At 40.3% G+C, this 72,089-nt stretch overlaps 1 protein-coding gene across 1 annotated transcript; it reads right to left on the reverse strand.

Moving 5' to 3' along the window:
• Positions 1 to 18,161: 18,161 nt before the first annotated feature.
• On the reverse strand, positions 18,162 to 56,088 carry adamtsl2 (ADAMTS-like 2). The gene is made up of 18 exons (XM_041788158.1): positions 56,054 to 56,088; positions 55,723 to 55,865; positions 48,451 to 48,526; positions 48,046 to 48,148; positions 45,182 to 45,327; positions 43,632 to 43,755; positions 43,426 to 43,506; positions 41,896 to 42,071; positions 39,014 to 39,317; positions 37,066 to 37,420; positions 28,499 to 28,602; positions 26,656 to 26,782; positions 26,312 to 26,525; positions 25,768 to 25,923; positions 23,611 to 23,781; positions 21,052 to 21,228; positions 18,694 to 18,838; positions 18,162 to 18,343 (listed from the first exon to the last, which is right to left on the reverse strand). The coding sequence occupies exons 1-18, from the start codon at positions 56,054 to 56,056 to the stop codon at positions 18,216 to 18,218; spliced, it is 2,733 nt and encodes a 910-aa protein (XP_041644092.1). The 5' UTR covers positions 56,057 to 56,088; the 3' UTR covers positions 18,162 to 18,215.
• Positions 56,089 to 72,089: the final 16,001 nt, after the last annotated feature.

The raw sequence follows: 72,089 nt of genomic DNA on the forward strand, positions 1-72,089 counted from the left end.
CATGACGTGAGCAAGCAGCAACAAAAGGCCGGTGCAATTATGTTGGAAAAGCTTAGCGTGGATGCTGCTAAAGCGCCAGTTTTATCAGAGCTTGATGGCATGTCTTCATTAAAAGAACAAAGAACAGCAGTGAGTTGTCTCCTTTTCAAAAACAACAAAAGTTGAGTACTTACATGTCTGTAGTCGCCATGTTTCGCGTTATTCCTCAGTAGCTGCGCACGCGTAGCTCAATAGCAGCTACATCCGTAGAGATGTGACAGACAGAACAGTCACCCAATCACACTCTAAGATTTTTTCAAAGCCTCTGCCTTTTCACAAACATTTCCTATTGAAGCTTTCCTAGATGGACGTGTGAAACAAATCCATCTGGCATGTCAGGTTAGCAAAGTCCAGAACCAACACATCCTCCTATACCTGACCTGACCTGACCAAGACAGGCAGAAAACCTTCATTAGTCTTGTCTAGTCATTGTGAAGCCGGTTACACACCACCGTGCGTTTAAGTGTGATAAATATGAAAAAAAAAAGTCAGGAATCAGAAGGGGGGAAATACTTTTTCACGGCACTGTAGCTCTGTAGAATGATCCTCTTTATGCTGGATTTTCAGATAAAAGGGAGAAGATCAGCATCACGGTGAAACGTGAGTTTAAAAGCTGCTGTTTTGTGTTCACTGAATCAGCTGTGCAGCCTTTCCAACGACGAGGTTACTACTGACAGCGTTTGTGATTCTGTATGCCTCTGCCCAGTTTGTCGTCAGACTGTGAGCATCTTAGAGAGCTGTAAAGGTTCCTATAGAGGTGTTAGCAGAGTATGTGCTGTAAATAAGGCTGTTCAATGACAGCAGAGTCGACACATTTAAAGACCCATCTATACTCCCTTTACGTACGAAAATGTATACGTCCTTTTCAAACGATGCTACCGTCACAAACTCAAAAACAGACATGGCCACTGTGGAGGAGGTATTGATAATGTACCTCTTGCATAAAAGACAAAAACAGAAGCAACGTTCCTAACCAACTCACACAACTTTTCCTCGAAAAGTTCCACCATTGTTATTTCTTCTTCCTGTCTCACTAGAGCTATGTATCGGGTAGTGATAGCAACACTGCCACCACAGTTTTCAGTGGGACTGCTCCGTTTGGCCCGTATCTGTAAGCTTTATGGAAACGGGCAGAAGGCTCCGTCCGTATCCAGATCCGTATTTAATGTTGAGCATAAATGGGCCTAAAGGCAGATGTGTTGTCACTGTGTCATTTTTACAACCGACCAGTGGAACAAAGGGTTAAAGTGTTATAATAATTGACAAAGCAGGAATGTCCTAATGCAGGGGTTCTCAACTTTGGGGTCGGGAACCCATTTGGGGTCCCGAGACACTGAGAGGGGGCCCCTAGATGCCTTAAAAAAACTAAGAACATTTTTTAATTACACTGTTGCCACTTTACACCAATTTTGCCAAATTGTAACCAATCTTTATGATTTTTTTCCCACCAATTTTGCCAATTTTAACATATTTGATAAGAGTGGTTATTATTCAGGTTAAATAAAAAATACCACAGCTTAACTTTACAATGGACCAGGATTTTGCTGGGCTGCAGAAAGCTCTCCCATTTTTCCCCCTTATGGGCCGCCTTGTCTCCACATGACTAGTCTTGAATGTGCATGGCTGTTCAACCACCTTCAGGTACAGTAGGGGTCCCTGGTCTCTGGCACCTTTATTTTGGGGGTCAAGGGCTGAAAAGGTTGAGAACCTCTGCTCTAACACATCAGTTTTAGAAATGCTGTCATCTAACGAGTTTCCCAACACTGGTCTTAATACGGTCTTATTTGCTCTGGTCTCTTTGTTCTGTCACATTACTATCTGGAGTCAAAACTACGCCATCTGTTATTAAATCAATCAGACTGATTGAAAATCTATCAGGAGTTAAGGCCACACTTTCCCGTTGTGGAACTGAAGGTGTACGCCAGTCTGTAGGCTAGACTGGTTGAGAACCACTGGTCTAGATAATCGTACGTGTTTGAGCTTCCTAATAACATTTTTATAGCCTACAGAGGACTAATCTGACAGGATTAGTCTGGTCTCCTTGTTGACAGTTCTCATATATTGACCAAAACCAGAACCAAATGTACCAAATAGAGGATCATTTATGCAGGTCAGAAACTAAGCCAATAGCTTAGAGAGATGCTGCTGATTGGCAGTAGCAGTGTGTCGTGGTTGGGCTGGGACGTACAGCTCAGATCCTTAATGTGCTCGATGGAGAATGAGGCACAGAGCATGATGGGTGATGACAAGTGTTTGGAATCAGAATTAGAATAACCTACTCAGTATAAGCATTGTCTAGATCAGTGATACTCAACGTGTGGCTCTGAAGCCACATGCAGTTCTTCTGTGATTATTTGTGTCTCTTTTATGTCTAAATTTTAATCAAGACAATTTTTGCTATTTTTATCCCATTTTTTCCCATTTAAGCTACCTTTTGCTGTTAAATACCATTTTTTTTTCAAATTTTTGACACTTGTATCCCAATTTCACCCATTTAAGCTGAGTCTTGCCATTAAATGCCATTTTTTCCTACTATTTGGCCCATTTTTTTGGCATTTCTTTCACCAATTTTTGCCACTTTTATCCCATTTTTGCCCATTTAGGCTACCTTTAGCTATTAAATACTACTTTCTGTCCTACTTTTTTGCCCATGTTTGCCACTTTTTTCAATTTTTGCCACTTTTATCCCATTTTAACACACTTAATTTACCGTTTGTAATTAAATATCACTTTTTCCCTACTTTTTTGCCCATTTTTGGCCTTCTTTTTCCAATTTTTGCCACTTTTATCCCATTTTTGCCCATTTAAGCTCCCTTTTTGTATTAAATGTATTTTTTTTTTACCTTTATGACCATTTTTGCCACATTTTTATCTAATTTTTGCCACTTGTATCCCAATTTCACCCATTTAAGATGACTTTTGCCATTGAATACCATTTTTTTCTACATTTTTGCCCATTTTTGACACTTTATTTGCAACTTTATACCAATTTTTTTTTACCACTTATATTCCATTTTTGCCCTTTCTCAGTTTTTCCTCCTCTTTTTCAAGCACTTAATTTAACTTTTGTCATTAAATACCACTTTTTTCCTAGTTTTTGCCTATTTTAGCCACATCTTGTTGCCACCTTTATCCAATTTTTGCCTCTTTTCACTATTTTTTCAGTACTATTCGCCCAGTAAAGCTACCTTTAGCCATCAAATATGACTTAATTCCTACTTTTTTGCTCATTTTGCCACTTTTTTTCCAATTTTTGCCACTTGTATCCCAATTTCACCCATTTAAGATGACTTTTGCTATTAAATACCACTTGTTTCCTACTTTTTGCCCATTTTTGCCTCTCTTGACTGGTTTTTGCCCATTGTCATCACTTTTCCCTTCTTTTTGCCACATTTTTGCCAGTGTTGGACTATTTTCTGTTACCTGTAACTCATTTTTTGTCACTTCTCACCCATTTTTGCTTCTTTCTGACCCTTTTCCTCCCATCTATGCCCATTTCACCTATTTTTGTTGCTTTTCGACCATTTTTGCCACCTTTAACATATTTTCATTGCTACTTTAAGCTGTTTTTGTCACTTCCCACCACTTAGATTGTGGCTATTGCAAAGGTATTGGTTGGTTGAGTAACACCGGTCTAGATTCATCTTCAAGTGGCTCCTTCTTACAGTACAGAATGACCGGACCAATCAGCTTCATTTGAGAAGAAAGAGGCGGAGCTACAGGTGTGACTAGTTGAAGCGACTGCAACCCTTTCAACAATGGCAGCCAGTGAAGAGATTAGCAGCATTAGCAGCAGTTTGATCAGAGCATTTTTTTATTAAAAAAGAGCTGATCTGAGAGATTTTCTTGGTGGTAAAAAGTCTCTGCTCTTCTCTGGACTGTTCAGCAGGAGTTTGAATTTACAGACTGGCTCCAATGATGGGGAAGAATCCTGGATTTGCTTTAGAGTTGTTCTGATTCTGATTCCAGTGTGGGAAATGTATTACTGATGAAAATGTGGATATTGTCGTCGATGAGTAGTTTATTCACCTATCCGATACCGTTCTGTTTAACTTTTTATTTTGTTAAAATTTAGCCATGCTATATGTTAACATTGTGCACCAGATATTGAGGTAATTAAAAGTTAAATAAGTTTTGAACCATAAGTCGTAGCTTCTTACTGTTACGTCATTTGAAACTGGTTGTTGTGCCGTCCTGTTGACGCTATCCGTGTTTTCAAATCCCTTGCTGAAGGTTTTCTAGAGAGCCTGGAACTCAGCTGACTTTTTAAGGGTCTTAAATATTAAATCAAGACAGGTAGATTCGATGCTGAACATTTTTTTAAACACTCTTTTATATCATTTTTGATCATTTATTGCTGCTAGTATGAATGCTGACTGCCATAATTTCCCAGAATGCTTTGTGAAGAGCTGTCAACCAATGTATTCAATCAATCAACCGTTATTTATACTAGAAAAATCACTGAGGGGGCATCCCTCATTTACAATGATGTTGAGTCAATTATAATAGAGATTCAAAGAATACAAAGCTGTTTTAAATTGTGAAAGTGAATGTTTAAAGGGTGCAAAGACATAAAACAATTACAAATACAAGGTTGGAGGTTCGAAATCTAGTTTCTGAAATGCCCAAAACTTAAAAGTCCTGAAGCAGCTGATAAGGCGCTCCAGGATTCAGGAGCTGAAGAAGAGAAGGCCGTCTATCCTAGTTCTGATCAGAACAAACGCCACTGGTTTCAGTTTTGACTCCATTTCTTGTTACTATGTTGATGTTATTTTGATCAACTGTTTTTGCTCTAGAGAAGAGCATCAGTGTAGTTTTTCCTGCAGTAAGAATCGGTTCTAAATCATCTAAAATACTTGTAGCAAGTTAGGAGCAAAGTGAAAAGTGTCAGCAATACAATATGGTATCATCTGCATAGAGATGTACATGGCAGTTTAAAGAGAATCATCAGCATGATTAATAGAGATAGTGAATAAACCGTTCCTATGATGGAACCTTGTAGAAGACTTTTAGGGGGCTTTCACACCTACGTCGTTTGGTCCGGACTTTCGGACTTTTCTGTTTGGTCCAAACCAAAATGATAGGTGTGAAACCTCCCCTGGACCTTGGTCCGACCAAAAGAGGTGGTCTCAGTCCGGACCAAACGGAACCACGGTCTGGTTCATGCCCAGTGTGAAAGCATTATTTTGAAAGGTTCGGACCTTCGTATCGATGACAGGAAGTTACAACATGACTACTGGCAAAGGAAATCCATCACCAAAACAAAATGAGCTGCAGAAGAGTCCACAACAATCTCACGCTACTGAAATTAAGCAGCAGCCTGGACAGGGTGGGCTAACGGTAGCTGATTTACGTTACGCGAGGAGTAGAAGTGTCCGTTATTATGTTCAATGGGGATTGTCCATGCATGGAAAATTTCATTAAATTGTAGATAAAGTTGTACCTCACTACTGACAGCTCATTTTCAAGAGTTTTACATCACATACCTTCTCTCCTGAGTCGGTGTTGCAATGGCTCGCAGGATTGCATACTTTCTTCTCCTTTCCTGTCGACGATAAAGTTGTCGTCTAATGATTAAAATTATAAGACGAACTCGGACCAGCCTTATGTACAGCTCCTTAAGTTTTCGCTTTTGCTAGTAGAAAATCAACAATAATATGATGGTGGGAATGACGATTTCATTCATTGTTTACAACATTCAAGACTTGTGTTATTCAACGTGTTGATGTCAGACGCCCGCCGGCCAAATGACCAATCAATGTAAAATACAGAGACACGCAAACCACATAGTTGATGACATAATCATGTAGGTTCGTCATGTAAAGTCTGTTAGTCTGTTTGCAATAATGACAGTGTGAAACTCAAACAGACCGAAACAAATGTATACAGTGTAACATAAACCAGACCTTGGTCCAGATTTTCAGGTGTGAAAACACCCTTAGTTAAAGTTAGAAATTCTGAACAGTGGTTTCCTAATTTAACACACTGTTGTCTCTCCTAAACCAATCACAAGCACTTTTATCAAACCCAATATTCTGTAGCCTCTGCAGGAACAATGATCCACAGCGTCAAAAGCTTTTCAGAGATCCAGAGAAAGTGCAGCTCAGCTTTGCCTTCTCTCTAGAGCTGATGTGATAACACTGACAACCTTAGTGACGGCAGTGATAGTCCTCTGTCCCAGAGTACTGTGTTTTAGCTCTAGATAATACACAGGGTGTGGCACTGGTAGAGAAGATTTGACAGACTTTTCCACATGCTCAGCTCTGCTGCTCATCCCACAAACACATGATCCTTACAAACATGGCTCCATTTAAAAGAGTGATAAACAGGCTTTCTAACGGTGTAGGATTTATTGACAAGAAGCAACAAAGAAATATTCTACCAAACACTCATTTCCTTTCTTTAGGTTTAGGTCTCTGTAGGGCTAGAATATGTGACCGTTTTTCTACAGTCAGTCCAGAAAGATCACACCGATGCTCTGGTATTGGACTCAGAATCTGGAAGGTAAAAATGGTATTCGAACATCTGTGACTGACAGCAGTGGCCTGTCGAAGTCAGGTTCTGTAGTTTAATCCTCACCTGTTACATCCTGTTCTCTCTCTGATTCAGCTGTTGTGAATGAAAACAGACAGAAGATTTGTCCAATCACCCTCTGAGGTTTTATTTTAAAGGTTTTGTCCTTCCCTTACAGCAGGCATGTCAAACAATCACAGCAGGGGCCGGATTCTGAATTCAGGTCTAATCTGAGGGCCTAACAGGGTCAACATTCAACCAAAAACTGTCAACCTCAGTGATAGATTATGGGCAAAAAAAGGGTTAAATAAATAAAAAATAATAATAATAAAAACTTTTGAGATTAAAAAAGTCAAAATGATCTGAGATGGAAAAAAAGTATGTAATCAAAAGGTCTAAATACATTATCAAAAGTCAAGAAAATTTTTAAAAAGCAAATATTTGAATATATAAAGTCAAAATCATTAGTGTAAAATGTCAAAATATCAGTTTAAATTATACATTTTGAGTCTAAAAGGTAGAAAAATATGAGATTAAAAGTCAACTCAGAAGTTGAAACGTCAAAACGAGATGAAATTTAAAATTTAACATTTTGAATCCACAAAGGTTGAAATATGTGATAAAAGTCAAAATTAGGAATTGAAATGGTTAAGATATGAAATAAAAAGTCAAAACCACTGGTTGTAGTCGTAATTCTGAGATGCAAAATTGAAAATATGAAATGAAAACACAAATATTTTTCCCCTACATTCCTGACTTTTTATCAGGTCATTTTTACTCTCTACCTTTTCATTTTTTTTACGACTTAATGAGGATGTTTTAAATCATCAAGGTTAAATTTACATTTTTATTGTGGGGGGAATCTGCAGATTTAATACCGGTGGGCCAGTTACAATAAAATGAAGATGTGATCATGCGGGCCGGGTATAACTGTACCACGGGCTGGATTTGGCCCCCAGGCCTTGAGTTTGACACCCTTGCCTTATAGCATCTATGTGTGCTGATCAGATGGATGGGACATATATCCCATGATTCCACAGGTCACTATGAACCAGCTCCCCAATAAACATCTCTTCCCCTGTTTGAGCGAGCATCCTAAAAGTGCTGAGCCAGCATTATCTTTAGGAGCTTTTTAAAGGCTTCGCTGTTTTTAACATTAATGATTGAATGGGCTGGGAGCTGAGAGACAAAGACAAAAACCAACCATATTTAGAGAAAGATGATAAAACAAGGCAGTCAAAGCTGATATATTTAAACTCAAAGGTCAAAATTAAGAGTTTAAGAATTAAAGCTAACACAGCCCAGTCCATCACAGTAACTCTAAAGGGACTATTATGGTTTACTACAGCTCCTTCTTCAGAGGAAAAAGACTGACAGGAAGTCACACTGACAGAGTTGTTCAGTACTTTTTAGTCCTACTCTCCAGGAACTGTTGTGTGTCACATTTATTTATTTCACATGACCCCTCTTAAGAACTTCATCATTTTCTAGATGATTTATCCTGTTTAGCTGGCTGCACATCTGAGGATTTATAAATCTTAAGAACATGGACCATGAGGGACCCTGGAGAGTTGATGGATTGTCCAGATTCCATGTCTGCAGGGTTGAAGAACGGGCTGGACCAATCAGAATCATCTGAGGAGACAGAGGCAGCAGCTGTGGGTGGGGTTTAGTCGTTCTGCAAGCTGGTAATCCAGGGCTGGGTGACCCAAGGCCACATGTGGCCCTCCTCCTCACTCAAGGGGTCACAGGTCAATTTTAAGGTATGTAACCACATGAAGAAAAATCCATGATTATCTTTGACTAAGGGGTTAAAGACCTAAGAGATGTTAATGGCTGTAGCTAATGCTAAAGAGCACCATTACATTAACTGTATTCTCTAAAATGTTCTTATTATCTGTGTTAAGCTGATAAAAGTATGTCTGACCATTTTCAGTGGAGTTTACACAGTAAAGGGTTTTTAAAGCATTATTTTTCTAGCCTGGACTTTTTGTCTTTAAAACCTCTTCAACCCTGTGGAGCACGGTCAAGCTCTAAACACCCTCTTCTTCAGGATGACCTGGGCTTTCAGAATATGTGAGCTGCACATATTCACAATAACACACAGTGAAATACGTGGTATGGGTGTATGTTCTTCATACACTTTTGCCACCATTTCTTTTCCAGACGTACATTCGTGACCCGCTGAAAATTGCTCCACGACCCACTTTTGGGTCCTGACCTACAGTTGAGTGTAAGGGCCACTGGAAAAAAAAAAAAAAAAAAAAGTCAGAATTCTGACTTTTTTCTCAGAAGTGAAAAAAAAAATTGTCTCAGTTTTTTTTCAGTGGCCCTATAGCGCCACATTATGTAATAACGCCCCATTATTACATAATGTAATAAATTTTCAAGTCATTATGTAATAATGCCACATTTTGTAAGCCACTAAGCTGTTAGGGTTAGGGCAAGGTAGTAGGGCATACCCTGGAGCCCACCTTAAGTCCTAGGGTTAAGGGTAGTTGTTTAGTCTAGAGCCCTGAAGGGGGGTTAGGTTTAGGCATGAGCCGCTAAGCGCTTAGAGTTAGGGCAAGGTAGTTGGGTAGGGCATACCTTGGAGCCCACACTAAGTCCTATGGTTAGGGTTATTACATAATGGGGCGTTAATACATAATATGGCGTTACAGGCCCTAATACTCTTCCGTACTGATCCACAGGTCGAGACCCACAGGTTTAGATTAAACATCCTGGAACAAGGCTGCCCATAAGGAGGGGGTAAAGAGGCCCAGCCAAATTTAATCTGTGATAACCATTTTTAATTTCTAAACAAAAATAACCGTGCTTATCAAGGATTTTTTTATGCTGTAGTACAATATAGCCTTTTAAAAACGTAAACACCTTTCCTAAAAACAAAATGACCTTTTAGGTAACATTTACAGTGTGAATGTCAGACTTCAGAGCTAGGCCGTGATGTGCACAAATATCAGGATGCCAGAAAATAAAGAATAAGGAACTGAGACGACTCAACGGGAAAAATTGCAACAGGATAAAAGAGGCAAAAAATGGGTAAAGAAAGACAAAAAAGGCTTAAAGGGTGAAAAAATGGGGAAAAGCTGTTAAAAAGAGGCAAAAATGAGGTTACAGGGGAAAAATGTGGCAAAAAAAAGTGATGAAAAGAGGTTAAAAAGTGGCACAAATAAATGATGATAGCCAGGATGCTAGCACCAGTGCTACCGATCCAACACACATGCACTGATATCATGAATAAACTATTCACTGGGTTTGCCAGGGTTCCAGACAATTCGGTGGGCGGGGTTACCTGGGAGGCTCCTTAAAGCTAAGAACACAATTCCCCTAAAAAGGATGAACATAGACCCACTTTCACTGATGAGAGCGTCAGAATCCACTTTTTATTTTTTTAAGAGGCATCGTGTTTACCTTTACCCCATCAGATGTTTCAATCCTGCAGTTCATTTTCCACAAAGCTCAACAAACACCAGGGGGCGCCAGCTGCACACCTGTCAAAGTGACTTCTTTACAGTGAAAATAAAATGATGCTTAACTGTTACCTGAGTGATGCATTCTGGGAAAAATCTGGGGGTGGGGTGGAGCAGAGAGAGGTAAATATAAAAAGAGGTTTTTTTTATTTTAGTTTTGACCCTCATTAAACTCGACAGGTCGGCTTGTTTACTTCAGAGGAGCCTCGGGGAGAGAGCAGAGGTCACCAGAGGAGGATCCAGATTACCGTCATCACTGTGTTCTCTGCATTTACAGCAGCAGCTCTATTTATGATGACATTTTCTGCATCACAGCCTCCAACATTAATTTAATAACCTCAATAGAGCCTCACAGGAGGTTCATCCACTAACACTTCAGCTGCAATGACAGAAAAATACTGAAGCAGGAACATTTATGCTTCTTAAATGGAGGCATCCAAGTGAAAGTGGCAGTTTGATTCCCTCTTGTTTTAGTAAGGAATACATTCAGAGGCACTCAGAGGGATGCATTATTTAACAAATAGGTCTAATTATATAAGATTATAAATGTCATTCCATGTCAAAAAAACACACAGGAACCATCTGTACTAAGTTTAAGTAAGCAATAAGTAAGTTTTTTTTCTTAAGTTTCTCAGAGAATTCTCCACTGATGGTCTAAGCCACTGATCATCAACTGGCGGCCCGGGGGCCAGATCAGGCCCCCCAAAGCTTCCTATCCGGCCCCCGAAAGAACATTAAATTCAGAAAAGAAGATTTTAAGAGTATCCTTTTGCTTTAAATGTCTGTAGCTGTTAAATAAATCCCACAAACAATTAACATTGAAATAGTTTTAGAATGGTTTGATCTGTTTTTTTAGAGACATTTACTGTCAAAATAAGTCGATATTAAAAAATGGTTAAGGTTGGCAGAAATGTTGCAAAACTTGGCAGAAAAAAGTTGTGAAAAGAGGTTAAATGTGTCACAAAATGGTAAAGGAGGAAAAAGGGGCAAAATGTATCAAAAATTGGTTACAAATGACAAAAATAGTGTAAGAAAGTAAAGGGGTTAAAAAGTGGCAAGAATAGAAGAAAAGTGGCAAAAATGGATAATAGAGTGGCATAAAGGGGATAAAACATGCAGAAAAAGTGGTTTAAAGGGGTCAAAATCTTTCAAAAATTGGGTTAATGAGGCAAAAAGGGGCAAAAAGTATCAACAATGGGTTAAAAGTGGGGAAAATGGTTTTAAAGTTGCAAAAATTGTTGTAAAAAATGTATCAATAGGGGGATAAAAGTGGCAAAAATAAAAGAAAAGTGGCAAAAATGGAAAAAAAGAGTGGCACAAAGGGGATAAAACATGCAGGAAACGTGGTTTAAAAGGGGTTAAAATCATGCAAAATTGGGAGGTATTTGAGTATTTGAAAATCTGGCCCCCAGAGTTTCTGTTGAGACTAATTCTGGCCCTTGTGCAAATGTACTTGATGAACCCTGTTCTAAGCTAAAGGACATGCACATTTATCCTAATTGGCATAAAGAAACACTCCTTTTATGCCCATATAAGGGCATGAGACTGCAGGTCAGAAAGCACTTAGGAGAGGAGAAGAATATCAGTGATGTAAAACTTAAGATAAACTGTAAAAACAATCACAATACTTTCAGTTACTTCAATAACATTAAAGTGGACGTAGAGCTGCTCTAAATCAGTGGTTCTCAACTGGTTGGGTCACAGGACCCACCGTCAACTCCTCAAAGAGAATTGTGACCCAAATTTTGGAGATGTATTTAATAAAATAGTAGAGCTTGGACCAAAGACAGTACAAAAGGTGTCATAAAACAATGAAACGGGACAAAACATGCATGTTTTATAGAGTCTCATAGACAATTTGGCGCCTTTTTTCCCCAGGCACACATCCGTGATCCACTGAAAAGGGCTTTGAGACCCACTTTTGGGTCCCAACCCACCAGTTGAGAACCACTGCTCTAAATGACACCAAAAGAGGGCGATTTAATTCTATTTTTAGCTAAAGAAGAGGATACCAAATATGTGCAACTAATGCATTCATTGGCTAAAATCACTGGTTCAGATGGTGCTTTCATTAGAAATGACAGGCATCCTGCTGTAATAAGAAGAGGATGGAAGGTGATTTTTAAAAGGAGTTAAATTAGGTGTGGGTGGGTGGTCATTTTTTTCTAAGGCCTTGTCCACATGGAGAAGAAAACATATTTCGATTTCGTTTTGAAAAAGTTTTCCATAAACACGGGATTGTTTCAGGAAATGTCCGCATAAGCACAGAACCACTGAATATGACTGGAAACGCTGTAGTATCTATGCCAAGCCTGTTCGTGGCGCTGTGTTGCTGCCACGAAAATGCACCAAAAGAGGGATAAAGATTACAGAAAACCGATACAAACTTTCTTCAGGTTGTGCTCCTGGTTCTTCTCAACGTTGGATTTACAAACATATGGCGTATGTTGGTCACAGTGGTGGTAAAAAAGGATTAGATTTTGCTGTAAAAGCTAGAATAAGCTCAATAGCTGCAGCACGAAAACATTCCTGTAATCCGCCATTGTTGTCTTGGTTCAATATGCGAATGCCGGGTAAGTGGCCTACGCTATGTGTGACGTAATCATTTCAAGAAAGATGCGTTTGACCGTCCACACGGAGACTAAAAGGTAAGGGTTTACAGATTGGGACCCAGTTTCAAAAAGTATCATTCACGGCCTCCCAAACACCATTTCAGTGTGGATGAAACGCCGATACAACAAAAACTTTTGCGTTTACTCATGAATTCGAAAGCACAGAAGATGGATGGTCCATGTCACCTTTGAGGGAAAGAACGGGAAATATCCATCAAGAAAAACCCCAAAAAGGTGAAAAGAACTCAGTCTAAACTACAACTCCTGGCTAGCTTAAAAGCTAACAACAACTGCCAGTAACTGCCACAGAACACTGCCTGACCAACAGGAGACTACTGAATGCTACCTATTGAGGTAGCATGGGGCGGCGCGTACGAACGCAGCGGCCCGGCACTCCATCACTAGCAGCAAAACAAAGCCCTACACTTACACCAGAACTGACAGCGTGCCCACGGAGTTTACATCTTTCCCGGCAGAGACTTGGAGACTGAAAGGAGAAGGATGCAGAGCAGCACGACACCTACAGCCAGTGGGGAGGAGGAAGAGACGGCGCTGTGCAAGAAAGCGGAAGTGGGGCAAACAAGCCGGGCTGCAGGCTAGGCTAAGAGCGTCACCATACAAACCTGACGTGCCAAACTTCTTTCTCCTGGAATGCCCACCCCCTCGCCAGCAGGATGGATGACGTAAGGCTGCAGATTTCTAACCACTGCTTGGACGACTGCTACAGAGGAGACTGCCAAACATAATCTATCTATCAATCTATCTATCTATCTATCTATCTATCTATCTATCTATCTATCAGAGTCAGATCCTGGAATGTGCTGTGAGATTGCAAAGTTTGCCACGGAGGGGAGTGGTTTGTTAAAAACAGTATTTGCATGCAGATAGCTGCACAAGTGGGGTATGTGGAAATGCACACACCAGAAAACTCAGCAATGAGACCACACACTTTCTGCAACAATAGCTGGATTTCCATCACAGTTTTTCACAAAATAAAAGCGATATTTCTTAAATTTCAAGTAAGTACAATTGCACTTTCAATGCGTTTCCATTAAAGGGAGTTTTGGGCATAGGCCTTGCAATACTCCTTAAATCTCATCTCGCGGGAATCTGCTGCAAGGAAGCTTGGCGCTCAAAACCTGTTGCGTGTTGGTACGGTTTTGGTTACATCTATGGCGGTTGCCTTAATAATTTTGAACAAAAGATGAAGGCAACGGATGATAGTTCAGGAGCAAGATCCGTATGTATGGCAAACACCACATATGAGGGTTTAAGTATGATGATAAGAAAAGTCTTGTTTCCTCTTCTGTACCACAGCATGTTGTCACGGAGTGCCTGGTCATGTGACACCGTACATCATGTCCTGTGACTTGTAAATGCGGAAAAAGTGTTTCCAGTACACTGTTGCAAGATATTTCTATATCGAAACAGCTGAAAAACCTCCTCATGAAAGCGTTAAACACTTTTTTGCGATATTTGAGAGGTTTATCGAAATTCAGGTGTTTCCATAACCAATTTTTAATTGCGCTATTTAGATTTTGCACATTTCTAAGGGTAATGGAAACACAGCTATTTTCACAGTGGGATCACAGATGTGGGATCTTAGGATGAAACGGGACTTCAGAAGAAAAAAAAAAAAAAGCTAACTGTCCTGTCTTGGTGACGCCCCCAGTCTGCCTGCTCCGATCAGCTGATGCAGGTATTCCACACCTGAACTGGTCATGAGCAAGGACGGTTGGTGGAGAGACTTGAGACAGATTTAATTTTGTGTTGCATTAATCTTTGTATGATATGAAAGATGTAAAATATTAACTCACACACATTTGACTGATTGGTTTTTGGCTGCTCTATGTTGAGAGCAACATCAGCAGCTTCCTGCACAAAAACACCCGTATCAATATAAACATCCATTTAAATGACAAAGAGGCTGATAGGTTTATTTAAATTGTTCTTTAATTGAAATAGGAGTCAGTACCATAAGTTCTTCAGTTTATTATTAACAGTACACATCTTCCATACTTCAGGTTTGTACAAAAAGAGGTATCAGTTATATAAAACACAGTACACCATAGTTAAAATGAGACATACACGTCTAAATACACTTCAACCATACTTCAAGTGTCAGGAATCTCTCTCCGTCTCCGTGTTAACTCTCTCTCTCTCCGTCACACACAGACACACAAGCATCATGTGACCCGATGAGTAAGCACACGTCTGCTGGCTTCAGGAGCGTCGTGATAAATGAAAATGTGCTATGACTAATAAATATGCTTCCATGTCCTTCAGGCGTACCGGCACGGCGCCAAACGGCACGGGGTGGAACAGAAGTTCCTGTTTGGCCATGCCAGACGCCGAACTAAAACATCATTAAATAATATTTCTGTATTAAATATCCTAAACATGCAGTATATTCTGATGAGAAATAATTTAAGAGATCTCTTCAATGCAGCAAGAAATGCCTCATGATGGAGGTTTGTGATCTAAGCGTTCGTTCTTTTCTGTCTCTGAATTTTCACAAAACAAAACCAGGAGTTAAAAAATCAGCTAATAAAACCTTGCTTTGAAGGAAACGTCTCAAAAATCCAGACAAAAAATGTTGAAACTCTGGGGTCTAAATGACAAACAGGCACAGAAACCTTTGGAATTTCTCTGGGAAGAGTTGTCAGTGTTTAATACTGTATTAGTTTGTAAAACGTGTGTTTAAAAATAGGGATGCACGGACACAAGTACCAGGTATTAGTGCCAATACCAAGCATACGTACTGGTACCCATAAAACACTGCAGATTCTGTACCCAGTATGGATGTTAGCCTCTCATCAGGGGAGTATGGAGTCAAAGTTGGAGCTGTGTCTGCCATTTGGTGATACTCCAACATAAATCTGACAGGTCAGTCTGACCACGCCTGGGAAGAACAGCTGATAAAGACATGTCACAGCGATCAGGTGATGCTTCTGAGGAAGACTGCAGATGACAGTCGAAACATGTCACAGTAAAAACATCTATGTTTCTTTGTCTGATAAGAGAAACAGAATAAATATTCAAAATAAGCCAAAATAAATTTACTTGATCTATGTAGGACTGCATGATCCAGTGCAGGCAGATATGAGCACATGCTACCAGCATGCTAAAGGTAGCACCTCTGGTTTGATTTGATGCATAATGCTGATGTGCTTTTATCGTATTTCCTGTACAAAAACTGACTAAAGTTTTTACTCCAGTTTTATCATAAAATGACGTTAAGTCACAGAGCTTGTAAGACTAAAGAGCAGTATAAATACTAGTGGTTCCCAAAGTGGGGGTAGGGACCGCCTGGGGGGTCGTGGGAAACTGAGTGGGGGTCGAAAGATGCCTTCCAAGAAACAAAGAGTATTTTTAAATGGTTTTAAATTGTGTATTTTGCACGTTTCTTTAAAAATATATGCATAAAAATGGCTGAATTAAAAATAAAAACATGGTAATTTGTGTAGATTTTTGCAGAAGTAAAAGCAAGTTTAAATAGTCCTGCATGGCTGTGTTCAACTATGCCACAACCAATCTTTGAGACAGTGGGGGTCCCCGGTCTTTGTCAACATTATTTTGGGGGTCCCGAGCAAAAAAGTTTAGGAATCCTTGCTCTAAAACATTATTGATTTTTGAGTATTTGAAAAAATACAAAACTGGGTCTCTGTGGTCTTCCCGTTCCCAGGTATCAGTGCATCCCCATCTAAAACAATACAGTACCATTGCTTTAACAGTCTGTATATTAAAAAATACCAAAATTGAAAAATAAAACTTGATATCAGGTCTTTTTTCACCTAAAGCTTCCATGTAAGGGAAAAATCCCTGCTGGTCGATTCAGTTTCACAAGTCAGCAAACAGTGGCGTTTATCTGGTCCATTAGCATTTTTAATGATGCATAAACTCAGGGGCGGAGCCAGAAACGTTTAAAATCCGGGGTTAAGCCCAAACAAAAGATGGCCGAGGGGTGGGTACCTCTCCAGAATTGTTTTGCTTATCAGACAGTTTAGTGCACTATTTTTTGTGCACTTCTTAATAATTAAAAAAAAAATCTAAATGCAAACAAATCTACACATCATGGTGGGAGTAAATTCACTCATCTAATTTGTATATTCTGACATCACCACGCGGCCTCCACCGCCACTGCTTCTACCACGTCTGCCCCTACCTCCGTGGTGTTTTTTATTCCCACTACCTCCATCAATATTCGTGTTTTGACCAACCATGCAACCCCCACCATGTCCCCACCCCGGCCACGGCGAGGAAAAGCATCAGCTTCGGTATGTGCTTCTTGTGGACTCCTATGGCGCACGGAGTCGCTGTGGCTCTGACGCACTGGTAGTCTTGGCCTCACCGGACAACTGAACATTATTGTCACAGGGGTGAATATTCCACTATTCCACCTGGCATTGTGAGTATTCTCGCTACAATTCACTCTCTTTCTCTCTTTTACGCACCGACTCCAACTCCAACTACCACTTCCTTGTCTCCTCGACCGGTGGTGCATCTTTCAAACTCTCTCTCTCCAAAACAGGCCCACAAATGCTGCTGGGATTGAAGTTACTCACATCCGCCATCTCCTGGTGTAAAGTAGTAACAACATTAGGCACCATAATTGCAGCTGTAGCCTGTTTAATTCAGAAATATTGCATGTTGCAATTTTGCGACTTTGGCACTTAAAGGTTCAATCACGTGGCATTACTTTAATAATTTATTTTGAATTACTTCACAGCCCCCAAGCTGTGATGCGCGGACCCCCAAGGGTCCCCAGACCCCAGTTTGAGAACCACTGCCCTAGGGATATATGTGTGTAGTTTAAAGGAATGCCTAAGGGTTAATGACTGTACTCTGACGTGGTGAATTTGACCTGAGAGACTTTGCTAGACTTTTTTGTTTTCTGACTGTACTGAGACCTATCTACTTGAGAAATTCCAAACATTGTTGCACCTATTCAAGCATTCAAATATGCTTAGCACCAGACCCCTTAATAAAAATCCCCAGTGTTCCCATTAAATTAAATGTTCTTTAGTCATTTTTTGTAAGTTTCCAGAAATTGCTGCTTTGAACTTGGAGAAGGGTTGGCATGGAAATCATGCAGTGGGTTATTTTACTAAAGGCCACGCTGATGAATATTTTAGAGTCTGTTATATTTCTGGAAAGACATTTTCTACACACAGGAAGTAAGTGAACAAACTCTGAGTAGAGGAGAAGTTTGACTCAAAATAGACGTTTTTTTTTTCTGCTGAATTCTTCCTACATAAAACCTGAAACAAGTAAGACACAAGAAACAGCAAACAGAGGGAGACAGTACCTTTGTCTGACATGTGCACGTTGCTGTTAAAGTTGCACCAACAAAAGCGACAAACTGAGATGACCAGGTTTCGATTATTTAATCCATCCAGCTAGGTTTTGATTCCATATAAATCCAAGTTATCAGAGGACGCTCTTCTCTTTGAAAACAGGCTTCAGCTCTGACTCTCTGTCCCAAGTAATCGCAGCACTGCTGCTCTGTAAACGTACCCATCTCTCTCCTCCTGCTGGGGGTTCGAGTCGGCATGGAGAGAGGCGGCGCTGACCTGGACTAGGAGGTCGGAGGTCGTACGGCGCGGCAGGAGTGGCAGCAGGCCTTACTGTAGTACCAGTGACTGCACAGGTTCACCTTCAGCGCCAGCAGGCAGTTTGTGGAGGGACGATCCTGACAGCTCTCATCTGAAACACAGGGACCAGTCCATGTCAGCACTTCAGACACGCAGAGTGTTTGAGGGAATGTAAGTGGCCTCACGGCTTTCTCAGGCATGTTTGTGGCCTCTATTTTTACTGTTGGTCCCAAACACATGCTCTGTCTCTGGACTAATACAAATAACACAGTGAAATGTGTTTCAAGCTTTATTCCAGACACTGAATGACTGATAAGTTTTAGGTTTTACCCACCGCAGTCCCTCAAAGGCCATTGCAGGAATACTAGTACTCCTAATGAGAAACATTCTTCTAAAGTAGACAGTGTTTATATGAATAGATGATGATGGCAGCAGCAGATGGGAAGGTTTCCTGGGTGTTACCTGGCGGCTCGGTGGGGCAGGGCTGCAGGGTGCAGGTCTGTTTGGATACTGGTTTGGTGAGAGGGTCGCAGCCTCGGACCAGCTCCCTGCCCTGATAACACTTCACGTCCCTCATCCTCACTCCAACACCACACGTCTTTGTGCACTGAGGAAACACAAGAGGAGACGTGTGAAAATGCAATCCCCTCAAAACAGAATGACCTTTTCATTGTTAATGTTAACAATGTTGATGGAGACACTGGAATAAATGATTAGGGAAGTAATATCAACCTCATAGCTAGGAAAATAAAGTAGATGATACTGAGACAGCTTTGATTGATGAATAATTGTGGAAAGAGACAACTAATAGGATGATGTGACAAAAGTGGACAAAAAGTGGCAAAAAATTGGCTAAAGTAAATAATAAAAACAGCGGCAAAAATGGGTGAAACTGGGCTAAAAGGTGGCAATAATGGGTTAAAGGTGAGGAAAAATCGGGCAAAAAGTGGCCAGCCAATAGCAAAAATGGGTGAAATCGGCAAAAAGGGGCCAAACTATTAGTAAAAAGTGCCAAAAAATGTGTTACAAGTGGCAAAAAGTATCAAAAAAGTGTTTAAAGTTGTAAAAAGGTGTCAAAGATGGGTTAAAAGATACAAAAAGAATTGGGCAAAAAGTGGCCAGCCAATAGCAAAAATGGGAGAAATTGGCAAAAAGTGGCCAAACTATGAGTTTAAAAAGCCAAAATGGGTTAAAATATTTTGTTTTCTTAATAAATGGTAACAAAATTGGCCAAATATTTGCAAATTAGGCAAAAGGTGGCTAACAGGTGGCAAAATAGGTGAAAAGTGACAAAATTGGGCAAAAAGTGGCCAAACAATAGCAAAAATGGGTAAAATTGGCAAAAAGTGGCCAAGCTACTAGTTAAGTAGTTTGCAAATTCGTCAAAAGGTGGCTAACAGGTGGCAAAATGGGTGAAAAGTGGTCAAACATTTGGGCAAAATTGGGCAAAGGTGGCAAAAAGTGCCCAGCCAGTAGCAAAAGCTATGTGTGTGGCCAAGCTATGAGTTAAAAGTGCCAAAAAATGGGTTAGAAGTGGCAAAAAGTATCAAAAAGTTTAAAGTTGTGAAAAGGTGTTAAAGACAAGTCAAAAGTTATGAAAAAAAAATTAGGCAAAAAAAGTAGCCAGACAAAAGAAAAAGTGGACAGAAATCAGCAAAGATGGCAAAATGGGTTTTAAGTGGCAAAAACAGGTTGAAAGTGTCAAAAAGCTGGTAAAAAGTAGTTTAAAAGTGATGAAAAACTTTCAGCAGAAATTGGCCAAACAGTAGCAAAAGTTGGCAAAGTGGCAACAATTGGTTAAATGTGTCAAAAAGTTCCAAAATTATGGGTCAAAAGTATCAAAAAGAAGAGGCAAAAATGCCAACAGTCGGCAAAATGGGTTAAAGGTGTCTGAAGTAGTAGCAAAAATGGGCAAGAAAGGGGTTAACTTGGTTAAAAGTAGCATGAATAAATAATTTCAACACCTGAACCCAACTATAGCTTGTTTCTAGCACCAGTGCTACTGATCCAACACACATGCACTGATATCAGTGAATCACAGCTGGGGAGGGCCATTCTCTGGGTTTTATTCAGGGGCCCAGCCAGATCTGTGGGCAGGTCTGGTTACAGAACCTGTCATAGAGTTGTAGTAATAACGTACACTTGTACAAATTCCCAATGCACACCTAGACCTACCTCCATGTGAGAACCACTGCTCTAGAGGGAACATGTCCTACAGTTGAGAAATATCATTTTCTCTGACGTCCTCTTTCCTGTATCTTTGTGAAATGAATGGTCGAGGACTTGATCATTTTTCATCTGTTATATTACAGAGATGCTCATTTAAAAAAGTGTATGACATCTTTTTGTGCACTGACACCCCTCTGCATAAAGTAGGTGCCCTTTTTTTTTAACATTTTCGCATCCACCCATCAAACATCCTGAGTCTGCTGCTGATTTGTGCCAAAGATAAAATGAGATCTCCTTCAAGTATTCCTGATATCTCAGACGCAGTATGGATTTTTTTATGGGGTTATGTTGTCTCAATAAAGGTTTTCTTTTTAGCTTTGTCAATTAGAGCGTAAATCTTAGTGATCCTTGACTACCAAAGTCCAACAGGTCTTTTTTTTTTTTTTTTTTTTTTTTTAATCAGAACTTTGTACCAAAGTTGGCTAGATTCATAAAGCATGTTGGTGGATTTATTAGTTTATAGAACAATCCATCAAACAGTGAAAGAAGGAAGGTCTGAAACACTGATAGGGAGATTTTCCTGCTTCCCTCTCTTGAAAATGTCCACATTTTAAGAATAAAAGTTTTACAGTGTTCTACTGCTGTCCTGACCTCAGACCAGGGCGTGGTGTACCACTTGAAGCAGGGCCTCTCGAAGCACGTGTTCTCCTCTTCAGGCTTCTCGCTGAGTCCGCACGCCTCATCGTCAAAGATCTGGAACTTTCCTCCACTGATGCCGGCACACAGGACAATCCTCCGCTTCATGCCGCGACCACAGGTCGTGTTACACTACACACAGAAACTTAAAGGTCATACAGACGTTGTCTAATTTATCTCAGAGAATCAAAAGCAGCACAGTGTCAGACTAAGAGAGCCTAAACAGCCATGGTCAAATAACTTCAATACTTATTGTCTGTTAAGATGACTTTATTTCAGTAAGTAGAGATATAGAGAGTTATAGGTGTACTGGTAGAGCTCAACAGTCTGGTTCCTGTTCATTTTAGCAGATTTGACTCTTGGCCATGATGTTAGAAAAACCCAGGCGTCTGCTCCTGTAGAAGACCAATGTGTGTAATCAACTTTTTTTTAAGAAAATCCTTGTTTATCCACCATGTCTGCTCAAAATCCTGCAATACCCATATTTCTACAGTGTTGCAGTGATGTCTGATTGGTGGTAACCATGGAAACGTTTACTGCTCCTGCAAACAGTGACTGTCGACTGTTCATGATGATAAATATCACAGTAGAATGAAGTGATAAAAAACACAAACTAGGATATAGCACATTATCATTTAAAGCAGTGGTTTCAAACTTTTTTCGCCCAAGCCCCACCTAAGGTTAAGTCAAAATCTCAAGGCACACCATATTCATATCAATACAAAATAGACCTTTTAAATAATATAACGGTAAGGTGGCCCATAAGGGGGGATAAAGGAGAGAGGTTTCTGCGGCTCAGATAACTGGGGGTGGCAAAAGTGGGCAAAAGGTGCCTGAAAGGTGGCAAAAATTGGTTAAAGTGATGATAAAACATGGCAAAATTGGGTAAGAAGTGGCAAGACAAAGTCAAAAATGGTTAACAATTGGTATAAGGGGCCCAAAAAAATGGTTAATAGTTGCAAAACATTTTGAAAGTGTCAAAAAGGTGACAAAAATGGGTTACAAGTGGCCAAAATGGTTAAATGTTGTAAAAAGGTGGTTAAAATGGTTTAAAAGTGATTAAAAAATGGGCAAAATTAGGCAAAAAAGTGGCCGAACAAAGGCAAAGTGAATGTTAATTAGCAAGAAGGTGGCAAAAATGGGTATAGAGTGTCAAAAAGGTGACAAAATAGGTTACAAGTGGCAGAAAAGTGGCAAAAAAGGGTTTAAGTTGCTAAAACGTGGTAAAAAGTGATTGAAAAATTTGCAAAAAATGTCAAAATAATAGCAAAAGCAGACAAAAACTGTCAAAAAGTTAGCAAAAGTGGGTTAAATGTGGCAAAATGGTCCAAAAAAGTAGCAAAAAATGGGTCAATTTTTTTTTTAAATTGCAAAATTGCAAAAAAGCAGGAAAAATGGATTAAGTTGACAAAATTAGTGGCAAAATGGGTAGAAAATGGGTTAGCGTGGTTAAAAGTAGCATGAATAATGATAATTTCAACACCAATTTCAACTCAATAACTGTTAGCCAGGATGCTAGCACCAATGCAACTGATCCAACACACATACTCATCAATAAATCACAACTGGGGAGGGTCCATTCTCTGGGTTTTTTCAGGGGTCCAGCCAGATTCCCAAAGTTACACCTAGACTTGTCTCAAGGCACACTAGTGTGCCTTGTCACACCATTTGAGAACCACTGATTTAAAATGTAAATAAAGTAATAATGATGTAAAAAAGTACTTCACCGTTGCCTTTTTCTCTGTTTTTGAATTTGAATTTTTCTCAATTTTAATGGTCTCATTTATTCTGATAGCACCTGGCAAGCCAGATGTACTTGTTTCACACATCCATCTGGAAAACCTTCCATAGAATGCGTTTGGGAAAGTGCAGAGCCTTAAAAAAAAAAAAAAAAAAAAAAAAACTTGGAGTGTGATTGGATGAACGTTCTGTCTGTCACATCTTTACGGACCAATCAGATCAACCAAACACGTGACGTCATAGCCACGACCAAGGTGCACGTGTGCAGCTACCAAGGAATAACGTGAAACATGGCGACTGTAGACATGTCAGTACACGACTTTTGTCGTTTTTGAAAAGAAAACAACTCACTGCTGTTCTTTGTTCTTCTTTTAACAAAGAAATGTCATCAAGTTCTGATAAAACTGGCGCTTTAGCAGCATCCACACTAATCTCTTCCACCATAATTGCACCGGCCTCTTGTTGCTGCTTGCGTACGTCACGACTCTGCCTTGCCCGAAAGTACTGCCCCTTGAAGCTGATTGGTCCTGTCACTTTCTAACCACGCCCAAACGGTTCAGAGATGAATGCAAGATGGATTCACCAGTGATTCACCATCTGCTCTGCAAGGTTACTATTATTGTGGTTCATTTACTAAAAGTGTTAATGTAAGGATATAAATGTTGATTTTTACTTTCAGACCCACAGCCGTCAAACAGTAGGCTGAAACTGTTGAGCTCTATTAACAGTTCTGTTTTAATTCTATTGCTGTGGTGATACATCACATTTCCTCACCCTCTCCCAGTCCTGGCTCAGCCAATGAGGTGCACAGTTCCTCTCTCCACACGGGTGGATGGCCAGCGGCTTGTTCTCCTGTGAGCACTGGCTCTCCGGGACCACACGGCCCTCAGGGGCCTTACAGTACACGTGACGCACCATCTTAGCCTGACCACAGGACCCCGAGCACTGCAAAAGGAAAGGGTTAAAGTCAAAATGGATGATTTCTAACAAGGAGCAGGCATTTATTTTAAATCTCAGAGGAAAAGTGAAGCTTTCAGGGTCAGGTATGGAAGCATATGCTGGATCCACACTTTGCCGCATCAACCTTGGTCCTGTACTGCTCTGGCCTACTGATGGCCATCATCCAGGCCCATGCTCCATCTTTCCAGGTTTCCTCTCAGCTGACCCTTCACAATGCATACCACACTTCAAGGTCTGGTCCAACCTACTGGGTCCCAGGCACCAAGTATCCAGTGAGGTGCCCATAGAAGTGCAGCTGCTGCTCCCATATCTATCAGCTGACCCTTTCCATCCCTGCCCTCCTGCACACAAGATGACTTCTCTTAGGCATGTCTTTGGGTATCATTGGCTAGACTGTTTGTCTAATGCTGACAGCAGTATGGTAAGATCAGGAGGACCAAAGACCCAAAATCCTGACTTTTGTCTGAATGCTCAGATACAGAGTGCGCCACATCCCCTTGCCCTGCAAACTCATCACTCCGTGCATGAAACCAAGCCTGCAGCTGATCTCAGCCTCACATCGATGGGTTACCAAGTCAGGTGAACTGCTCCACAACTTCCACACTCTCACCATTCATAGACTCAGATTTGATGCAGCATTTAAGGCGTTGCTGAAACCCTGGGTCGTTGTCTTGGTTCTGCAGACGTGCAGTCCATACAGGTACCAAAGAATGCAGGAGCTAAACGCAGCCCTTTAACATCAAGTGAAATTTTCATACATTTCATCAGAGCTGATTATTTACAGGGGTTAAAGCAGGGGTGTCAAACTCAAGGCCCGGGGTCCAAATCCGGCCCAGCCTGCAAGATCATATCACATTTTAACTATAAGTGGCCCACCAGTACTACAGTATAAAAATGTAAACTAAACCTTATGATTAAAAACATTCTGAAGCCATCAAATATAGAGTCAAGAGTAAAACAATTATATAAAATCAATTTGTGTTTTTATATCCAATTTTCAATTTTGCATCTTTCAGTTACAACTTAAACTTAGGATTTATAATTTTTATTTAATATTTTGGCCTTTTCAATGAATAATTTCAGCCTTTTATCTCATACTGTAACCTTTTAAGACATGATATTGATTTATTTCCCTCATATTTTGGCATTTAAACTCACTTTTTTTAAATGTCATCTCATATTTTACATTTTAAATTTACAATTATTTTTACCTCCTATTTTGACCTTTAAACTCCTGATTCTCAATTTTCTGTCATATTTAGCCTTAAAAGTAATTAATTTAAATTCTACCTCACATTTTGCCCTTTAAAAACTCTTGATTTCTTATTTTGTATCATATTTGACCTTAAAACTCATGATTTTGAATTTTCCTCATATTTTGACCTTTAAAACTCACAGTTTTTTATATTCTCATATTTCAACTTTTAAATTCACAGTTGTGAATTTTTTCTCATATTTTGTTCTTTTGGATTTATGATTTTGACTATCAGTCACATATTTCTGCCTTGTATATTATTTTTTCTTTTTTATATTTCTTATAATTTTGTGTTTTGACCTTTTGAACTAATAAGTCTGCCTTCTTACTTCAGATTTTGAGTCTTTAAACTTTTTATTTTGACTTTTTTAAATCCAAAAATCCTTTATCACCAGAGCTATGTTTTTTTTTTTTTTTTTTTTTTTTACTTCCCATAATTCATCATTGGTGAAAATGAGGTTGACAGTTTTTGGTTAAATGTTGACCCTGGTCAGCCCTCAGGTTAGATCTCAATCCAGATTCTGGCCCCCACTGGGATTGAGTTTGACACCCTTGGGATAAAGTATCTTTCCAGGGAAATAACTCACAAACGTCTAATTCAAACATTTACTGAATTACTTTCATATAAAGATAGCATTTTAATAAAGAAATATCTAAAACATATTTAAATCCTTCAGGTAAAATTTGTTGTAAAATTGGGGGTTAAATAAACTCACAGGTCCCCACTCAGACACCGTCCAGTGGCGTTCGCATGGTGGACCAGTGCAGTTCTTGATGTTTGGTGGTTTGGTCATCGGGTCACATGGTCGGCTTTCATCAGAGCAGCGGACATCCCGGGTCACCTGGGCTTTACGGCCGCATTTAGCGGGACACTGCAATCAGAAAGAGGCACAGTCAAATCAGTGAGGCTTCATGTTTTTAGGGGTCTGTCTGTTTGTGTGGGTCTATCGCTCTATGCGCTCTAGTGTCAGCGCACACGCACATTCTGGGACCGGTTTAACCATTTACACAGCAGTCCCATTATAAGTGCATTTCTCCTTCAATGAGACAAATCTATAAATGAAAACGAAACTGTCTGTTTAGAAAATATGCCATCTTTGAGCCATCTTTATTGAACAGAGTCCTCAATTTATTCAAACATGATATTGACACTGCTGGCCTAATATCAGGCTTAAATCGTCCTGTGGCAGAGCAAGGTAAAGTCTAAATGGCACTGAATGTGAAATCTTAGAGGTTTGGTAGAAATCAAGCATCTCATACCTCCGACCATTCAGCCACCTCCCACTGTGGGCCACAGGCGGGGCTCTTACAGGGCCGCCTCTCCATCGGTCTCTCCAGGTCAGCCATGGTGCAGAGGTCACTGTAGACCGAGCTGTCCAGTCCTGGAGAGAGCATCTTCCAACAACGTACCTGTCGGAACTGGAAACCCTCCCCACAGGTCCTCGAGCACTCGCTCCAGCTGCTCGCCTCCCACCTGGTACACGACATCAACATCAACAACGGCCTCCCATCATAACAAACCCTCAGATCCATGCTCAGAGTTATTAAAGAAAGAAATCATGCTGAATGTGCTGTTTTGAATAACTTCTGCTCAGTCGTTTCACCTGGGCTGACATTCTCTGCCAATACAGAAGTCGTGGACCGGCTCCGGTCTGGTCAGGGCGTCACAGTACATATCATGAACCTCCACACCATCATAGCGAATACACGTGACAAAGGACTTTGACACACCTGGATGTAGAACCAGAGTTACTTTACTGAGGTTTCTCTGACATAAATCTTTAATAAAGAGAGAAAAATTATATCATTATGGATGTCATTGTGGAGAAAGGCTGATTAAGATATCAGAAATTAAGAATCCGATACCAGAGAGGAACAGGGAGAATAAAACCTGGGTGATCTGAGGGAAAATGTCTTCTTTTCTGTCTGCAGAGTTCAGAACCGTTTACACACAACAGACACTATTTTTGATGGCATAAAGCATGCTGTCTCTAACACAAGTGCAGTGATTCAGGGACATGGCCAACTCCATATGATTATTTACACAGTGCCTTATCCCAGTCAGGCAACCAGTGCAAAACGGCTTGATTAAGTGGTTAATTGCACATGGTACACCATAGATCAAACAAATCAGAGCATTGGATGTCATTCCCTTTAAGATCCAGGTGAACCTGCAGCATAGTGTGCTGATATTAATGCACTGATTTCAGTCTTCAGTCTCACACAGATTAAACTAAACTTTCTCCTTTCATTGAACACACTGGGGACACTGTATGAAATATGCTGCTGGAGGATTTTAGTTATATTTCACTGACGCATTCCTACAACATCAGAAATGACCAAAAAGACTCCCTCAACATTTATGTATAATGACACAAAAGCTTGTCAATCTTTGGATACACTGGAAGGATCCAACACATTTCATATTCACTAAAGTTCAACTTTAAATAAACGTCAGCTTTAAACATTTATTTATGTATTTTCCCTGCAGGAGTCTGCGATCATTTTTGTGTTAATTTACTGACAGCAAGGAGTTTTATGTTTAACCCCCTGAGCCCTCAGCTATTCTTTAAACCATTGTGTCTCTCCTGGACTTTTTGTTTAAAAAAGCTGGTCAAACATCAACGCTGCTGTGCACAGTCGAACTCTAAACATCCTTTTCGTCAGGACAACCTGGGCTTTAAGAATATGTGTGCTGCAGTAATGTCACTGGATTTTTGAATCTTTATTTTTTTATATATATTAAACACAGTAAACATCAATGACCAAAGGTTTTTTTGCACAAACTTTTTCTCCCATCTCTCGAGGACCAAAGAATTTAAAAAATGATCATTCTGTTACAAAAATATTCAAAATATTCAAATTTTTACAAAAAGTCCTTCCACTTGTGGGAATTTGAGTCATTATTTAAAGCCGTTCCTGTATGCAGAGACTCTGAGGGACATGTTAAAGTCTCTCTGTGCCTCTTCCTCTATATCAAAGAGTCATTCAGGCTCTCTTCTTCAGTTTCTAAGTCTGTGCACATGCACTGTTCCGCAAAGCATGATGTAACGACGGAATAGCCTGCCACTGACTGTCACAGCCCGATTGCAATGCATCCTGGGATACAAATAGAATACCAGTCAAGTTCCAGTCTCATTAGAAAAAGTTCTATAAGAGCTACGATGGATAGCGTCATTAGAACAGGACAATAGAGAGATTTTAGAGGAAAATACAAGCGACTGTGATTTATGGTTTAAAGTTATTTAACTGTCAATAACACACGTCTCTCTTTGTTACACACAACGGTTAATGTTACTGTAATATTAAAGGAGAAAGGCTGTGTTTATGTTTGGTTTCCATATTTTCCCCCGGAATGATGATGTTACATGTTTAAATGATTTTTTCTCTCTCTCTGTGTTACATCTTCTGTTTGTCATGCTCGTTGGTCTCGTGTGTTTCTTGTACCTATGGAGCAGGTCATGCTGCAGGGCTCCTGGGAGGAAAGTTTCCAGCGGTACATGTCAGCAGCACTCAGCTTCAGGTTCTTCTGATACAGCCTCTGATTGCCCCTTTGAATAAAAACACACAGAAACAAAACTTTAAAAGATAAAGACAGAAAAGAGTGCAGTTATGGAAGAAAATCCTTTTTGTCTCAACTATCAGAGACAATAAATATGAAGAATAAATGCAACTTTTGGAAAACTGATTTACTGCTAAAGTAAAGCCGACTTCAGATCAAAGATCTGTGGTGTAATGAGACCACTATAGCAGGTGAAGCTGCAGCTGAGTGAACTGAGCTGTTGGAGCTTTAATCAGGCTGACTGACAGTGTTGTCTACTATCAGTTTTTCTAGTCATTAACAGCTGGGTTCAGAACGATGGCTCGCAACTGCTCGAGTATCAGGGCCCACCATCAAGTCCTTCAGAGCTATCAGGACTAGGCCTGGTAATATAAACGTGTTAACATTCATGATTAATGCAGAAAGCTTAACGCATTAAAAAAATAATAACGCAATTTAATCATATGACAAGTTGCTAATGATAGCAAAGATGCTAACAACAATGTGGGATCAAGCCATGACAGCTAATGTTAGCAAAGACACAATCAACAACACAGGATAAAGCCATGATAGCTAATGATAGCAAAGACGCTAACAACAACACGAGATCCAGCCATGATAGCTAATGTTGCTAATGTTAGCAACGATGCTAACATTAACACGGGATCAAGCCATGATAGCTAATGTTAACAAAGATGCTAACAACAACACATTTTGCCAATCAGCACCCTGCTACATCTGTTTTTGGCTCACAGGTTGAAAGTGCTTTACTATCCGCATTCCTCTGAGTCTCAGTAGTGATTGTATATACAAGGAAAAAAACGAATACTCTAAATCAGGGGTGTCAAACTCACGGCCCGAGGGCCAAACCCGGCCCGTGGTACAGTTACACCCAGCCCACCAGATCATATCATATTCTTATTATAGCTGGCCCTAAAACACGAGGTCTGCAGAATTCCTCTAGTATAAAAATGTAAACTTAACCTTGATGGTATGAAATATCCTTAAGAAACTAGACCAAAAGAAATGTGGGAAAACAAATTAATCTGTGTTTTTATTTCATTTTTTCAATTTAGCATTTTACAATTTTGACTTCAATCTTGAATTTGGTCTTTTATTTCATATTTTTAGCATTTCCAATTTAGTATTTTCATTTTTTGTCTCATATTTTGACTTTTTCAACTTATAATTTTGACTTTGATATTTTGACCTTTTCAATTTTTAATTTTGACTTTTTATCTCATATTTTTAACTGTCAATGTATTAGTTTCACTTTTTATATCAAGTTTTTACCTTATTAATTAATTATTTTCACTTTTTATCTAATATTTTGACCTTTTCAACTGATGATTTTGACTTTTTATCTCATATTTCTAATAGTCAATTTATTATTTTCACCTTTTATATCAAATCCTGACTTTTTCAACTGATTATTTTCACTTTTTATTTAATATTTTGACCTTTTCGGTTTATTATTTCCACCTTGATATCATTTTTGACCTTTTAGGTGCACCATTTTCAATCTTAAGCCATATTTTTGCCTAAAAAACATGCCTGTGACTTTTTTTTTTAGATATATATTTGCCTATTAAAAGCATTATTTTAACATCGAATTTTGCATTTTTACCTTTTGAACAAATAAGTTTGACTTTTTATGTCAGATTTTGAGCCTTTATATGTATCATTTTCACTTTTAAATCTCAAAATCATTTATCATAATTGCTAACTTTTTCCCCATAATTTGTTACTGGTGAAAAATGAGGTTTACAGAGAAATGTGGACCCTGTTAGGCCCTCAGGTCAGACCTTAATGCAGAATCCAGCCCCTTCTGTTATTGAGTTTGACACCCCTGCTCTTTACTGGGAATAACTGGGAGAATCTCACAAGAGATGGGATATCTCCAGCCTCAAGATCAGGGTATAAATCTGCAAAAGCGCCCTGAATATTTTGTTAAAGTACCAATAGACGGCTTCAAAGTCTGGACCGTCAGAACTGGAACCATACAGAGACTCATTTTCACAGTCCTCATTTTTTAGGCAATCAGTTACAAGACAGGCATGTAAAGAGGAAGAGGAAACTAAAGCATGGTGGTTTAAAGGTACATCATCTCTACAATTGCATCAGTGTGAACTGACAGGCTTTTAGGATGTTGCAGAGTGGCCTGTTGCAAGCATATGCAAGTTTTGACTTGTCTCATTGCCAGTATTTCCTCTGCAGTGAGCTCATGATCATGCATGCTTTTAATTATTTTCAACAGTGTATTTCTTAAGAACAACACATTTTCATTAACTAAGAGCTGCACATGGCTTGGGTACAGTGTTTTCCTCACAGCAAGAAGGTTCCTGGTTCAAATCTTAGTCAGACAGGTCCTGTCTAGGTGGAGTTTGCATGTTCTCTTCACGGTCCGCCTATTGTCTGAAAACAAGCTTGTTAGAATGACTGGTGTCTCTAAATTGACCGTAGATGTGAGCGTTAGTGTGACTAATTATTTGTCTCTGATGTCAGCACTGTGATAGACTGGCGGTCACTCTGGGGTGTAACCCCGCCTCTCACCAAATCGCAGCTGATCCAGCTTCTGCCCCCCATGACCCCAAACGGGATAAGCGATGTAGATAACGATGGATTTTATTGACTGTGAACAAAACAAAACATTTAAGCAAGATGGACCATTTTTATGATTTTATGACAAACTTAAGACCAAATTATTCAATAGTTAATTCGCGATTAACTACAGAAATCCTGAGATTAATTGCGAGAAGACTTGATAACTTCTGATGCAGCGACTGTCCTTCCCAAAAGGAGCTCATATAAACCCTCGACAGCCTTATTTTGGGACTTTGAGAAGTTTTTCAAAGAGAAATATTGTCTATTAAAATATTTTTGTGGGACATTTAAGGATACTCAGGAGTGCAGAGCTTAAAACCAGATCCACACAGTCCCCGTCCTCAGACCAGCGCGATGTGACAGCTGATTCACGGCCGCCATCCCGGCAGACGCACTTTGTGTTTTTCATCACATCACATAAAAGTCATGTGCACATTCTTGTCATAACACCGGTCATTCCCTCGGCCTGAGCCAGCCTGCAGACGTCTTCTGGAGAATCGCAGACCCTCTGAGTTATACTTCTCCGGCAGCGCTCCATGTCAGCCTGACTGATTCCTGCTCATTATTCTCTTCCTGAGGTGAGGCAACGCTCCCCCCATCCACACCATATTTTTCACTTTTGCTGCAAATAACTTGAATGATTTGTTTTTGCTGTATATCTTCTCCTCTGTGCTCTCTGCTCCCCTCGTTTCCTCCCTCTCTCTCAGAGGAAAGGGCGTGTCGCTGTGTTTTATAGCTGCTGGCTGCAGGACACGTGAAGCCGTGTTTGGACACAGAGCAGGAGAGAGGACATGAATTATGAATATGATGAATGCTAAACCTGCCAGCTCTACCTGTCTGCCTTACTGCCTGTCTGCAGGACTGCCTGCTCAGTGTATCTGCAGTCTTTGGGTCAGTCCAGATCCCCCCTTACCTGGACCACTGAGGCCTGCCCTTAAGATTCATGTCTGAGGGACAGAGATGTGTGAACATGTATAACTGGATCATTTAACACTGATAGACATTGTTAGGACTCTTCTAGAACATGTTAACCAGCCTGGACCATACCCCCCCCCAAATCCTTTCGTTCAGCCTAAGACAATTTAATGGACCTGACCTGTTCATCAAGTATGAATTAGATCTGAAGTATTCAACGCTTTCTTTGCCTCTGTCTGATTACCTGGTTCAGATAACCTGGTTCTGATTACCTGGTTCAGATAACCTGGTTCTGATGACCTGGTTCTATCTGATTTCCTGGTTCAGATAACCTGGTTCTGATTACCTGGTTTGGATTACCTAGTTGTGATGGATTAACTGATTCTGATGGATCAGCTGGCTCTATGTCAGTACCTGGTTCTGATGACCTGGTTCTTATACCTGGTTGTGTTGGAGTACCTGGATCTCATTACCTAGTTCTGATTACCTAGTTCTTGTGTTTACCTAGTTCCGTTGGATTATCTGGTTCTATGTGATTACCTGGCTCAGATTGCCTGGTTCTGATTACCTGGTCCTGTTGGATTACCTGGTTCTGATAACCTGTTTTTGAATACCTGGTTTTGATAACCTGGTTTTGAATACCTGGTTCTGAATACCTGGTTTTGAATACCTGGTTCTGACTACCTGGTTCTGACTACCTGGTTCTGAATACCTGGTTCTGACTACCTGGTTCTGAATACCTGGTTCTGATTACCTGGTTCTGAATACCTGGTTCTGAAAACGTGGTTCTGAATACGTGGTTCTGAATACCTGGTTCTGAATACGTGGTTCTGATTACTTGGTTCTGAATACCTGGTTCTGAATACCTGGTTCTGATTACCTGGTTCTGAATACCTGGTTCTGAATACCTGGTTCTGAATACGTGGTTCTGAATACGTGGTTCTGAATACCTGGTTCTGAATACGTGGTTCTGATTACTTGGTTCTGAATACCTGGTTCTGAATACCTGGTTCTGATTACCTGGTTCTGAATACCTGGTTCTGATTACCTGGTTCTGATTACCTGGTTCTGAATACGTGGTTCTGATTACTTGGTTCTGATTACCTGGTTCTGAATACCTGGTTCTGATTATCTGGTTCTGAATACCTGGTTCTGAATACCTGGTTCTGAATACCTGGTTCTGATTACCTGGTTCTGAATACCTGGTTCTGACTACCTGGTTCTGAATACCTGGTTCTGATTACCTGGTTCTGATTACCTGGTTCTGAATACCTGGTTCTGATTACTTGGTTCTGAATACCTGGTTCTGATTATCTGGTTCTGAATACCTGGTTCTGAATACCTGGTTCTGATTACCTGGTTCTGAATACCTGGTTCTTACTACCTGGTTCTGAATACCTGGTTCTGAATACCTGGTTCTGATTATCTGGTTCTGAATACCTGGTTCTGAATACCTGGTTCTGAATACCTGGTTCTGATTACCTGGTTCTGAATACCTGGTTCTGAATACCTGGTTCTGATTATCTGGTTCTGAATACCTGGTTCTGAATACCTGGTTCTGATTACCTGGTTCTGAATACCTGGTTCTGAATACCTGGTTCTGATTATCTGGTTCTGAATACCTGGTTCTGAATACCTGGTTCTGATTACCTGGTTCTGAATACCTGGTTCTGAATACCTGGTTCTGATTATCTGGTTCTGAATACCTGGTTCTGATTACCTGGTTCTGATTACTTGGTTCTGACTACCTGGTTCTGAATACCTGGTTCTGAATACCTGGTTCTGATAACCTGGTTCTGATTACCTGGTTCTGGATACCTGGTTCTGATTACCTGGTTCTGAATACCTGGTTCTGAATACCTGGTTCTTACTACCTGGTTCTGAATACCTGGTTGTGATTACCTGGTTCTGATTACCTGGTTCTGAATACCTGGTTCTGATTACCTGGTTCTGATTACCTGGTTCTGATAACCTGGTTCTGAATACCTGGTTCTGAATACCTGGTTCTGAATACCTGGTTCTTACTACCTGGTTCTGAATACCTGGTTCTGATTACCTGGTTCTGATTACTTGGTTCTGAATACCTGGTTCTGATTCCCTGGTTCTGAATATCTGGTTCTGATTACCTGGTTCTGAATATCTGGTTCTGATTACCTGGTTCTGATTACCTGGTTCTGAATACCTGGTTCTGAATACCTGGTTCTTACTACCTGGTTCTGAATACCTGGTTCTGATTATCTGGTTCTGAATACCTGGTTCTGAATACCTGGTTCTGATTACCTGTTTCTGATTACTTGGTTCTGACTACCTGGTTCTGAATACCTGGTTCTGAATACCTGGTTCTGATAACCTGGTTCTGATTACCTGGTTCTGAATACCTGGTTCTGATTACCTGGTTCTGAATACCTGGTTCTGAATACCTGGTTCTGATTACCTGGTTCTGAATACCTGGTTCTGATTACCTGGTTCTGATAACCTGGTTCTGAATACCTGGTTCTGATTACCTGGTTCTGATTACCTGGTTCTGAATACCTGGTTCTGATTACCTGGTTCTGATTACCTGGTTCTGAATACCTGGTTCTGATTACCTGGTTCTGATTACCTGGTTCTGAATACCTGGTTTTGATTACCTGGTTCTGATTACCTGGTTCTGAATACCTGGTTCTGATTACCTGGTTCTGATTACCTGGTTCTGAATACCTGGTTCTGATTACCTGGTTCTGAATACCTGGTTCTGAATACCTGGTTCTGAATACCTGGTTCTGATTACCTGGTTCTGATTACCTGGTTCTGAATACCTGGTTCTGATTACCTGGTTCTGAATACCTGGTTCTGATTACCTGGTTCTGATTACTTGGTTCTGATTACCTGGTTGTGATTACCTGGTTCTGATTACCTGGTTCTGAATACCTGGTTCTGAATATCTGGTTCTGATTACCTGGTTCTGCATACCTGGTTGTGATTACCTGGTTCTGATTACCTGGTTGTGATTACCTGGTTCTGATTACCTGGTTCTGAATATCTGGTTCTGATTACCTGGTTCTGATTACCTGGTTGTGATTACCTGGTTCTGAATACCTGGTTCTGAATATCTGGTTCTGATTACCTGGTTCTGATTACCTGGTTGTGATTACCTGGTTCTGATTACCTGGTTCTGAATACCTGGTTCTGAATATCTGGTTCTGATTACCTGGTTCTGAATACCTGGTTGTGATTACCTGGTTCTGATTACCTGGTTCTGAATACCTGGTTCTGAATATCTGGTTCTGATTACCTGGTTCTGATTACTTGGTTGTGATTACCTGGTTCTGATTACCTGGTTCTGAATACCTGGTTCTGAATATCTGGTTCTGATTACCTGGTTCTGAATACCTGGTTGTGATTACCTGGTTCTGATTACCTGGTTCTGAATACCTGGTTCCGATTACCTGGTTCTGATTACCTGGTTCTGAACACCTGGTTCTGAATACCTGGTTTTGAATACCTGGTTCTGATTACCTGGTTCTGAATACCTGGTGTTGAATACCTGGTTCTGATTACCTGGTTCTGATTACCTGGTTCTGATTACCTGGTTCTGAATATCTGGTTCTGATTACCTGGTTCTGATTACCTGGTTCTGATTACCTGGTTCTGAATACCTGGTTCTGATTACCTGGTTCTGAATACCTGGTTCTGATTACCTGGTTCTGAATATCTGGTTCTGATTACCTGGTTCTGATTACCTGGTTCTGATTACCTGGTTCTGAATACCTGGTTCTGAATACCTGGTTCCGATTACCTGGTTCTGATTACCTGGTTCTGAACACCTGGTTCTGAATACCTGGTTTTGAATACCTGGTTCTGATTACCTGGTTCTGAATACCTGGTGTTGAATATCTGGTTCTGATTACCTGGTTCTGATTACCTGGTTCTGAATATCTGGTTCTGATTACCTGGTTCTGATTACCTGGTTCTGAATACCTGGTTCTGATTACCTGGTTCTGAATACCTGGTTGTGATTACCTGGTTCTGATTACCTGGTTCTGAATACCTGGTTCTGAATATCTGGTTCTGATTACCTGGTTCTGATTACTTGGTTGTGATAACCTGGTTCTGATTACCTGGTTCTGAATACCTGGTTCTGAATATCTGGTTCTGATTACCTGGTTCTGAATACCTGGTTGTGATTACCTGGTTCTGATTACCTGGTTCTGAATACCTGGTTCTGATTACCTGGTTCTGATTACTTGGTTCTGAATACCTGGTTCCGATTACCTGGTTCTGATTACCTGGTTCTGAACACCTGGTTCTGAATACATGGTTTTGAATACCTGGTTCTGATTACCTGGTTCTGAATACCTGGTGTTGAATACCTGGTTCTGATTACCTGGTTCTGATTACCTGGTTCTGATTACCTGGTTCTGAATATCTGGTTCTGATTACCTGGTTCTGATTACCTGGTTCTGAATACCTGGTTCTGATTACCTGGTTCTGAATACCTGGTTCTGATTACCTGGTTCTGAATACCTGGTTCTGATTACCTGGTTCTGATTACCTGGTTCTGAATACCTGGTTCTGATTACCTGGTTCTGATTACTTGGTTCTGAATACCTGGTTCCGATTACCTGGTTCTGATTACCTGGTTCTGAACACCTGGTTCTGAATACCTGGTTTTGAATACCTGGTTCTGATTACCTGGTTCTGAATACCTGGTGTTGAATATCTGGTTCTGATTACCTGGTTCTGATTACCTGGTTCTGAATATCTGGTTCTGATTACCTGGTTCTGATTACCTGGTTCTGATTACCTGGTTCTGAATACCTGGTTCTGATTACCTGGTTCTGAATACCTGGTTTTGAATACCTGGTTCTGAATATCTGGTTCTGATTACCTGGTTCTGAATACCTGGTTCTGATTACCTGGTTCTGAATACCTGGTTTTGAATACCTGGTTCTGATTACCTGGTTCTGATTACCTGGTTCTGTTGGAGCGGCTAGAATTCCTCCCACCGCTCTGCACCGTCTTGTTCTGGGAAGAACCGTCCCCGCTATCGTTGCGTTTGCGTCCCAGAGTAAACTCCAGCGTGTCGTTCAGACCAAACGGTCCGTCTTGGTCCAGGATGCTCAGGTCTATCCCGACTGGTCCCACCTCGGAGGAAAACAAGCTGTCCCCCTCAGTCAGCAGCTGATTGGTGGAGATGTTTATGAGCAGCTCGTCTTGGCCGAGTCGCCCGTCCAGCAGGACCCTCCAGATGAGGTTTGGAGAGTCTTGCCCCGGGTCCAGGGGCCCCCCAGCAGGGGCCGGGTTCACAGTGCTGCTGCTGTTTCCCTCTAAAACAGAACAAATCAACAATAATCAAAGCATCCATCCATTTCTCATTAAACCTCATTAAACAAACCTGTACATGGTCTGTGAAGAATGACCCTCAGGGCTGATATATTCTGGTTTTTAATCCCAAAGAAAGCACCTTAGAAGAGTTTATTTATTGCATTAAGGGGCGCTAAATTTATGTCATATCCTCTTCATGCAGTAACCAGTCAGATTTATTTTTAATGAGGAGAGGAGAGTTAAAACCAAACTCAGATCAGCCATCGTTCATTCAGCTCGGGGTATTTGGCCTTCAGTTTGAGGTCAGTCGTTGTCGAGAGTGGACCCTGAGTGTTTCTCCCATCTCTGCATCTCGTCTCACCGACCAAAGCGAGGGTATAATGGCTTCGACCGTCACCTGAGAGAGCTGAGAGCCTGCAGAAAGGCCATTACTGCTCATGTTTGTGCTGCAGTCGTTTTTAAAAGGAGAAAACACCACCAAAGTCTGAATTTTTCATCTGCTGCTGATCCTCTTTGTGTGTCTGTATCGTGAATAATGCAGAGCTTCAAAGGGCCATCTCTCTCACACACAGAAAAGAGAGATAGATAAGATCGAATGCAGAGGTTGTAAAATCTGACCTATTTTATTTCATCTGCCAGTGGGCCACAGAGCCACCTCATGGTTCCTCTCTTCACATTTAGTCTTCAGCTCTTCTCCTCTAGGTCTAAGCTCATGTTTCAGTGTGGACAATACAGTCGGACCAAAGATATACGTGAAGTATCGTCTTTAGGGGATATTGTCTGTCATCCATAACTCTGTACCTGCTAATGCTTGGAAAAAGCAGGAAGACCAAAGACAGCATCAAGAAAAAGAGGAAGGGATGGAGCAGTCTTCTGCAGAAACATCTCACAGGGACAAGGAGCCTTTAAAGCAGCGTTACTCAACCCTGCTCAACCAAAGAGCCAAATAGTTGAAAAATACCTCTGCAATAGCCACAATCTAAGTGGTGAAAAGTGGCAAAAAAAGGCCTGAAGTAGCATTAAAAATAAGTTAAAGATGGCAAAAATTGTCAAAAACAGCAAAAATGAGTGAAAATGGGGGGGGAAGAGTCAGAAAGAAGCAAAAATGGGTAGGAAGTGACAAAAATGGGTAGGGTGGCAAAAATGGTCCAAAAGGGGCAAAAACCTGGCAAAAAAGGAGAGAAAAGTGACTAAAAAGGAGGGAAAAGCAGTCAATAGTAGCAAAAAGGGCAAAAAATGGGAAACAAGTGGTATATAATGGCAAAGGTAGCTTAAATGGGCAAAAAGGTAAAAAGGGCAAAAATGGGATAAAAGTGGCTAAAAGAAGTTGCAAAAATGGGCCAGAAATACAGAACAAGTGGTACTTAGTGGCAAAAGGTAGCTTCGATGGGCAAAAAAAGGTAATAAAATGATGAAAAGGGGCAAAAATGGAATAAATGGGACAATTAAGTTTGACATTAAAGCCTTCTGTATATGTCTTGGAAACAAACTGATTAAGGTGATTAATTTCTGAGGTCAAAGTTTCCCTTTTTGAGGGTTTCTGGGGGAATAATATTTCAAATTTAGACATAAAAGAGCCAAAAATAATCACAAACCTATGAATTTTGGAGCAACTGCCCCGTCCTGGTCACAGTCAATGGCCGCCGTTTCCTCGTACACCTCGTTTGTCTCTTGGCCCTTCTGCACCTCAATGCCTCCCAGGTCCATGTGGCCCCCAGGGGCCGTCTGGTCATAAATACTGCCATTCGGAGCCAGCAGCCCCCCAACTTCCACAGAAACCTCTCCTGCTGAGGTGTCTGACCCAGTGTAGACGGGTGGAGGTGGGACAGGAGGCAGGGAGTCTCTGAGGACCGTGTACTCATACGTGATGTATGGCGTGCGACCGTTCTGGTTCCAAACCTGAGTGACGAGAGGAGAGTTAGTTGAGTGTGGGTCAGATTAGATCACATTAATGCCAGATGAGCCACTACAAAGAACAAAATCCAGGACCTGAATGAATCAGCCATTATACTAGAGTTGAATTCTTTGTTTTCACCTCTGGGTCTGTTTCTGCACACATTTTAGGGTCTAAACTTCTGACAGAACAGTTTCAGTTACTGCTCCACCATGGAGCTTCAGTTAGCAAACTGGCAGAAAAACGCAGAGACGAAAATGGCAGATTCCTGTTTCATATTTTAAAAAGTTTTCCATAGAAATGGCATTGTTTCAAGAACATCAGCATAAGCACGAAACTATTCAAAACCACTGAAAACATCGTAGTTTGTATGCCAGGCATGTAAGTGGCGCTGTAACGCTGCAGCAGGAATACACAAAAACAGAGAAGAAGATTATGAAGCAAGGACACCCAAAACTCTTCTCTGACCCAAACTTGAGAGGGATTTGGCTGCAGACCGTCGGTCTCAGATGGCCCTCAGCAGACCGCTGATGTGAGAGTGGAAGGTCGGCCTTTATTACAAACTAAGATGTTATAACAGTAAAAGGGCTCGCTGTATTAGGATACAGTGTGACTGACTTCCTTTCTTGAATGCATGCTACCAATGCTTCAGATCAAAATAGCTTTTTGCAATGCAAACAGGTATAAATGCTTGTTTTGTCCTATATGAAATATTAAATTGAGCTCATTGCATTTATATAGTAAATTATATATGTTTTTAAAAAGGTCCAAATGCAGATTCAATGAGCTTATTTCCTCTGAACTTATTTCTCTGTCTCCTTTTGTTGCCTGTCCTTACTTTATAACAGTAAGTAATAGCAAGTGTAAATAAAATATTAAATAAATATAAATAGGTAAAATGCTTAACAGGAAGTGCAATCCAAATTATTTTGAAAATACCATGTAAGGAGAAGATTGTTCCATAAATAAACTCTATGGCACATTTGACGGTTCAAACAAACAGCACAACGTGGATGCAACACAGATGTTTCAGTGTCCAGCTAATCAAATATAAATAGATATATGGCCAAAATTCTTCATCTAGAAGCGTAATCTGGTTTTATTTGAAAGGGTTGTGTTTATTTCAGCCCTGATGGTGGTAGATTTACACCAGAATTTTAATCTGATTTTATTTTTGGAAGTTTTGTTGATTTCCGGTCTGAGATGCACGCTGTCTCTGATGAACGGTCTGTGAGACTGGCGGTCAGAGATGAGCCGTCTGCAGCCAGACTGTCTTGCAAAACTGTTTCCTGTCTGCTGTCCTGGTTGCTCTCCGCGGTGGAGCTAAGAACATGTGGCGCCTGCTGGTCTCCATGACCATCTGTTGCTTACAGTGGTTGTAGAGGAGTAGAGGACATGAAAACAATCATGTAATCTGCGATTATTGTTGCCGTTGGCTGGGCTCACACATGTATGTTAAGGGGGCTATGCCGTGATCGTTTCAGGAAAGATGTTACTGGTTTGTTGCTTCTGACAAGTGGTGTGCATGGGGTGGGGGTGGTCGTCCTCAAGAGCCAAAATGTGTGCTAAAGTGCCCTCTTGTGAGCCAAAACACACTAAACTGCCCCCTTGGCTGGTTAAAACATGATAAACTGCCCTCTTGGGTGGTAAAAATGCGTGCTTAAGTGCCCTCCCAGTTGGCAAAACACTACTGTTGCAATGACTTTTATGTTGGGCCCTTTTTTTAACTATACTGATCCAGAACTATATCTCACTGAACCAGTTTGGATTATCTGGTGCTAATATGGTGTTAAAATGCACTAGAATACAGGAAATGGCATCTACTTCATTGAAAATGTTCTGGGGGACCCCCAGACCCCCTAGGGATTTATTTATTTATTTCTGTGTGTTCTTCACAGTCCAATGTTGAATCTACACAGTTCTTGTGGATGCTGATCCTAACTACAAACTGACTTGAGTAGTCTGTTTTAAGGCTATATAATGTGCCATTTGTAGAACATATAAACACGTCTAAAGTGCCCTCGAAAACACGCCAAACTTAGTGCCCTCTTCAGTGGTGAGAACGCGCTGTATGTGTCCTTTTCTTTCTTTTCACCCCTGCCCTTGAAAAAGTCTGTGCACGCCACTGCTTCTGACACCTGGAGCCAGGCTGGAGTGCAAGCAGTGGAACTGCTCCGACTGGCTACGATTCGCTGGCGGATCGGAGCTGTTGTATGTGCAAATTTGAGGTGAAGGTCTTAAGATTAGTAATGAACCTTGTTGCACGATGGTATATAGTATCTAAAGATTTAAGGCACAAAGGAGATGCATCATCTATAATCAGTCAGCAGCATGAGAGCAGCAGAAACAAGGCTCTTCACTGCAAAGAAAGAAGAACAAGACTTATTTCTGAAAGGAAAAACCCAGCCACAGCCTGAACTTCTTTACTATGATTATATTCAATCACCTGAAAGGTGGATGAAAATTTGCACTGGGTATATTTTTACCATATCTGTTGATATAAAAAATGCCTCCTGCTGTTGAACCGATGTTTTCCCTCACACATGAGCGAGGATGAAGGATTAAAGTGAGAGGTGGGTTTACCAGAATATTGATGGCCTGGTCGATGGGGCCTTTGGCGACGATGTACTCGATCCCGGTCTCATAAACATCCATGGGCCGGCGGTACTTGAAGATGGTTCCCGCTGCATGGAAGTTCTGTGGACTGTCCACTTTGTAGGCTCCGTTAAAGAAGAAATTTCCGGCCTGGTCGGTCACAGCTGAGGAACGGGATGGACAGAAAATCATGGACGAGTTTAACTCTTGATGCTCTCATCTTTGATTTAGTGAAGTGTTTGATTCTTTATTCGTGTTTTTGCTTTATTCACAGAATTAGTTTTACGTGTAAATAAAAGCCATTTTCCTTGTTTCTTTGCTCTCTTATAAACATGAAGATCATCTCTTCTATGTATTTTTAAAAGTTCTGCAAACATGAGATTCATATGGAACATCTGAAAAAGTTACGTGTGGTATAAAATTTCTCTTTAACTTCCTGAGACTGGAGCTGTTGTTGGAAAGCATTTTTAGTCTTTTTCTACTGATAAGTGAAGACATCCCTGTCTTTGGAAATTTTAAGTTAGAGGGAGTTATTTGTACATTTTGGAGAGTTTCATTTAAAGGTTTGGGAGGAATTTGCTTTCAGTTTTGAAGGGATTTTTTGGGCATTTTCATGGGAATTCCAGGGAAATTATCTGGATGTTTCCATCATTTTAACTGAAGTTCGAGACTCTGTAAAGTTTGGGTAATTTGCAAGAAAATTTAGAAGAAATTTGTTTGGAAATGCTCAAGAATTTACATGGAATATTTGGAGTGATTTTGTTTAAATTTTAAGCTTTCTGATAAAAAAAAAAAATCACTGAAAATTTTGGAAAATATTTAAGGAAATTTAAGGCCCTCTCAGTGAGACACTATAACATGGGTTTAAGATTTTTTTTCTAAAATTTCATTGAATCTTTATTTCTGAAATAAAAAAAAAAAAAAAAAATCCCTGAAATTTTTTTCTGCAAATATTTCACAATTTTCTGGTGATTGTCTTTTTCAGAAAGCATAAATATTTTAATAAAAATCTCCCCAAATATTCCGTGTAAAATCCTGAACATCTTAAAGCAAATACCTCCTCAATTTTCTTAGCAAATTCCCAAAAATTTAAATAAAGCCCCCGAGGGCCCTTCCCTAAAAACATCCAAATAATTTTCCTGGAACTTCCATAAAAGTGCCTGAAAATTTCCTAACAAATTTCCCAAATCCCCATGAAATTGCCAAATAAAAAAAAGAAAAAAAAAACAAGTTAGCACAAATTTCTCCCAAGCCTTCCAGTGAAACTCTCCAAAATAAAAATAACTCCCCCAAATTTCCATGAAAATACTTGAAAATTTCCAAATAAATTCCTCAAAATATCCAAACAGAAAATTCCCTCAACATGTCGAGCGAATCCCTTAAACATGGACGGACATTCTGGAGAATTCCCTCAAACTTCTAACAGCAGAATTCTCCAGAATGTTAGAGAAAAAGTTTAAATGTAACGTCCTCTTTGGAACATGCAGGTCTGAGGAGGTTAAGTGTCCAAAAACCCACCAAGAACATCGGCTGACTTCTTCCTCTCGATGATCTGGATATCCCATGATCCTTCAGGGATCTGAGTGATGAAAGAGTAACCTTGACAACAAGAGACACACAGGTGTTGGTGTTATCCTTTATGAAAATGGTTGTTAATCTCATCAAAAACTCTGTTTTCTCCAGTAAAATGGTTTTGAGTGTTTTGAAGTTCATCTTTGACTCACCCAGAGTCGTGGCTCCACGGCGGAAGTTTCCGGTGACTCTGCTGCAGCTGCTGCCGTCCCCCTGACAGACCCCACACTTATCCAATGTGTTGGAGGAAAAAAGGACGCCGTCACATCCGATTGGCTGAGCAGAGAAGCAGGAACGAAATAAGGAGGGGAAACAAATGATCGTCTGATATTTATAAATGATTTGACACAGTGTTACTCAACCAAAGAGCCAAATTGTTGAAAAAAACCTTTGCAAGAGCCACAATCTAAGTGGTGAGAAATGGCAAAAATGGTTTGAAGCTGCAATAAAAATAACTAAAAGGTGGAAAAAATGGTCCAGAACAGGCACAAACGTGGCAAAAAATGAAAGAAACATGACAAAAATGGGAAAAAGCAGTTAAGAGTGGCAAAATAGAGCAAGAAGATAGGAAGCAAGTGGTATCTAATAGCAAAAGTTAGCCTAAATCAGCACAAAATGGTGAAAAAATGGTGACAAGGAGCAAAAATAGGATAAAAGTGGCAAAAACTGGGAAAAAAGTGTCAAAAGGAAGTGGCAAAAATGAGCAAAAAATAGGAAAAAAGGGGAGCACTGATGGTCGAGTGGTTTAAGGCGCTACCCATGTACGGGGGCGGCCCGGATTCAAATCCAGCCTGTGGCCCTTTACCGTATGTCTTTCCCCACTCTCTTCCCTGTTTCCGAGTCTATCCACTGTCCTTCCTCTAGCAAATAAAGGTATGAAAAGGCCCAAATATAAATCTTTTAAAAAATAGGAAAAAAGGGGTATTTAATGGCAAAAGGTAGCTTAAATAGGCCAAAAAACTTGAAAATAATGTGCCAAGTGGCAAAAACAGGGCAAAAAAAAAAAAAAGGAAACAAGTGGTATAGAATGCAAAGAGTAGCTTCAATGGTTAAAAAAATGGTGGAAAAAATAGCGACGAAGGACAAAAATTAGATAAAAGGGGCAAAAATTTGGAAAAAAGTGTCAAAGAAGTGGCAAAAATAGGCAAAAAAGTGTTTTTTAATGGCAAAATGTAGCTTAAATGGGCATAAAATTGTAAAAAGGGGAAAAAATGGGTTAAAGTGGCAAAAATGGGGAAAGATATAGGGAAAAAGTGGTATTTAAAGATAGCTTAATTGGGTGAAAAGTGGCAAAAAAATGATGAGAAATGGCAAAAATAGAAAAAATGTGGCAAAAATTTGATAAATGGGACAATTAAGTTTGACAATTAAAGCCTTCTGTATAAATCTAGGTAACAAACTGATACATAAAACAGCCACAGATCATCACAAAAGAGCCACATGTGGCTCCAGAGCCACAGGTTGAGTATCACTGATTTAACAGAAATAAAGACGAACACATGTCCGCCCATGTGTTGTTGTTTATTTTAGGGGATGCCACTCTTAGAGGTGATTTACAGACATGTGAAAGTATTTTCACAAACATCAGGTGAATAAACCAGACCATTACAGACACCTCTCTGGGGTCTGGCTGTTCACACTGTTCCAGTGGCGTGAAACGAATAGGGAGTAGAACATAAATATAAGAAGACATTGGACTCACCTCACACTTACCATCCACGCAGACGCCGCGGTAGCTGCTGTACTTGCAGGACGTGCCGTCCCGTGCCGTCACCATCAGCTGCCTCTGGCCGTCCGTGGTGGTGCAGTGGAGGTCACATGGGTTACTGGAGATGTGAACGTAGTCGTCTGGAGAGGAGAAGCACACGGAGTAAGAGTTTCTCCTGGAGCAAAGGAAGACTGCAGCAGTGCTAACAGCAGCCTAGTAAACTTCTACCTCCATAATCCACAAACAGTCAGAGAGATCTGCTGCACCTTGCTGACTCTAAAACCGTCGGTCACTCAGTGGTGGAAGCATTTTTTCCAGTATAAAGGCAGGTACAGCTGGGCCATTCTTGTTAGTGTGATAGCACATGAACACTCCGGAGGATTTCCTCAAATTTGGCAAAAAAAAAAATGACGGCACCCACAACCCTACAGAGCCATAGTGACCTCTCTGACTGATAAAGATGAAATGGACATGATTTCAGTTCCCACAAATGTTAACGGTTATCTGTCAGTGATGACAGACTGTGATATATTACAGGTGTATCACTTAAGATCTAAAAACTACAATAAAGGCAAATGTACAACCCCAGTTCCAAAAAAGTTGATGCAGGATGTAGTCAATGATGGTCAACTCTCATAAACCCATATTTGATTCACAATAGAACATAAACAGTGTTGCTCTAAAAGCTCTCTCTACTTTCCAGCATTGATAGTTCCTTTCCAGATGTTAGAGCTGCCCACACCATAGGCACTAATGCAACCCCATACCATCAGAGATGCAGGCTTTAGAGCTGAGCCAGGAGAACATGCTGGATGCTCCCTCTCCTCTTTAGTCCACAGGACACGGCGTCTGTGGTTTCCTCTGACCACAGAACAGTTTTCCATGTTTTCTCAGTCCATGTTAAATGAGCTTTGGTCCAGAGAAGACGGTGGTGTTTCTGGATCCTGTTCACATATGGCTTCTTCTCTCCATGATCCAGCTTTAACTGTCATTGGTGGATGGCACAGCCAACTGTGTTGACAGACAATGATTTCTGGAATGCTCCTGAGCCCATGCAGTGATTTCAGTACAGTCTGTTTTTAATGCAGTGGCCCCTGAGGGCCCCTAAGGGCCCCTTCAGCCGTGTCACTTGCTCACAGAGATTTCTCCAGATTCTGTAGATGGTGGGAGATTCTAAGACCATTTTTACATTGAGGGACATTTTTCTGAATTGTCCCACATTTTTTTTGACACAGTTTTTCACAGATTGGTGAACCTCTGCCCATCTTTACTTCTGAGAGACTCTGCTTCTCTAAAATGCTCCTTTTATACCCAGTCATGTTACTGACCTGTTGACAATTAACCTAATTAGTTGTTAATTGCTCTACAAGCTGTGTAGTTAGTGCCACTTACTTTTCCAGCCTTTTGTTGCCCTGTCTCTACTTTTTTGAGGTGTGTTGCTGCCATCAAATCCAAAATAAATGAGTATTTTTCATGAAATGGTAAAATGTCTCAGTTTAACATGTGATCTGTTGTTTCTGTTCTATTTTGAATAAAATATGGGTTTGACAATCATTGACTTCTGTTTTTATTTACATTTCTCACAGTGACCCAACTTTTTTTTTTTTGAAGAGTTGTGTTAACATTTGAATAATGACCATTTTACTGAGATTGCATCAGAATTAACTTTAATTGAGCTCGTTATGTCAGCAAATGAAGAATATCCTGCAGATTTTTGCACAGATTTCAACACTGGATGGTTTTGAACTGACAGGACTGGCTACAAAGTTCAGGAAGTTTTTTCCAGCTTATCTGAACAAATGAGGAGGATAACTGTCCTGCAGCAGACAAAGTCAGTCGTCTGAAGGTACTATGAGTGGATCTTATGATCCCTGTCTATCTGCTCTGCTCCTGCTGTCCAATCCAGTTTGACTCAGATCTGAGGGACTTTCTATTCCAGCTCACATCTGCACCATGCCATAAGTCCTGTACTAAAAGAGTTCAGCACAAAAATATGTACCTTTACACCAGTGATGCTCAATGTGTGGCTCTGGAGCCACATGTGACTCTTTTATGTCTAAATTTGAAATATTACTTACCCAGAAAACCTTAAAAAGGGAAACTTTGACCTCAGAAATTAATCACATAAATCAGTTTGTTTCCTAGACTTCTACAGAAGGCTTTGTCAGATATAATTGTCCCATTTATCCCATTTTTGCCACATTTCACCCGATTAAACTACCTTTGCCATTAAATGCCACCTTTTTCCCTACTTTTGTGCCCATTTTTGCCACTTTTCATCCCTTTGGCCCATTTAAGCTACCTTTTGCCGTTAAATACTGCTTGTTTCCTTTTATTGCACATTTTTGCAACTTCTTTTAGCCACGTTTATTTCATTTTTGTCCTTTTCACCATTTTTTGCCTACTTTAGCTTCCCTTTGCCATTAAATACCACTTGTTTCCTATTTTTAAGGCCCTTTTCTTCCACTCTTGACCGCTTTTTGCCCTTTGTAGTCACTTTCCTCTCATTTTTTGCCAGGTTTTTGCCACTTTTGGACCATTTTGCCATCTTTAACTTATTTTTATTGCTACTTCAAGCCGTTTTTGCCACTTTTCACCACTTAGATTGTGGCTCTTGCAAAGGTATTTTTCAACAATTTGGCTCTTTGGTCGAGCAGGGTTGAGTAACTCTGCTTTACACCCTAATAGAGAAATAAAGCATTTAAAGCATATCCAGAACAGAAGTCCTTGTAAGCCCATCTCATGAGGGGTGCTGACGTTCTGCCTGCTCAGCAGCTCAGACGGCTCTGACCTCACTCACCTCTGCTGGGTTTAATGGGGTAAAAAGCATCTGTGGGTATTTTTATGAGGGTTATTACCAGGATAGAGAGGTTTCCACTGGTAGTTCCTCCCACTGTAAAGCTGAGAGTTAAAGGACCAGCACTGCTCCTCTCTGAAGCTCCGCCCGGTGGTGGGACATTCCTGCCGAGCACAAACACACCAACAGCTCAGTCCATTAAAAAAACGTGGGTTTCACACTCTCATTACGACTCACTTTTACAGAATGTTGTACTAGTAAATTCTTCTAAAGAGTTTATTTGAGCAGGGAGGGTTTTCTGAGAACGCACAATGGGTGCGAACCCCGCCCGGTTTCACTTTCATACAGATACACACGGTCACGCCTGGAGGCCGCCGCAGCCGCATTGACCAGTGCCGTCTTACTGTCAGAATGTTTGTTTATTTTAATAAAGATGTGAAAGGAAGAGATGGAGGCTGTGACCCACTTTAGTGTTGCAGAGATGATATTTCTTTGGAGTTCCCGTGCAGGTCATGTTGTCCTTCCCAGCAGCGACTTTCTTTCTTTGGACAGAAAACAAACAGAAGCAGAAATAAGACGACATTAGAGAGCAGAGCGACAACCAGCCACGATCCAACAGAACTATACGGTCAGGTTCAACGGTGCAGGATCTGTGAAGGTTTAAGCATCAGCAGTTCAAACTTTCTGCTTCTCAAAATGAAAACAAATCCTGTAGGAATGCATTCAGTAGAAGATAAATGTGCACACTCATTCAGAGCTGCATGTGGAGGAGGTGAATCTGATTTTCAAAGATCTCTGCAGGGTTTAAAGCCAATGCATTTAGGGTTCACTTAAGAAAGAGCAGATTTTGGGTTGCAGAATGAGACAGAAGGCAAGAGGAGGTTGTGTTGAATTGTTTATTCTGATGGTTGTGCTCAAAGAGTTTTATCTCCATTCACTGAAAAAGCTCAGTCCCTACATATGGTCCCTAGACCTTCTGGTCTTACTAGACCACAGGTGTCAAACTCAGGACCCAGGGGCCAAATCCGGCCCAGAAGATCATATCATATTTGTATTTCAACTGACCCACCAGTGTGAGGTCTGCAGATTTCCTCCAGTATAATCATGTAAACTTCAACTTGATTATTTAAAATATCCTTGTAAAGCCATAAAAATCTGAATAATTTTTGTTTTTATTTCATATTTTCAATTTTGCATCTCAAGATTACTACTCAAAGTTATGATTTTGACTTTTCATTTCATACTTTGACCTTTTCAACTCAGAATTTGGACTTTATATGTCACATTTCTATCTTTTAGATTCCAAATTTTAAATTTTAAGTCATATTTTGACCTTTTCAACTCTTTACTTTGGCTTTTTAATCCCATATTTTGACTTTTAAAAATGTGATTTCAATTTTTTTCTCATATTTTGACATTTTGAATGATTCATTTTTGCTTTTTATATCATATGTTGACCTTTTACACTCCCAATTTTTTATTTAAGTCATATTTTTAACTTTTAAGTCATCATTTTGAATTCTAGCTCAAATTTTGACATTTTCAACTCCTAATTTTTGGCATTTTAATCCAATATTTGGACTTTTATCCCATTTTTGCCCCTTTACACATTTTTTTTCTTTTGCCATTACATACCATTTGTTTGCTATTGCTATTTCTCTCATTTTTTTGGCAAGTTTTTGCTACTTTTATCCTGTTTTTGCCCCTTTTCACCATTTTTTCACCACTTTATGGCCAATTTAAGCTAACTTTTGCCATTAAATACCGCTTGTTTCCTCCTATTTGCTCATTTTTGCAACTTGTTTTAGCCACTTTTATCCCATCCTTGCCCCTTTTCACAATTTTTTGCCCATTTTAGCTTGCTTTTGCCATTAAAAACCAGCTGTTTAATGGCATTTTTAACTCCTAATTTTTGTCATGTTCATCCAATATTTGGACCCATCAGACTCACAATTTAAAATTTCAAGTCATATATTGCCTTTAAACTCATGATTTCATATTCAATCTCATGTTTTGACCTTTAAAACTTATGATTTCAACTTTCTCCTCGTATATTTGCTCTTTAAAAACATGATTTTTTTTTTTTAATATCGTGTTCTGATCTTTTGAACTAATAAGTTGGAATTTTTATCTCAGATTTGAGCCTTTAAACCTATCATTTTTATTTTTTTGAATTTCCAAATGATTTATTTATTACAGGTGAAAATGAGGTTGACAGTTCTGGTTAAATGTTGACCCTGTTAGGACCCCAGATTAGTCCTAAATCCAGAATCCGGCCCCTGCTGTGATTGAGTTTGACACCCCTGTACGAGACTCTTACCCAAAATTTCCACAAAGGACGACCATGCCGAAGTGCTGCAGGTTGCTCCGACCGAAGGTGAGCGACCTCACCCACAGGAAGTGAGTCCAGAGCGCCGCACTGATCAGTGGACAGAGATCATGGGAGAACTGCGAGTTCACGCAGGAATAGTATGTCAACAGTGGACAATTTTACCTTTTGAGGTTCATTTATCATCCTTTCCAGTATAAGTCCATGACAATATTGCTTCCTCCATTGGGTGAGTACATTAGGAAGTTAAAAGGTTAATGTTTGCTTTAAGGATCTGTGGTTTTATGTCAAATTCTTTGGCTAAATATCCTCAAAAGTTAGCTTTTCCTCATTAATGGCGGCGTTGTAGCTCTGTGACCCACTGACCTCTCGTTGACCCTTGGCTCTCGCTGCAGGAAGAGACGTAATGTTGATATAGTGATGTTTTGCGACCTCGAGTCTGTGCATTGTGTTTTATTTTGAAAGAACTGGATATTCTACGCTTGTGACTTCCTTTTTGGTGCGTTCTGATTGACAGGTATTGACGCTGTTTGGCAGCGGCCAGTGCTGGCAACAGACCTGAACGAAGAGCGAAGTGGTGCTCCAAGCACGCACCGCTGGCGGTCTGGAGCGCCGGCAGTGGAAATGCTCTGATAGACTAGAGAGGAAGCGAGGAGCGGTCGCTGTACGTGGAAACTGGAAGTTACAAGGCCTGGATGTTGGCTGATGGCCAGAGGTGCCGACTAGCCTCCTTTGAGATGGCTTCTCTTTGGTGCGTCCTTGGGTGTCGTCGTTAGACCGTGTGTCTGCTCAGGAAAGCAAAGACGGGAAGTGTCAGCTGCCTGATTCAGGAACATCGGCCGTGCTTTTACAGGCACCCGCCACGCTTCCCTGGGTCTGATCCAGCTCACTGCATACCCAGGAACCCAGGAACCGGTGGGCTGATCCAGACGCTAGGGGGATTGCGTGCATCAGCTAAGAGGATACCTTGGAGCATGGGACCTGGATCAGGCCTGGAGGATGGCCATGGGAGGTAGGAGCAGTACAGGACTGGCATATCTGCTCCCAGACCTGAACTAAACATGTTTAGCTGTGTGTGTTTTTCTGCTACATAGGGCTGAATGATTTGGGAAAATAATCTCATTGTGATTTTTTTTTTTTTTACCCAATATTGCGATCTGATATGCTATTATTTCTTATGTTATGTATTTTCCTGTGTTACATTTTCCAACAAACACAAGCAATAAGACATTCTATACAATAACCAACACCATATTAGAATAAACCAGGGCTGACAGATTTTTCAAAAGCATCTAACTCTGATGATTTTGACTTGTATTGCAAAACTGGATATCAATTGTATTGGAGTGATATTTTTTTATGGCATTCTCAAATTTATTAAGAGAAACATACAAAAAGAAAGAAAGTGGGATTTTTTTTGTGGACTATTCTAAAAAAAAATGCCACTTGAATAATTGTATGATATGCATCTGCTGCAGAAAGAAAGTTTTAAAATGGTATTTTGACTAATTTCAGGTTAAAGAAATATTACACCTTCTGCAGATTGAAAATTGCAGCAGGCCCTGTTGTGATTGAATCTAATTTGTGATTATTTGCTCAGACCTGGAGTTCAAGTATCTCGGGGTCTTGCTCATGAGTGAGGTAAAGATGGAGCGAGAGATTGACAGACAGATTGGTTCGGCGTCTGCAGCGATGCAGGCGTTATACCGGTCCGTTGTGGTGAAGAGAGCTGAGTCGAAAGGCGAAGCTCTCAATTTACTGGTCGATCTACGTTCCAACCCTCACCTGTGGTCATGGGCTGTGGGTACTGACCCAAAGAACAAGATCGCAAATACAAGCGGCTGAAATGAGCTTTCTCCGCAGGATGTCTGGGCTCAGTCTTATAGACAGGGTCAGGAGCTCGGACATCCGGGAGACACTCAAAGTAGAGCCGCTGCTCCTCCGCACTGAGAGGAGCCAGATGAGGTGGTTTGAACAACTTAAAAGATTTTCATCACAGAAAGAATAATTTCGCTCTTCTGCTATGGCACGAGATTGTAATTGTTATGGGGGTAGAGTGGGGGGGGTTGTAGTGTGAGTCTGTATACGGCTGCTGGTGTAGTGATTAGCTCAGGTGTAGCTTTAGTGTAGCAGCAGTCTTATCACTGAAAGCTTTTCATGATGGAAAAGATGTTTTCTCTCTTCTCCCAGCCTGCTTTGGCATGACTTTGGACCTTTCTAGCAGGGGGTTAGTTATATTGTAATCTGGTAGCCTTTAGCCTGGATGTAGCTGTAGAGAAGTGCCAGTTTACCTCGACCACATTTCATTATCATAACAAGAGCATCACCAGTATTTAACCACTCCTTGTTTGTTTCTTCACATCCCCCCTTCTCCTCCTCTCATTTCATCCTCCTTTCCTAATACAGGGGCTTCATTCATTTAAGCTCCAGGACCCAGACCCCCACCCAGAATCTCCACCCCACAGGTTCTCTTGAACCGTCCTGGATTCTAGACTGTTGCTGCTACAGATTTATTCTCCAACATCCTGTACCCCTGTCTACACCCCCCATTCAGTATCCATCATTCAGTTCTCAATGGCTTAAGGTCAATAAAGATTCCAAATCTAGTCCTGGTCTTAGTGGTCTTTGACCCTGAACTAGTATTTAACCCCTTAAGACCCAGCATGCACATATGAGGACATTAACATTGACTTTCCTACAAAAGTGTAATAATTTCTGCTATTAGAATGTTTGAGATTGTCCAGAATATCTGTTTAAGTGTAAATAATCAAATGTTGGGAAACATTTCTTTTTGGATCTTTTGGGGAATTTGCTTGGAAAATAGAAAATATTTCAATGAAAATTTAGGGGCTATGTTAGTAAATTTTGTTGAGTTTTATTGGAAGAATTTGGGCAAATTTGCTTAACTTTTTGGCATTTTCAAAGGAAATCAGAGAATTTATTCATAAACTTTGGGGGATTAAATTGGGAATTTGGAGGTAGAGGTTGTTTTTTTTTTTTACATTTTTCTGAAATTTTCATGGAAATTTTAGGGAATTTATTTAGATGTTTGGATGTTTCTGTCAATTTCATGGAATTTTGGAGAAAGCATTGGTAATTTTTTTCAGGATCTGTGACAAATTTTAGGGTAATTTAGGGTTTGATATCTGGGGAATTTGCTTGGAAATGGTCATGAATTTGCATGGAATTCTGGGGGAATATTCTGATTGGAATGTTTAGGCTTTATGATAAAGCTTCAAGGAAAGATTTGATGATTATCTAACGGAATTTTGGAGAGGGAATTTCTACAAGAAAATTCCTGTTCAAAAACCACCCTGATGTTTTAACATGTCAGACCCTACTTATCCCAAATAATCAGGAGAAACTCAAAATGCTTTCCAACAGATGCTCAGGTTTCAGGAGGTTAAATGAGGAGCTGATAGCCTTGGGGTTAGGTTGTATCCCATGCATTAACCATAGACTGTAGAAGGAAGTGGACAAACCCCGTATGACGTCCGTCGTCTGCTTACAATAGGCGGACTCAAACGGCTCTTGAAGCCAATCCGTGGAGGCTTCCATATTGAAATTGCGGTCTCAACCGAACTTTGGATCAACCCGCTAAGCGCGACTTCCTGTCAGCTAGCTAGCTAGCATTGCGGTTGACAGAAATGGACCCTCTGTCTGCCGAGCTACCTGTCAATCAAATGAGACGTGCCAATCAGCTTTCATCCTAAATATAATCCAAACGATCGTGGTACAAAAAAAATTCACCCCCCGTACAGTGGGAGCACAATAAGACACTAGCTAATGAGACACGTTTGGTGTTTCGAACCAGGCTGTAAACCAGTTTATTTTGTGTCTCAAAACCAGCTGTTTAACATGAGTGCAGACGGGACTTCTGATGGTCCTGCAGCCAGCCTCAAGTGGACACTTGCGGTATTGCAATTTTTTGCACTTCAGCATTGGCTTCATTTTTCAGGACTGGAGGTTGCTGCTTGGTACTAACACTTCTCTGCAGAATCTCTCTCCCATTTTCCTTCTCTATTAACTGTCAATGAAGGCACACAATCCAAACATCAGACTGGGAATTTCTTAAAAGGAACCCTTCATGATCAGACTAGTTCATCTTGTTGGATAGATATTTGTGTCTCTCATATACATATTGAACTAAAACACTCACAAGATATCTGCATTTTAAATCATTTGGGCTTATAAATTCACCAGGAGACCGCCATGTTTTGGGTTTTGGTCCCCGCTGGCGCCGTGACGTCACAGTTCTGTGGCTATCCTCACCGTTCCTATGCAGTAACCTGTTTCAGACTGGCAGCCAGTGTTAGGGCTGCATCTCAGAAACGCAGCACGTTTCACGCACAGAGAATTCTACAATTTGAGGTCTCTTCTATTTTATATTTGCACCATGAGCAGTTATCTGTCCATCTAGACAGGAGAAAGATAAATACAGAGCCATATTTACCTTGTTGTAGCAAATGTTTACATCCACATGGGTAGAAAAAGTTTGAAATCTGTTTCTGATGAACCAGATGAAGGCCACAAGCTAAAATGCGTCTGTTTAATAGAGTTGTTCCCCGAACTTCTCGTGTTTATGAGGCTTTCTGTTTCCACGTGGTTCAGGTAAAGATAAACACAGAACGAAAGGACTTTCGGATTGTGCCTTTCAAAGTAAAAGTCCACTTTAGCATTTCTTTGGAGAAGCTCTGTTCGTATGTATATAATACTTTCATTTTGGGAAGCTTCCGACACGCTTCCTCTAAACACTGAATCTAGTCACTTGTAGGAGCTTTATTGATGTAAAACTTAGAAGAATGACAGAGCTCTGACAGCAGGGAGACAGAACCAACACGCAGCAAACTCATGGCAGCAACAGCTGCAAGCAGAAAAACGGTGACTGCTTAGCAACAGAGAGGAGCGCTGCAGAACCGTGATGTCACACTAACCTGACGCAGATCAAAACATGGCGGTCTCCTGGTGAGTTTATGAGCTGAAATACACTGAAAATGCAGACGTGGGATATTTAGTGAGTTTTTTAGTTTAATATACATTTGAGACATACAAATATCTATCCAACAAGATGAACTTGTCTGATCATGCAGGGTTCCTTTAAAGGCTGCAAGGTGCCGTGGTTAGACTGGTTGGCTTGAAGGTTTCTGCCCTGAATCCCCACTAGAAAGGGTCTTCCTGTGTGGACTTTGCATGCTCATCCAGTGCATCACATCTCCTTACAGGCCGTCCCTCTCAGAGATGTTCAGACAGACTGGGGCGCTCTCTGTCACAGTGACCCTGCACTGTGCTTGTTCTGGACTGTTTCCTGCTTTAGATAATTCTCCATATCTTTTCTGATTAGTTGAAAAACTTTTCAGAATAAAACCATTGGTGTATTTTTTATTTTAAAGAGGTGAAAGTGTGACTGACCGCTGTTTGAGGCAGTGTCTCTCCTGGGACATCACCCCCCCTCCACAGGTCCGTGTGCAGGCGGTCCATTTAGCCCACTCCCCCCACCAGTACGTGGTCACCTCCAGCTCCTCCTCCAGACTGTTAGACGTGGCGCCATCCTCCTGGAAGATACACACAATAACAGGAAGGACATATGAACCAAACATTTTCAGCTTTCACCATAAAAATCAGATCTTTTCCTCTAGCTGTGCACTTTCATTGACTTTAGTGAGTCCTTAAGATGATTTCATCTTATTTACAGTAAACACAGACTCAGTGATCGCCAGCTGCTTTCATTTGGGCCACACACCATCAGACACAGAGATAAATCCAGCAGAACATGGCTGTATGACCATCACCAACACAACTGCATTCCAAATATTATCCAAATTGGATTTTAGTGTCATAAACATAAAATTTTTAGTTTTTCAGTTAAACTCATGGATGGTGTTGTGTCTCAGGGCTCTTTGGATCACTGAAATCAATCTCAGACACCTGTGATCATTAGTTTGCCAGGTGAGCCCAATTAAAGGAAAACTACTTAAGAAGGACGGTCCACATTATTGAGCAGGCCACAGGTTTCAAGCACGGGTTCGTGCAGATAAAGGCATAATGTGGAAGCTTTCTGACGGACGAATTCATCGGATTAATTTGAAATATGATTCCCCCAAAAAACCTTACAAAAGGGAACATTTTACCTTAGAAATGATCCATTTCAAGTCACATTCATCAGTTTGTTTCCCACACTTACACAGTAGGCTTTGTCAACCTCTATTTTTTGTCTGCATATTTCCATTGCCCTTATTTGCAATTTTTTGCTACTTCAAATACATTTTTACAGCTTTTAGCCCATTTTTGACACTTTCGTCCTGTTTTTTGCAATTTTTTGCCCCTTTCTTTTTGCTTTTTTGCCACTTTTCGCCCATTTGAGCTTCCTTTTGCAATTAAATGCCACTAATTTCCCATATTGCCTCTCTTTGACGCTTTTTGCCCATTTTTTCCACCTTTTTTCTGATTTTTGCACATTTAAGTTACTTTCCACTCATTTTTCTCTACGTTTTTGCCACTTCTGGACCATTTTATGCCATATTTAACTCATTTTTTGCCACTTTTCACTTATTTTTGCCACTTTCTGCTCTTTCTTGCCACTTTTCTCCCAGTGTTTGCTGCTTTAAACCAATTTTGCCACTTCTTTTTGTCACTTTTCTCCCCATTTGACATTTTTATCCCACTTTTTGCAATGTTTTGCCCCTTTTTGACACTTCTCGCCCATTTAAGCTGCCTTTTGCAATTCAATGCCACTTTTTGTCCCTTTTTCCCACCTTTTTTCTAATTTTTTCCCATTTTAGTCATTTTCACTCTTTTTTTCCAATGTTTTTTGTGGTGTTTTATTATGTATATTGTTTATTTTGGTGGTTATTTCCAGTTTCTGGCTGCTAACTTTACTCTGCTTTCTCTGAGGCCGTGCCCTCCCCCCGGTGCTGAGGAGAGGATTCACACCTGCAGCGAGTTAATCATCAGCGCTCACTACTTTAGACCTGCTGCCACTCTCCTCAGCGCCTGAGTTTCGACTTACCTTGCCAGTGGTAACTTCCGCTCCAGGCTCACACTCACACGAGTAACTTTTGTAAGATTTCCAGTGCTTTTTGTGATACCTTTTACTGACGTGTCTCCTCCTTCCTTTCCAGTGCCTCCCCCCACTCCCCCCACCGCCTCACTGCAGTTCAGCCTAGCACTCTCTCCTCGTTTGCCCTCACTACCCCTGGACCTGTGGATTCCCCCCTTCCCCTGCACTTTGTACAATAAATCTGTTAAAACTGCCCATCGTCTCTGCATCCTGGGTTCAAACCACCACCACACATAACAGTTTTTGCCACTTTTAATTCATTATTTGGGTCTCTTCCCACCCATTTTTGCCACTTTTCTCCCAGTGTTTGCCACTTTTTAACCATTTTTGCCACCTTTAACGTTTTTTAACTGCCACTTTTCACCACTTAGACTGTGGCTCTTGCAAATATATTTTTCAAAAATTTGGCTCTTTGGTTGAGCAGGGTTGAGTAACACTGCTGTAACGGGTGATGACTTGAAAATTATACTGGCTGTCATTTGCATCAAAAATTTCGGAAAATCTGAGAAAAATGTCATTTGCATGAATTTGGAACGCGATGTACTGCAAGTGTGACTGTTTTACTGCCAGGTAACATGAGAAACACAACTATGAACTGCAGATTTAAATGAAACTCTCTCTAATCCTGCAGAGTGAGCAGGTCCAGGTTAAACAGAAAACTCCTGCACAGATGACTGAACTCTCAGTGTCAGAGTGACAGTAAGGGAGCGTCAGAGCGTTTCGTGCTACGGCTCCAGCGCGTGAAGACGGTCAGCATTTCACACATTCCTGATGCTCAGCAGCATTAATTCAGGCCGATGGCTGCATCCCTTCATTCAGACAGATTCATCGGAGTGACCGCTGGAATGTGAGCTGAGCTCCTTGTAAAGGTGTGAGACAGAGCAGCTGTGAGATAGGGCGAGAGACACTGGAAATACCAGACGGAGAGCGTAAGTGAGAGAGAGACAGCCAGATAGAGAGACAGAGAGAGAGAGAGGAGTGAGGGACACATGGATCAGCTCAGCAGCTCATCAGGCTTCACTTACTACAGTTTTAACCCTTTGTATTAAACATGAGTTCTTATTAAGCTACCAAACATCGGATTTTCTCTCTCTTTTTTATCTTATTTATTTTAAACGGGTTTACTTGTAGTTTTATCCTTCTTGTTTAGCCACTCTCAAAGGTCCTCAGGTCTGTTTTAGTCCTTTGACTTACAACCAGTTAAAATGATGACACATCGTGTCAGTGATCATTAAAACAGCTGATTTATGATCAATAATCAGCATTATAACCAACTGGCAAGTCTTAAGTCTTTAACAAGCTGCATCCATGTATTCAGTCAGGACCGTTGTCAAGAAACAGCTAGAAATGTTTCTTTATTAGCAGCTAATAATTAGAATTCATGCTGTTATTCATATTTGGTGTCGTGGCTGTTCTGGGATGCCCCTGCTCCTCCACTGGCCTATGTGGAACAGCACACATTCCCGTTCTTCCGATGCCGATAAGGAAGAGAGAGAGCAGCAAAACCAGAAGTGACAACAGAGGGAGAGTGATTAAGTCAAAAGCAGAATAAAGGAGGAGCTGGGGTGGAGACAGAGCCTTCAGTGCTGCAGCCCCCACCTTCTGGAACACTCGTCCTGCAGACATCGGTAGCGCTCCATCTCTGGACATTTTCAAAAAACAGACTACAGTCTTCATTAAACCAAATGACCCACCCCCAAGTCCTGGGTGCCCATGCAGCGAGCTGGTGTTGCGGAAGCGCACCAGCCGACCCAAAGCCGACCCTTCCCATCCCCCCTCTTCAGAGGACGTCAGCATCAGACACACGGTCAAAATGTACCAAAGGGGAGCCGTCACAAAGGGGTCCAGCCGGCGCCTCTGGCCACCAGTCAGCGTCAAGACCTCACAGAATTATATTAACCCGCAATTTCCACATAGAAGGTCTGTGCCGCGCTCAGCATCGCCATGGACTGAAGAAAAGCGACTTCGCCTGCTGGGAGCGTGTTTGGAGTGCAGCGCTGCGGCGCACAGCCCTGATGAGAGGGCAGAGATGCCGTGGCTTCACATGGGAGTAGTATGTCAACAGCGGACTATTTTACCTTTAAGGGATAATTTATCATCCCTCCAACATCGGTCCATTATATTATTGCGAACACAATTAGTGAGTACATCAGAAGATAAAAGGTTAATGTTTGCTTAAGGCAGGGGTGTCAAACTCAAGGCCCAGGGGCCAAATCTGGCCCGTGGTGCAGTTATACCCGGCCCACCAGATCATATGATATTTTTATTATAACTGGCCCACCAGTATGAGGTCTGCAGATTTCCTCCAGTATAAAATGTAAACCTAACCTTGATGATATGAAATATCCTAAAGTAATAAAAATGTGAAAAAAATAAAGAGTAAAAATAATTAGATAAAAAAAAATGTGGGAAAACAAATTAATTTGTGTCTTCGTTTCATATTTTCAATTTGCAGTTTTGCATTTTACAATTATAACTTCAATCTATCATTGATTTTTGTTTCGTATTTTGACCCTTTTTCAATTGTTTATTTTCACTTTTTGTTTCATATTTTGAACTTTTCAACTTATTATTTTGACTTTATCTAATATTCTGACCTTTTCAATTTATGATTTTGACTTTTTATCTCATATTTTAAACTGTCAATGTCTTATTTTCACTTTTATATCAAAATTTGACCTTTTCAATTCATTATCCAGATGCCCTAAAAAACTAAGAATGTTTTTTTATTACACTGTTGCCACTTTACAATTTTAACCCCTTTTTGTCAGTTTTTTCGCCACCAATTTTAACACATTTTACATTTAACACCTATTTTGTCACAGTTTTTAACTCTTTCTTCTGCCTTTTTTTGCCCGTTCTAAACTAATTCTTGCCACTTAAGCTTAATGTTGCCTCTGTTGACCCATTATTGTGACTGTTAACACAAGTTTGCCTCTTTTTGTGCCCAATTTTTCCCATTTTGATGGGATTTACCCATTTTTGCCAGTTTAACAAATTTCTGCCAAAATCTGCCCATTTTTTATGTCTCAGTCAACCATTTCTTGCAAGTTCATATCAGTTTTTCATCCCATTTCACCAAATTTCCACCCATTTTTGCCAATCTAAAGCCATTTTTGCAACCCTTTACCTCCCTTTTACCTCTACTTAAGTCCATTTTTGACATTTAGACACATTTTGGCCATTTTCTGCCATTTTTATCTAATTTTTGCTGCTTCGTACCCATTTTTGCAACTTTTAAAATCCACTTTCACCACCTTTTCCACCATTTTTTTTCTGTTACTAACTCATTGCAGCAATTTTTTAACCATTTTAATTATTTTTTTTGACTAAGGGATTTGGATTTTTAAGGCTTTTTTCTACACAAATGATATAAAAAGATATTTGTTCCTTTGATAAAAGAGGTTATTTTTTAGGTTAAATATGAAATATGGATATCACAGCTTAGCTGTACTATGGTCCATGATTTTGTTGACCTGCATGGACCCCCAGTTTGGCGGGGCTGCAGAAAGCTCTTCCATTTATCCCCCTCTGTGAGCGGCCTTGCCTGCACATGGCTATTCCTAATTGTGCATGGCTGTGTTCAACCACCTTCAGGTACAGTGGGGGTCCTAACTCTCCGGCATCTTTATTTCGGGGGTTGCGTAAAGAAAAGGTTGAGAACCACTGGTCTAAGAGAGGGACTGAGATGAATGGGGACTCTCATAAACCTGCAAAGACCCCACCGACTACCAAGAAGAGAAAAGAGAAACCAGGGTCAATAAGACAGGAGCTTACCAGAGAACATTTGGTGGCTAGGCTGAACCAAAAAAGGAGCTTGGTGCATCTACAGCAAGGAGGGGCCCAGAGCACACTGAAGACCTTGCATACCAGTCTTTGGCACCAATGACTGCTTTACAGCATCACTAGTTAACAATGTGCACCTCTCACTCCAAATGTCTGCTCTTGCACTAGTGGACTTGTTCTTATAGGGAAGCTTGAGTTTGGAACAGAAGTCATGATCGTGCTTTTCAGTTGTATCAGCAAAATATTTTCTGAAGTGTTGCATACCTGGAGCCCCCTGCTGGACAGGTTACCGACAGATACAGCCAGTGTCAGGAAGCCCAGAAGGACGACGCCCGTCTCCCCGCACTGTTCCAACGACCACACCTTCATCCTGAGACGGAAATAAAAGTTTATTCATATATGTCACCAGCTAATTTTTTAGAGCCAACATCAGAAAAGTATGAACTTTTGCGGTGTTGCGTCACATGCATGTCTAATTATTTTAAACGGCGGCTCACAGGTACATGTGCATGTCTGAGGAAGTGCGTCACTTGATGCTACATAAATCCTGAAACAGGAATGTGATCATTTTTATCTTAGACTGCATCTCTCTACACCACTACAAATAAACCTTGCCTAGAATTTTCTAAAAGCATCAAGAGAAAAGTACCCATGAATGTTTCTGTATAAATGTGTCTTTGTCCAGTCGGTGTTTAAAGACAATAACCAGACATCAGTGACCTCTAAAAGTCTCAACATGTGGCCTTTTTCTGAAAAATAAGGCAACCAAAGTCCTGATTCATGGAGGGAATTTAGTCCTCAAATGTATCTGTCTCTGGATTGAAGCACTCAGTGACGAGTCTTGAACAAAGCCTGAGGGGTTTAAGGGAAATATTACCACCACTAATGAGTTCTTTGGGCATTAAAAACCCACGTCCAGGCACTTATGTGAATTGTGGATGAAAGCAAATTGCTGAGACGTGTGGGTGTTATTTCTTGTCTTTTCCCTCTCCCAAATTGAGGCTTCTCGGCTTCCAAACCCACAGAAGGGCCTGAAGTTGGATTTTTGTTACGCCAAGAGAACACATTTGTGGTTGTAATATTTCCTTTCTGACTCTCCAATGAAATCCTTTGCTTCCAAGAACATCTGTGGAGTTTTTACGTAGAGGGAGATACCTGCAGCTCTGCTGTCTGTTACATTTGTGCAGAGAGCAGGAGTTTGACAGTGGCTTAGCTGTGTGTTGATTCCAGATTCCAGAGCACATAGCATGTACAGAGATGGTTTCAAGAACATTGAGTGCACTAACACAACACTCAGGGCCCTGTACATAAAAGATTGCATGATTTTTTGCAAGCAGAACCCATGCAAATGAGTCATAAAGACGTTGTCTGATTTCAACCACACAAGGGGTTAAACACTTCCCTAACCATGCTGCAGAACAAACAGCATCAACGTTTGTGCCCTCCTCAAATTTACTACCCTCAGGACACCTTGGAGGCAAAAATGTACACGTACAGAAAAATTGCCATTAAATCACAATTTAACCCTTTTAAACTTGCACAAAAACTCTCCCTAATATAACAAGCAAAAATACAAGAATTTGGTGCATGGTCCTACAGTGAGTAAAGGTTTAATCTGGTGGAATGGGCTCTATGCACGGCAGGGGGTGGCGTATTTCCGGTGGAAGATAAGACCGTTTCACAACTTCCACCTAACGATACATGCTGAGGCAAACTGGAATCTTAACCCTCCTATACTGCCTTAATTTGTCCGTTTCGGTTTTTTTGTTTGTTTGTTTGTTTCGATTGTTGTTTGTGTTTACTCTATCATCATCGCTTGGCATCCAAACATGCTAAAATAATGTTTCAAAAACAGGTTAAAAGCACTTCTGGACATTGTTGCTGCGTGCTGCAATGTTCATCCTCAGCTAAATTTAACTCGTCATTGACAGTCAATGAGAGTCGTCATATGCCTTTCTCTTCTCCCTCGTAGGACCTCGTAGGCTGCTGTGTATTCTTTGTTTTATTGTTTGGAGCCCCCTACTGGCAGTTGTGCAGTAAAATCATTAGTTACTTCAATACTTACATCATTTCCCATCTAGACAGGAAGTTGTGATACTTCAGGAGGTGAATGGTACATGTGCTGCGGACAGAACACTTTCTGTGTGTGTTTATCTACCTCCATCTCCTTCATAATTTTATTAAGATGCAACGTCTGTAAGTACATATGTTTATAAGGGTTATATTGATGCTTAGAGTGCATTATTTATTAAGTACAACCAAAATTTTTATGTTTAGTTGCGAACTCAAATTGGGTGGTATATGGCCTTCTATGCTACTGTGTTTTTACGCATATTCGCATCTTACGTATCCACCTGCTTTCGTTGACTGTGAATGAGAGAATATTATTATTTAGTGCATTTACAGAGTATATTTACCTCTTGTGCTACAGTTTATTTTTCTTGTTTGCAGTATACATACCCATTTACTTACCTGTCAGTGTATACAGTACGGTACGGAATGTTATACTCACCTGTTTTACCATCTTTCATACTTATTTACAATATGTATATTTTGTCATATTTTTGTTACAGTTTCACACCGTGGTTCAGTAAAGCATCCAAATACAAGTCTTAGCTTCCACTGGATTTATTGAACTCTGTGTTTAACTGTCTGGATAACCTATCCGCTGGTGAGACCAGTACAAGTAAAAATGTCAAATTTCACTGGACTTCTTCACATCAAAATGCTGACATTAAAGAATGCATGATTTTATACTGTAATGACAGTAGGGGTGAGTATTGGCAAGAACCTCACGATACGATACGCATCACAATACTTGGGTCACGATACGATAGTATCACGATATATCAGGATATCATGATATTGTGATATATTGCGATATTCTACACAGTTAACTAAGAAAAATATAGAGATGATCTATATGTAAATCACACAATACGTTGGTGATGTTCCCGCTATATTTCACGGCAGCAAGACGGAGCTTGCAAACGGCATTTCCTTTCTTTAACTCACTGTTTGTGCTCACACAAATGTGTTAGCAAGTTGTATTTTTCGAACAACTCGGCTAAAATATGAATTTTTATTTTTTAACAAAAAATCAATATTAAGAGTTGAAATATCGATATTGCACCAGATGTCAAAGTATTGCGATATATCGCTGTATCAATATTTTTTCACAGCTCTAAATGACAGTGAGATTAAAAAAACGCGGTTTTAATGGAAGTCAATGGGGGCATTTTTGCCTCAAAGATGTCAAGAGGGTATTTCTGACATTACGTAAAAAATATTAATGCAATCAGAACAATTTTGTTGCTAATCTTTGACCCATCCAAGACTCTTATCACCCCCAAAGCCCCATCTTTCTACTATTTATTTTATGGAAAATAATTCACTTTATGTGTTTTTTGCTGTAAAAAATGAAATATTTCTAATAATCAAACTGGCATTAAAAGGGTTAGAATTCTGAGAATTATTGAATTTTTTGTAGTTTTGAGCAGTTCTGAAGTTGTTAAAAAGATTTATGAAAAAAAGGTAGAAAAAATATTGATATATGCTGATTTAATGGCAGTTTTTTTGAACATGTACATTTTTGCCTCAAAGGTGTCCAGAGGGTAAGCGGGTATTCTGCTCCTGAACTGATCATGAGCAGGGACGGTTGGTGGAAGGACTTGAGACAGATTTAATTTCGTGTTGCATTAATCTTTGTATGATATGAAAAATGTAAAATATTAACTCACACACATTTGACAGGTTTTTGGCTGCTCTATGTTGAGAGAAAACCTTTGTGGCAAACGTAATTTCATTTTTAAATAAAAATTTTAAATAAAATTTAATTCTGATTTTTTAATTAAATTGTCTTAAAATAAATAGGCTGAATAAATTATAAATAATGCTGCGACCTCCCTCCAAAAGTTCTTCAATGATTAAAAATATGAATAAATGAATAAATTTTTGAATAACTAGATTGTTTTCATTTATATATTGACATACTTATACCCATTCTTTAAACACTAAAATTACCCAGCTAACTTGAACGCATCATCTTACAACTGCAAGTTAGCTTGTTAAGTGTGCTAATTAGCATCGTTTGCCGATTTCAACATGAACTTCAGCGCTGGACTCTAGGACGTAATTTGGGGGCATGTCCCCTGCACTTTTTAAAAAGGCAGTTTTGGTCCCCTGCAGTTTTTACCATCCAAAAACAATGTTACGCTATATTAAATGGAGACAGGTTGAGCACTAGGACCAAGCGGAAAACGGCTGCTCAAGCTGAAGCCCGTTTCCCTTTAGACCGCCCACTGGCCCACAAGCTCATCGATTGGCTCTGCCGTTTCTTGCTAACGTGTGATTGGCCGTCCCCGCTGTCACTTCATCTGGTTGTAAACAGCTCCTGGACTGTAGCACATGAGCACACCGGTGTTTAGCTAGTTGGCCATGAGTCCACGTTCATCTGCCGCTGTAAATTGATAACATGTTGGGCATTTGTTCTGCCTGGGTCACGTCATCTAGACGGATTTTAATATCAGAGGTTTCGTTTACATTAACATTGAATGTGTGTCTGTGTGTGTGTGCGAGCGTGCGTGTGTGTTTGGTAATTAGGCGCAGCCAGGTGGCAAGGTGTCGAAAAAAAGAAAACTGGATATAAGAGACTTCTTTAGAAGTCAAAGTGTAAGTTACTCAGAGGAACACATTACACCACAAACTCCTTCCCCTCATCCATCAGGAACTCAGACTCTCTCTCCCCTCCTATAATTATTATTATTAGTAGTAGTAGTAGTAGTAGTAATAGTATTGTATTTTTTTTTAATATTCTATTATTTAACTTTATGATAAACTTATGTATTGCAATTTATATGTTCATATTATGTAATTGTTTTATTCTTGTAAAGTGTCTTTGAGTTTTATTGAAAGAGCTGACAAATAAAATATTATTATTATTATTATTATTATTATCACTGTAGAGCCTCAACAACACAGAGATTTTTAAAAAGCGTACATTTAAAGCCAAAGAGATACACTTTTTGATTTTTTTTTCATGTATTATTTGTGTTTTGAAAGGCAGCCACTGTTTAAAAACACTAACAATGAAAGTTTGTGGGAAAAATAAAATAAAACCTTGGACTATAAATGTGATTTTATATATCCATATTGTTTGTGAATAAATTAGACATAATAATTGAGAAACTGAGTTTTTTCTTCAGACGATACCATCAAAATCAATGATTGTTGCATCCCAAATTGTCCCACTGTTCATATGTCATCCATCAATTTATTTTTGTCAGGTGACAGATAATAGAAATCCAGAAGAAGATACAGGAGGAGGTAGAGCAAGAGAGGCTGGAGGAGATGGAGGAGGTAGAGGAGGAGACACTGGAGGAGGTAGAGGAGGAGAGACTGGAGGAGGTAGAGGAGGAGAGGCTGGAGGCTCACAGGTGAGGTTGAAAGAATAAAGATATGTTAGTCATGAGATCGAGCATTGTGACAAATGTTAGGGTGATGATAATCTTATTTTTATATCTTATTATAGCTTATTATAGCTTATTTTTCCTCAAAAATTAGGTATAATTTTATGTAAATGAGGTCTATTGACCATACCCCTGTACTCAAACCAGTTGTGCCCCCCCCAACCGCTGAAATCAAAATGTCGTCCATGACTGGACTACATTTTTAACCTATGGGACCTACTACAAAGTTTGGGAGAACTTTTCACAGCCCATTTTGGAGGATAAAGAGGTTAAAGCCGTGTGAAATCTGAGGATAACTTTACCTGTGACACAGCTGCAGAGTCCCTCTCTCACTCCTCCGAAGCTGAAGGTAAAGTTAATATGATTCACAGAGCCAGAGCACCATTGCTATACGGGTGATTTAAATGAAGCTGGCGGCTCTTCTAACGCCACTCTTCTTCGTTTGTTTTTGTAACTGCTCCTTCTTCTGTAATGACGGTTGCTGGCAGCTTTTAGGCTCATTGCCACCACCTGGATTGAAGTGAGAACTCGACTTTCTTTTAATACTCACTCAGACATGTTCATCATATTACTGCGTGCACCGAACTGTGACGGCCGTACCGTGATGGTGCGGGACGAATACAAATACCATTACACCCCTACTATCTATCTATCCATCCACATATTTTCTTCACAGTCCAAAACAATTTTCCACATTTACAAATTTTTGCAGTGAATACAAATAAAACACAACAGACTCAGTGTGCAAGGTTTGAGTGCATGACCTTTTCTTGGATTACAAATCCTAAGAAAACGTATCAGTGTGCAAAAATGATCTCTTTGCATTTATCATTGATGCCCCAGATGTCTAACCTTGCAAAGCAGATGGATCCTTGTTTTTCACTGGCCAATCCATCTTGCAAAGCTCCAGTCTGTTTGGTCCCGGTTGGAAAGTGACAGGACCAATCAGCTACGAGGGGCAGTACTTTCAGGTGCAGCAGAGTCGTGATGTAAACAAGCAGCAGTAAGAGCTGGTGCAGTTATAGATTAACAGCTTAGCATGGATGCTGCTAAAGTGCCAGTTTTATCAGAACTTGACAACATTTCTCCGTTAAAAGAAGAACAAAGAACAGCAGTGAGTTGTTTTCTTTTCCAAAACGACAAAAGTCGAGTACTTACATGTCTATAGTTGCAACGTTTTGCGTTATTCCTCAGTAGCTGCGCACGCACATGTTTTGTTGCTCTGATTGGCCCGTAGAGATGTGACAGAACGTTCATCCAATCACACTCTGAGTTTTTTTCAAATCCTCTGCCTTTTCTCAAATGTTTCCTATCGGATGTGAAACACATCCATCTGGAGTGTCAGGTTACTAGATGGCCAAACAGGCACAAACTGCATTGAGCTGCCACACTTGGGACATTAGGGCATGTTCGCACCAGCATCTGATTAGCAAATCATTTTAGTATAATGCTGCAAAAACAGGGCAGTGAGTGAAGATTCAACCTGTGCTAATACTGGTGCATTAGCATGCATAATTCATTCTTAATGGATCTGCCCCATAGCATGCAATTTTGTGTTAGAAATCCCCTGGGATATGAAGGGGCAGTAAACGGTAATCTATTCCCACCAACTGCACCACTATCTGTGTGTGAAGATGCTTTAAAAGTGATGAGAACTTCTATGAATTATGACAATTTGGCAAAAGACAAACGCCCACATTTATACCAGTGCATGGATACTCTCTGGCCACACTTTTCTTCTTTCTGTTTTTTTGTTTTTTATGGATGCTCAGTTATGGAGCTATTACTGTTGCAGAACTATATTTGCAAATATGTACTAAGTTTATTTTTGTTGAAGAAACTTACTCTGATTTATGATGTCAGAATACTCACAACACATTAATGACAACTAAATTTGCCTCTCAACTTGCCATCATTCACGTGACTTTTGAAACACATCTGCTGGGCACGATCTGCAAATACGTACTCAGATCTTCAAACGCAAAAGCACCAGGTTTTGTTGTCCTCAGTGCAGACTCACAGGCAAGGCTGCCTGCCTCATAGAACATGGACCAGTATTCAATGCTGAGCAAGGCAGCAGTTAAGAAAACTTCTTACATCTTTGCAAATCTTTGCACACATTTGCAAATTTGGTTACAGATCTGTGTTTGCATTTGCAATAGTTTTGCAACTATAATAGCTCCATACTCAGTGATGAGAACTCTAAACATGGAAAACAACTGGCAGGTCTGTAGAAAGTTCTAGTCTAGAACTACCAACACCTCTGAGCTCTTAGTTTGATCACAGTCCCTGTGGTGTTTTTGTCCCTAACCATGAACCAGGAGTTCTCCTTCCATCTAACAGTCTCCTGACGCTCACATAAACAGAGCTCAGTGTTTAGAGAGCTCCTGCCTGACTAACATTACGGCCTAAATTACATTAGCTCTACCTCCTGAGATTCAGCCTGGTAGTGGAAAGATGTTCTGGATTACCACATCAGGTAACCCAGTATGAACTGTCATCGTTCCAAACACGTCAGAGAACAACAGCAAGACAATACACGCCAACGGCAGAGCCTGTGTGTATGAATGTGCAGGCCGGCTCTGGCACGTGGAGGGTGACACAGACGGGCTGCTGAGAAGCCTCGGGTGCTGGAGAGGAGAATTGGACAGCGGAGGGGCCCGTGTAAAAGTTAAACAAGCTGGAAGGATGAAGGTAAGTTTCCTATAACTTAGCACAGGTAGGCCTTTGTTTGGCTCTTCAGACCATGAGGAAATGTAGATGTGTGCATGTACACGCTAACGTGAACAGGCAGACACAGGAAAAGGAGGGTACCCGAAGAGCTCAGAAAGTATACATGACTTTAAAGACACAATGAGGCCTTTGAATCACACCAACACTCAAACAAAACCCAACAGTCCATGATTTAGCCCAAACTGGTCACAGAATTTTAGGAAAAACTCCCCCTGTGCTGCCTTAAGACTCTTTCCTGTCTTTATGTTCATGTTAACCCATCAGATTCAGTGTTAGAGCTGTAGGCCTCAGCTTTTAAGCCATGAAGTTCAATGATTTGAACATTGTCTACATACAAGCATCAGTGTTTCCCTTTAATTAGACTGTGGCCCTCTCCACGTGGAGATGAAAACGATATATTTCCATTTTGTTTTGAAAAAGTTTTCCATAAAGACAGGATCGTTTCAGGAAATATCCACGTAAGCATGAAACCACTGGAAACAACTGAAGACGTTGTAGTGCATATGCCAAGTCTGTACGTGGTGCTGTATTGCGACCACGGGAATGCACCAAAAGAGAAGAAGAACATCACAGAAAACTGACGCAAACCTTATTCTAGTTGCCCTTCTGGTTGTTCTCCACGTTGGATTTAAGAACATATGGTGTGTGCGTTTCGCGGTGGTGGTAAAGGAGCATCAGATTTTTCTGTAAAAGCCATAACAAGCTCAGTAGCTTCTGCAGCGAGAACACAACCGTGTAGTCCGCTATTATTGTTTTGGCTGGACCCGCGCAGGCGCCTTAAGGGAACTATGCTGTGTGTGACATAATCGTTTCAAGAAAGATGCATATAGCCATCCACACGGAGACGAAACGGTTGTTGTTTACGGATTTATGCATCCTGGGACCTTTCAGTTACCCGAAACGCCGGTTTCGTGTGGAAGAAATGCCTGAATTCGTCTCCGTATGGACAGGGCCTGTAGCGGCCAGCCAGTCAAATTACTGATGCTCCGTTTTTAGAAAGTACTGAACGTAGTGGCGGGAGTATATATCGATACTACAGTATCGATATATACCGATATTTAAAAAGTACTCTTTTGGTATTGATCCCTCTAGCAAAGCATCGATACCAAATGATTACTTTCAAATACGTCACACCACCGCTTCTCCTCCAAGTGCCTCCCTGCCTCTCTCTCTTCCGGACTGTTTTGGCTTTACTGCTCATCCATATCGTGAATTTGAACACCAATCAGACATCCATTCTGCCGTACCATGTGACTTTGGGGACCAATCATAAATGAGTAGCAGATTTCAGCAACTCCACTCGCTTGCATATGAATTCATTTTATAGCAGAAATGGGCGATACCAATGTTTTTTCATTCGATACGATACCGATACTTTTTGATGGGGAGAAAATTCAATTAAATTAAAATGATTAAGCAGGCAAAAAAATAAATAAATAAAATAACTATAATCATAGCACACACTTGTTACAATATCCACAACATAACCAATTTCTTTTCTTTTTAAAATTCAGATAGAAGGACTATATCAGCCATCTATAACCACTAATTTGAAACAAAAATGTAATAAAGTCATCAAAGTCTTCAATGATTTTCATAGAAATATTTATCTTGTTCTGTTTCTACAAGTTGTTCCTTATACATTTTATGGTATTGGCATGTGGTCTCAGTATTTTTTATGTTTTCTTACAATTTTGAAATTTACTTAGGGACTACACTGAATGAGAAAGACAACCAGGTCCAAATCACAACTATAAAATTAATTCATATGCGAGCGAGTGGAGTTGCTGAAATCTGTTACTCATTAATGATTGGTCCTCAAAGTCACATGGTACGGCCGGATCGACATGTCCAATTGTTCCTTAATGCCATGTGACAGACGAGCAGGTAAGACATGTTTGATGGTCTCCAAATTCACGTGACACGGACTGGCAGTAAAGCCACAACAGTCTGGAAGAGAGAGAGGCAGGGAGGCACTCGGAGGAGAAGCGGTGGGGAGACGTACTTTATAGTACTCATTTGGTATCGATACTTTGCTAAAGGGATCAATATCAAAAGAGTACTTGGTAAATATCAATGATCCACCACTATTTTATAGTCTGTGATTTGGACCTGGCTGCCTTTCTCACTCAATGTGGTCTCCAGTAAATTTTAAAATTGTAAGAAAACATAAAAAAATACTGAGACTGCATGCCAATAGCATAAAATGAATAAAGACCTAGTCGTAGAAACATAAAAAGATAAATATTTATATTTCTTTTTCTATCTCTACCTTGTGCACCAGATATTTATGGGTTATGGGAAGAGCTCGAATTGGATTATTAGTTGCAGTATGGACGTTTGTAACCAAAATAAACAGTATAAGGAAATTATTAAATACATTTGGGGAAGAAAATAACTAAATAACCAGCTTGTTATGATGGGCACAAGGTCACTCCTGCAGGCAGGCAGGATGGCTCACTACATACTAATTTAGTTCCCTGGGTACAAAAATCATTGATGACTTCTATTTCTTACATTTTTGTTTGAATGTTTGCTAATATAGCGCTTCTGTCTGAATTAGACAAAAATGAAATAAGCATTTTTATGTTGTTGATATTTCAGTTTTATATATACGTTTGTGCTATGATAACATTTGATTTATTTCATTTTTTGACTGCTTGCACAAATATTTTATTGTAACTCATTTTTATCTTACTAGTCTCACCTTTCGTCTGAATGTGAGCATGCAT

This window comes from Cheilinus undulatus, linkage group 5 (genome assembly GCF_018320785.1).
Source record: "Cheilinus undulatus linkage group 5, ASM1832078v1, whole genome shotgun sequence".
NCBI lineage: Eukaryota > Metazoa > Chordata > Actinopteri > Labriformes > Labridae > Cheilinus > Cheilinus undulatus.

Coding starts and splice junctions, on each gene's coding strand:
- adamtsl2 (XM_041788158.1), bottom strand. Junction 48,527..55,722: donor AGACACTGCCTCAAACAGCG/GTCAGTCACACT, acceptor TTCTGTCCAAAG/AAAGAAAGTCGCTGCTGGGA. Junction 43,756..45,181: donor GCGTGGATGGTAAGTGTGAG/GTGAGTCCAATG, acceptor TTCTCTGCTCAG/CCAATCGGATGTGACGGCGT.